General features: G+C 42.5%; 4 protein-coding genes across 7 annotated transcripts; 2 read left to right on the plus strand and 2 right to left on the minus strand.

Moving 5' to 3' along the window:
• The first annotated feature begins 2,527 nt into the window (after nucleotides 1–2,527).
• LOC122000847 (protein EXORDIUM-like 2) lies at nucleotides 2,528–3,810 on the plus strand. Its single transcript, XM_042555319.1, has one exon. The coding sequence runs from the start codon at nucleotides 2,647–2,649 to the stop codon at nucleotides 3,598–3,600; it is 954 nt and encodes a 317-aa protein (XP_042411253.1). The 5' UTR covers nucleotides 2,528–2,646; the 3' UTR covers nucleotides 3,601–3,810.
• A 7,973-nt stretch (nucleotides 3,811–11,783) lies between these two features.
• On the plus strand, nucleotides 11,784–22,492 carry LOC122000846 (serine/threonine-protein phosphatase 2A activator-like). 4 transcript variants are annotated; one of them, XR_006117230.1, is made up of 4 exons: nucleotides 11,784–13,011; nucleotides 21,681–21,738; nucleotides 22,059–22,260; nucleotides 22,345–22,492. XR_006117230.1 is itself a non-coding variant. In XM_042555318.1 (2 exons), coding segments are annotated over exons 1-2 (1,173 nt in total). In that variant the 5' UTR covers nucleotides 11,784–11,839; the 3' UTR covers nucleotides 22,060–22,492. The 4 variants fall into 4 exon arrangements, 2 of the variants coding, with proteins under 2 accessions (XP_042411252.1, XP_042411251.1); XR_006117229.1 differs by having other exon boundaries at nucleotides 22,059–22,492; XM_042555318.1 differs by lacking the exon at nucleotides 21,681–21,738 and having other exon boundaries at nucleotides 22,059–22,492.
• Nucleotides 22,493–27,742: 5,250 nt separating this feature from the next.
• Nucleotides 27,743–30,471, minus strand: LOC122000848 (putative WEB family protein At1g65010, chloroplastic). Its single transcript, XM_042555320.1, has 3 exons — nucleotides 30,218–30,471; nucleotides 29,477–29,578; nucleotides 27,743–29,371 (listed from the first exon to the last, which is right to left on the minus strand). Exons 2-3 carry the CDS (start codon nucleotides 29,567–29,569, stop codon nucleotides 27,992–27,994), a joined length of 1,473 nt encoding a protein of 490 aa, XP_042411254.1. The 5' UTR covers nucleotides 29,570–29,578; nucleotides 30,218–30,471; the 3' UTR covers nucleotides 27,743–27,991.
• Nucleotides 30,472–43,171: 12,700 nt separating this feature from the next.
• On the minus strand, nucleotides 43,172–45,633 carry LOC122000849 (phospho-2-dehydro-3-deoxyheptonate aldolase 2, chloroplastic-like). The gene is made up of 5 exons (XM_042555321.1): nucleotides 45,036–45,633; nucleotides 44,671–44,948; nucleotides 44,290–44,566; nucleotides 43,746–43,991; nucleotides 43,172–43,603 (listed from the first exon to the last, which is right to left on the minus strand). Exons 1-5 carry the CDS (start codon nucleotides 45,561–45,563, stop codon nucleotides 43,319–43,321), a joined length of 1,614 nt encoding a protein of 537 aa, XP_042411255.1. The 5' UTR covers nucleotides 45,564–45,633; the 3' UTR covers nucleotides 43,172–43,318.
• Nucleotides 45,634–71,744: the final 26,111 nt, after the last annotated feature.

Here is a 71,744-nt window from a genome sequence, read left to right on the forward strand (position 1 = left end):
AACCACTGCATTACTAGACTGAGATAGTCCATTTGGCAACTATTGTGGTTTATTACCAAATTTCCATGAAGAATTTTGATGTAGTAATGGTGGTTGTTGAGGTCGTTGCTGCTAATATTGTTATTGTGGTGGTAGTTTTTGCTACTGTGGTAGTTTACCTTTGTTCAACAATAATGGACATTGAGACTTCCAATGTCATTTTTCTTTGCAATAAGCACATTTATTACTAGAAACCTTCGAAGTCGACCTACTTTGATTATGCGACATAGACCGTTGTGGTGCTGCAAAAACAAATGGCGTAGATGGTGCAACAATCCTCTTATCAACCTGAGACTTAAGACGAATCTCCTCAGCTAACAATTCATGTACTACTGAATCAACGGAAGGGAGAGGACTACGATGCAAAATTGTTCCAAGCAATCCTTCAAAGTCATCACGAAGAGCCATCAAGAATTAGACCAGACGTTGCTCTTCTCTACGAGTAATATAAGCTGGGAATGCTCGCAATTCTGAGGATTTTGTGAGTGCTAATTGGTCTCATAATTCCAACATGGCAGAATAAAAATCTTGAATCCTCATATCTTACTGCCGAAGTGCACATATATCTGCTTCTAATTTATATTGTTTGGCAAAGTTAGATTGCGTGTATAATTTTACCAGATGATCCCAAACCTCTTTGGTTGTCTCATACTTGGCCAACTGAGCACCGATGGAGTGTGAAACAGAATTATTGATCCATGTAATAATCTTCGCATTATTGGTCTCCCAAACATCCAACGACTTTACATAATCATCAGCATTAATGCCCGTAGGTTGAACTCGCACACCTGAAACATATCCCCACATAGATTTTCCTTGCAAAAAATTTTTCATAACATATCCCCAATATGAATAATTTTTTCCATCCAATCGGACACTGATCGATTAAAGCGAATCTTCTGTGCGATCACTCATGATGATAGAACAAATTGTGTTCATGAATACCGAACACCAAATAAAATCAAGTATTACGAAAACAAAAGAAAATCAAAACTGCACGGTTGCGAAAATAAAAGAAACTCCACAGTTCGATACGCGAAAATTGTGGATCAAATTAATAGTTTTTCAATCTAATTATCAAAAATATAGAGATGAAGACTCTGATACCATGTCGAAATTGATTAAAAAGAAAAATAATCATCTTTATTGATGAATTAAAAAAATGATTTAAGAAAATAAAAAGAGTACACATTCTTATATATATAATTAATTATCAGTAAATCTAAATCTTAAATTTAAAAAATAAAAGACTAAATTATTCTCAAAATATAAATAAATAATTCAAATTATATAATTTAACAAAATCATCCCGAGAAAACATAGGTATCCCGAGAAAACAAAGGTATTGTTTTAGGCTACCACACACCCTCGGTCCTTATCACACTCCATCTTTTCTTCCGTGCCTCTTAAGCAAAATCCTTTTCAAGTTTCTTACTGGAGCTCTGTCTGTCACCTTCCCTTTCCCCCATAATTAGCTCGAAGGACAGGCTAAATTCAAAAAGCAAAGTCAAAAAAGGGTGTTGGTAATTGAGAGGATCGCGTAACTGGCAACAGCTGGAGGCAAAAGTAGACTCTGCTTCAGTAAACATGCCAGAGAAGAAGAGCGGTTAAAATAGAGTACTGTGAAAAAGAAGGAACACAAACCAGAGTTCAATAAAAGAACTAAACAGAAAAAATAAGACCCGTTTTCTTAACACTTTGATACATTTATCTGATCAATCTCCTCTCTCTTCTTTTGGTTTTAGAAGTGACTTCGGTTTGAGTTTCTGGAGTTAACAATTTTATTCATCTCTGTCATAATGAGCATGAAGAAGTTAGCAAACTTGACATCTGTTGGGGAAATGTATAGCTTTTCCAAAAGTTGGTTTTGTCTTGCTGAAATGAGATATATCATTTTCAAGAACACAACAAAAGCAGAGATAGTTCAGGTCCCATGCACAAGTTTAATTCAATTCTATTTAAACTTCAAAAACGAGTTGCTAATTGGCATTAGCTTTCGAAAAGAGCAGTACCTGAACCCCATTTATTAGTTGTCATGTGTATACCAATTACTAACTTATATAAAAAAAAATCATATGAATTATTATTTGTCAAAACATGGCGACGTGGGTTCGGGCACTACCGCTACAGGTATGATAACAAAGCAATTTTAATTTGGGGACTCCTTTTACTACATAGCCAACTTAACTAGTAAAAGAGCAGACTAAATCAGAAAACCAAATCAGTAACTCCACAAGCAAATAACACAATGAGAACTCATTACGTATTTACACTTGCAATTTGAATCCTCACTGTTTTTTACTTGTGAACGGATCATTCTTTTTTCTTTCATTTTTTGATCGTAAAAGTATTGCAGGCAATGTTCCTCCCCAGGGTGAAGCCCTTCCCATACATTGCTTGCCCCCCTCTGTTTCATGTCCTTTCTCCCTTCCTTTTACTTTTGCTGCTATTGTATATCAAATTTAGCGTGGCACTCATGGACGTGCCCGTCACTGCTCTGTTCTGCGCGTAATCCCTAACTAGCAAGCTCCTGTATCCCCTATATTATATATAGTCTTGAAGTAGAACCTCTTACTAGTTGCTCTGCTTCCACTGCTCCTCACGATAATGAGCTACTCTGCAATGGCTTTCTCCCCTGCTCCTCGTCCTTCTTCTATGCTTCTCTTCCTCTCCCTCCTCCACCTCCTCGCTCTGCAGTCCTCCGCCATCGTCCCCCGCATGCTCTTCCTCGTCCCCCAGCAGCCCCTCGTTCTCAACTACCACAAAGGCGCCCTCCTCAAGGGCAACTACTCCCTCAACCTCCTCTTCTACGGCCGCTTCTCCCCCGCCCAACGCTCCATCGTCGCTGACTTCGTCCGATCCCTCTCTGCCACCTCCGTCCGACCCCCCTCTGTCGCCTCCTGGTGGTCCACCACCTTCCTCTACTCCCCCGTCGGCACCATCCGTCTCTCCCTCGGCCGGGTCTTTCTCGACGACGCCTACTCCCTCGGTAAGTCCCTCGCCCACTCCGACCTCGTGACCCTCGCCGCCCGCGCCGCCCCCCATCGCTCCTCCATCACCGCCGTCCTCACAGCACCGGAAGTCCTCGTCGACGGCTTCTGCGTCAGTCGCTGCGGCTTCCACGACTACGCCCGAGCCGGCCGGCGCGGCCGCTCCCGGTACGCGTACCTGTGGGTGGGCAACCCGGCGACGCAGTGCCCCGGCGAGTGCGCGTGGCCTTTCGCGAAGCCGATATACGGGCCGCAGACGCGGCCCCTGGTCCCGCCCAACGGCGACGTCGGCGTCGACGGGCTCATCATCAGCCTGGCCACGCTGCTGGCCGACACGGTGACCAATCCGTACGGAGACGGCTACTTCCAGGGCCCGCCGACGATGCCCAATGAGGCGGTCACGAGCTGCACCGGCATATTCGGCGCCGGCGCCTTCCCGGGCTATCCGGGGAACCTGCTCGTGGACCCCACGACCGGGGCCTACTACAACTCGCTCGGATTGGCGGGGAGGAAGTACCTGCTTCCTGCCATGTGGGACCCGAAGACGAAGCAGTGTAAGCCCCTCGTGTAGGCTGTCGAAGAAGCGATCATGGAACAATAAAATAGAGTCACGCCGCTGTTATTTCTTATGTACCATGATCGTATACATCTGCATTTATATATAGTTGGATTTTTGCTGTTTCTGAAGACGTCGGAGTCAGATATGTTCATCCTTGTTTATTCTTCTTCTTCTCTGTTCCTTGTACTGTTTAATTAATAGTAAATTGGCTTTCCTTGTGTTCCTTGTTGACTTAATCCACATCTATTATACTTCTGTGGGGGAAAAAAATCTACAAACCATTCAAGAACACGTAGATTATAGCTTGACTTGATGAAGTATGATAATACGAAACACTAGCATGGCAGGACATCACTGTGAATTCAATCATTATCATAGTAATTATGAAGTGGAAGACCTAGAATTCAATCCACTGCATGTTGGAATGATGAAAAGGCATTTTGCTGCAGTTTATAATCTTCTGGCGAATTCTGTGGGTTCCAACCTAACTGATAAATATAAAAATTCGATAAACAACCATTCCAAATACTATTTTCTTCTGATCAGCAATCCAGCAATCCTACTTTTCAGCCAAGAGATTATAGATAACCTGTGTTTCCTCATCGAATAGATCATCGTTCACTTCACTTTTACCATCAGCGTAATGTGACTATGTGAGTGAGTCGTTCTTATCACTTTCTAACAACGGGGAGAAGTTTATTGATGCCTTTTTCTTATTTTTGTCTTTATCTCAATTAATAGAGAGCTGTGATGGCCGAAAGCTAAAACTGTGGTGCTTGCATGATTATTGAAGCTGGTCCCATGCACTCAGTCTCAATATAATGCCGAAGGATTAAATTGAATCAGATTTGAACGTATCATTCAAATAGTCTTAAGTGGTTTCCAGTTGGAGCAGCATATATTGCACATATATATATTTTATTGATATAAAATATATAAGTTGTCATTCAGAATATTCATGCCAGCTGCTCCATTAAAGGAATTGCATAATGTCTGTTCTTTGTCTTGTGCACAAATCATAGCTATCTAGTTCTATCATTGAGCCAACAACAAGCTAAGTGGCTAAAGCAATCATATATCTGATTCTTGTAAATTGTTTTAGCTATCTTTTTCTTCTCTTCACTTTCTAAGTTCTTTGCGTTTTCTTTAATTTGCCTATTGATGATGCGCATGCATCATGCATGCAGTGAACTTGATGTCCAATATTTAAAATATAAGATGCATGAAATTTCTGATCCTACATTTGAGCTTCAGAGTTCAGAGAGAAGAGCATTTGACGTTTCAAATGGGCCATACCCTTATTTTAGAAGACAATCTTGTTAGAAACAAAGGGACCAATTGTAGTTGTTTGAGATGATTTTGTACATTCAATTATTATATGATTTTGTATGGACCATCGTTAGGTTAGGTTTCCCCTATGACGAGTTATAAAGAAATCAGCCAAGAACAATGGTTTCCTTGTCCACTTGTCTAACGAAGCTAATTCATTGTGAAAGATGATGCTACTTTAGTGGTTGCATGTCTTAATCTCACTTGATGCAACATTTTTTTCCGACACATTGTGAAATTAAATTCCATTTTTTTCAGCATTTTATCAACATAAACTAAGTATACATATTTTTATATGCATGTCTTAATAATGTGTACTTCAATTAATTTAATTTAATTATTATTTTTGTTATAAATGATATGCAATTATTGTGGATATCATCATGACCATTAGCTCTTGGATTACCACATTCAAGAGTGACCATTGACTTTTGGATTACCATATTAAATAGGGGTGTATTTTCATTACTTCTAAACATCTTTGTAATCTCATGGCATACAATCAAAGAGAGAAATACAATTCTTCTTCTCTTCTTCTCTTTAAATTCTTTCTATTGTCTAGATATTTTATAATAGATTATGAGTTTTGCTCGAATTTTATACAAGCTTAGCATCAAGATCATCTTAGACAATCACAACTTGTAAGTATCATTGTCTTGCCTATTGATGCTTTGCTTTTATATAAACAAGTTAATCCTCCTCCTATATATATACTAATTAAGAATTTATTCCCTAATTTATCTCACTAATGACATTCTTGAAATTTACATGATATAGTAGAAATGTGCTAATCATATTGTGTTGTTGCTCCTTGTGATTCTTTTTGAACATCTCTTGTGTCAATTTTTTTTAACTTCAATACTTATTGTTTAAAAAATTTTCTTAACATATTGTCACTAATAATATATTTTAGTAACATTTGTATATATTATTTTCTAGTTTATTTTTGTGCTTATGTGATAGTAATTTATGTCAAATCTTACCAAACTTGAGTTTGTGGTTCTCAACATTTCGGGGAAAAAATTACTTGTCATGAATACTTGATGTTGGAATTCATTTGGATGCAAATGAACTCAGAGAAGCAATTAAATAAAATAATAAAGAGACTTTACAAAATTGAGCCAAGGTAATGATTTTTTTCCGTAACCACCTCCACGAAAATTTAAAAATCGAGTATTTGATAGTGAAAAATCCACTTGAATTACGGAAAAGTTTGAAGGAAAGATTTAACCACTAAAAATGGTAATACTCCCTAAAGCTTGTTATGATGAGATTCATTTGAGATTCCAAGATTTAAATTAGTTAGTCAGTACAATTCAGTCATTTTTAAAATTAGTTCTTAATTAAAATTATGTGGAGAGAATGTTACTTATTGCAATATGTTAGAGAAAATGCTCTTCACTTTTCATGTCTCGAATATACTCCTACAACAACAATATCAAGAAAAAGAGTTTTAAAAGTACTCAAAATTGATTTCTTGTTTACTTGTGGCTGAACAAAATAACGAGCTATTAATAAAAATCCTTGAATTTTGGTCAAGGATGTGGCCGTCATCATAGTTGAAATGTTTACCATAATGATCGTGGTGGACATCTAAACCACTAGAAGTGAAAAAATAATGAGACGAAACAAGGAAAAGGTGGATCTAATCAGAATGCTGAGAATAATGTCAAAGCATCTTATCGAGCTTTATGAAATGTTTAGTGTCCTATGCCAAAGCATCTTATCGAGCTTTATGAAACTTTATTGAAGGAAAAGAAGAATAATGTGGAGGGAAATGCTCAATCTCAAAATGATGACCCTTTTAATGTTTTTGAGGATTTTGAAAATTTGCCCCAATTACAAGTTGTGATTTTCCTGATAGCGCTGAATTTGGTGATTTTAATTAATATAATTGTTTTCATTCATTAAATAAATTCAAGTTCATTATTTATTTATTTGAAGACCTATGGATATTATTGCATCTAAACTTGGATCAAAGCTTGAAGATGAGGTTTTTTGTCTCCTAGACAGTGCGACTATACATACAATTCTCTAAAACAAAAGATATTTCTCTCATCTTATTATGAAAAAGCAAAATGTGACTATTATACCTGGTAGTATAACCCTAATCGAAGGCTTCGGTAAAACAAACATTTTACTACCAGAAGGGACTAATTTCTTGATCAGTAATGCATTATTTTCACCCAAATCCCATTGAAATCTATTAAGTTTCGAAGATAGTCTTCTTAATTACTATCATATTAAAACAACCAATATGGGAAATAATGAATATTTATGCATTACTAATGTTAAAATAGAACATAAATAAGTTTTAGAAAGACTGTCTATATTCTCTTTTGGTCTTTATTATACATATATTAAACCAATTGAAATAAATATCATAGTAAACCAAAAGTTTACTAGCCAAAATAAATACCTTTTATGGTATGATAGGCTAGATCATCCTGGATAGGTAATGATGCGAAGAATCATTGAATACTCTTCTGGACATCTATTGAAGAACATGAAGATTCTTTAATATAATGAATTCGCATGTATGGTATGTTATTAAGGCAAATTGATAATAAAACCGTTACCAAGTAAAATTGGAATTTAATCACTTGAATTTTTAAATCGGATACATGGCGATATATGTGGGTCAATTCACCGACCATGTGAACCATTCATATATTTCATAGTTTTAATAAATGCATCTACAACATGGTCATGTGTGTGCTTATTATCAACTAGAAATCTTACGTTTTTGATATTATTTGCTCAAATAATTTGATTACAAGCACAATTTCCTAAGTATCCCTTCAAAACAATCCTCCTTGATAACCCTGGAGAATTTACTTCTTGAGCATTTAATAACTGTTGCATGTCTATTGGTATAAAGGTTGAACATCCTGTAAGCTTATTATGTTCATACTCAAAATGACCTTGCAGAGTCATTTATTAAAAGCTTTTAATTGATAGTGAAAACCAACCTTCCCATTCATGCTTGGGGACATGCATTCTTACATGTACCAGCATTATCTCTCATTCGACCCACTAGTTCTCAAGCTTTTTTCCCCTTTACAATTGGTCTCTGGACGAGAATCTAATATCTCTCATTTACACACTTTTGGATGTGTAATTTATGTCCCCGTTACTCCCCCTCATAAAACAAAACTGGGGCCTCAAAGGAAATTAGACATTTATGTTGGTTTTGATTCTCCTTTAATTATCAAATTTCTTGAGCTGTGATGGGAGATGTTTTTACTACTAGATTTCTTGATTGTCGATTTGTTGAGATTTTTTTTCCCAACTTTAGGTGTAGATAATACTAGGAAAGAAAAGTTAGAAAAAGAGATTACCTGGAATAATCAATCCTTATGTCATCTCGATCCTTGCACAAAATAGTGTGAACTAGAAGTTCAACGGATCATTCATTTGCAACAGATTGCAAATCAATTACCAGATAATTTCTTTAATCCAAATGAGTAACAAAATCATATATTCTTGTAGAAAATGTTCCTATCAGACTTGATGTCTCTGAATAACTGCTCCTAACAAATGAATCTAAACCATACTTGAAGCGTGGAAGACCAATGATGTCTAAGGATAAAAACCCTCAAAAGAAAGAGGAACAAATGAAAAGATTGATCCTATAGAAAAAGGAAATAATTTGATTCAAGAAGAAAAACTTCTAGAAGAAGGTGAACGAGATAATCAAGAAATATCGATCAATTACATTTCTACAATGAGAACATGGGATCGAGCAAATACAAATATTGATGAAATATTGCATACAATATGACAATTGATATTCTGAATGAAGACTTTAACCCTATGACTTTAAAGGAACGTCAATTAAGAAGGGATTGGCCAAAATGGAAGGATGCAATAATTTAGATAGAACTAACATCTCTCTCAAAACGTGAGGTTTGGGGCCTATTATAAAAACACCTAAAGGTGTTAAACTAATAGGATATAAATGGGTATTCATAGAGAAAAGAAATGAGAAAAATGAGATTGAATGATACAAATCTCAACTAGTTGCACAAGGTTTTTCATAAAGACTTGGGATTAATTATGAAAAGACATATTTTCCTATAATGGACGATATTATTTTTCATTATCTTATTGGTTTAGTAGCACAGAGAAGACTTCATATATGCAAATGATGGATGTTGTTACGATATATTTATATTGTGCACTAAATAATAACATATACATGAAAATCCCAGAATGATTAAGGATGCAAGAAGCACGCAATTCTCGAGAATTATTTTCTATTAGATTATACATATTTTTATAATCTTTAAAATAATCTGAGCATATGTGGTACAATCGTCTTAGTGAATATTTATTAAAAAAAGGATTATATATATAGTTTTTTTGATAATCAATGTATATGTTGCATATGTTGATAACTTAAATATTATTGGCACTTATGAAGAGATCTCAAATGTAATAAATTATTTAAAGACATAATTCGAAATGAAAGATATTGATAAGACTAAATTTTGTCTCGGCCTACAATTCGAGTCCGTCCTCGAGATGATAATGAGAAAATTATTGGTTCTAAAGTGTCATACTTAAGTGCAATTGGTGTTTTAATGTATCTAGCTAATAATACTCAACATGATATTACCTTTGTTGTAAATTCATTAGCAAAATATAGTTTTATTCCAACCAAAAAGACATTGAAACGAAATTAAACATATTTTCGATATCTCCAAGGAACAATTAATATGGATCTATTTTATCCTCATGAGTCAAATGCAAAATGAATTGGGTATGTAGATGCAAGATACTTATCTGATCCACACAATGTCAGGTCTTAATTAGGTTATATATTCACATATGGTGGAACAGTGATATCTTAGAGATCTATGAAACAAACTATAACTGCTACTTCATCACATCATGTTGAAATAATTGCACTCCATGAGGCAAGTCGTGAATGCGTGTGGTTAAGGCCAATGACTTATCACATTCAAGAATCATGCGGTTTATTAATGGACAAGAAAACTCCATCGATACTTTATGAAGATAATGCAGCTTGCATTTCTCAATTAAAAGGCATATACATTAACGACGATAGAATGAAACATATTTCCTCAAAATTATTGTTCACATATGATCTACTATAAAGTGGAGATATTGACATACATAAAATTCAATCAAGTGAGAATCTTATAGATTTATTCACAAAAGCATTACCAACTACATTATTTGAGAAATTGATTTATAAGATTGGAATCTGATATCCAAAAGATATTAAATGAAGGTGGCAAAAGGCGAATACACTCGCCCCCAGCGCCCCCGCCAATCCGTCCCAGGGCCAACATGGAGGAGGTAAATCACGGGCGACTACTAGCCTTTGGAATAATGACTAGCACATAAGGGAAGTATTTACCTTGACTTTGGCGAGATTCGAACCCCAGATCTCATGGTGGCAACACCTCATGCGCTCACCATTAGACCCATCCGAGGGGACACCATTAGATATTAAATGATGACTTATATAGGAGGAGTGTAATATCAAAATATATGTATAAGGAAGGATGTACTCTTTTTCCTTCACTAGAGTTTTTTATCCCACTGGATTTTTTCCTAGTAAGGTTTTAACGAGACATATTCTTTATACAATAGACATCCAAGGGAGAGTGTCATAAATGATATGCATTTATTGAGGATGCCACTTTTTAATGAATGATTGCATTCATGAATGACTATTAGGATATCTATGATACAAGGTTTTTGAAGAAGTTTGTGAAATGAAAAAGCTGAATAAAAATATTCTAACCATTGTGGGTGTAATGTTTGAATTTTATAGTTCAAGAGCCGTAATAAAATTTCAAAACTATTTTTTTTGTCTTAATATTGATGCAATATGCATGTAGTCATGCAATTATATGTTATGAATTCAACCACATAAAAGTCATTTAAAGCTTTAACTTTTGAAGATGTTTAAATAGATATTTAAAATGTTGATATGACATAATGTGATATATTGGGATCATAAAAAAAAAGCTTTTAGATTACCATATTCAAGAGTGATCATTGGCTTTTGGGTTACCATATTAATAATATAGGGATGCCTTTTATTACTTCTCACAAAGTCTATAAATAGACATCTTTATAATCTCATGGGATACCATCCAAGAGAAATAAAATTCTTCTTCTCTTCTCTTTAAATTCTTTCCATTTTCTAGATATTTTATAATAGTTTTATCATATTGGGAAAATTAAACATTTAATAACAAAATCTATCATTGACGTGTATTACTTCATTCATTGTTTTAATGTAAATTTAAACAGTAATAATAAATATTTTAAAACAATTATATGAAAATATTACAAATATAATTTTGGATTAGTAAATTAATATTCTTTATTATTTTGTAAAAGTGTTACCTTTTATGGCATATTAATTCTATATAAGGATCGGAAAAAACAACTGAGATATATGTATATTCTCTGTTTTCAATTTCAATTAATAATATATTTTACTATTATATTTATTAGATCACCAAGGTCTGTTAAGGTAAAACAACCTTTCTAAAATAGATTTTTAGCAAACATTTTATAAGTTAAAAAAAAAGATATTCACAATGTAATTTTAAGATTATATAAGTTGCTAAGAATTAAATTATAATATTGATACAATATACTTTAGCATATAAGTGCAAAAGTGTTTTTTGGAAAGATAGGGAAAGAAACACTAGCAGCACCAAGCGGTCTGGACCTTCCCGGTCCGACGCAGCACTGCGCTGAGCTGACATCACGGCCTGGGCTGTGGACATCAGGGCCTGGCCTGGGCTTCACAGCTTTTCGCCAAGCCTCACGGACATAATAAACTGGCCCACGGGCTTAATTTGGACAATACATCTGCGACTCGACAACCGCTCGTCTCTCCACCCCTCTTCTGCTTTTTTTCCTTTCCAGAATGACCGATTCCGATCACTCCGACGCCGCACCTCCTCCCTCCTCTTCCTCCCCCACCGCTACCCATTCTTTTCCGGTGATATGTTCATCATGCGCCGCTTGCGACGGCGCCACGGCCTCCTGGTCATCCCCTCCTCCGTGGTCCGAGTCCTCCCCTCCCCCGGCCTACCGCCCCATCCGCGCCCCCGCCATCAACGCCCCCATGGCTACGGCTTCCATCGTCCTCGCCCCCGTCCCCCTTCCTCTTCCTGTCCCCCCTGCCGATCCCCCCTATCATTTTGAGGTCCCGTGCAAACGCATCTCCTCTCCTGACGACATCCGCCGCTTCCACTCATCCACCTCTGGCCGTCACTTCCTTGGCTTCATTGCTTCTCTCTCCCACTCCGTCCGCGGCCGCAAAATCTCCGATCCTGTCCCTTCCCCGCTCTCCGCCACCCTCTCTGGCATCCTCTCCCTTCTTCAAACCCTCGCCCGATGGATCGACGAGATCCCCCCTCTCCCCCACTCCTCCCGCTACGGAAATCCAGCCTACCGGACTTGGCACGCCCGCCTCACTGACGAGGGCCACGGTCTCGTTCTCGCCCTCCTTCCCGAGTCCGACGAGTTCCGTCCCGCCGCGGACGAGCTCCTTCCGTACTTTCTTGATTCCTTCGGCAACGCCTACCGAATCGACTACGGCACTGGCCATGAGACCAACTTCGCCGCCTTCCTCTACTGCCTCGCCCGTCTCGAGCTCATCAAAGAGGAGGAGTATCCGGCTCTAGTCCTCCTTGTCTTCTCCACCTACCTTGATCTTATGCGGAGACTCCAGATCACCTACAGCCTCGAACCAGCTGGATCGCATGGCGTGTGGGGGCTCGATGACTACCACTTCCTCCCTTTTATATTTGGATCCGCCCAGCTGATCGATCACAAGTACATGAAGCCGAAATCAATTCATAACCAGGACATTCTTGACAATTTCTCAAATGATTACATGTACTTGGCGTGTGTGGCGTTTGTGAAAAAGGTGAAGAAGGGGGTATTTGCAGAGCATTCGCCCATGCTCGATGATATCAGTGGTGTTCCTACATGGAGCAAGGTGAACAGTGGGATGTTGAAGATGTACAAGGCCGAGGTACTCGAAAAAGTCCCCATCATGCAGCATTTTCTCTTTGGATCTCTCATCAAATGGTACCTTCGTTTCCCTCCCATTCATTCATTACTTGTTTTTCATAAATTGTTTAGTTTGAGCTCCTATTTATGTTGTTCCAATTGAGTTTCCTAATGTTATAGTTAAGTCGCTCTATTTAAGACCTGGAGGAAGATTGAATACTTGAAGTTCTGCTAATCTGGAAATGTGTCATTACCATAGGTGAATATCTATTTAAATCTCACTAAAGCCATCATTTGGTGCAATCAGAAAGACAGTTTTGGAATTAAGAAAATTCATGGCAATCTACTTGGAGGATAGCCCATTTTATGTTGTCCAAACATCTCTTTGATATGTTTGGAGGCCATATGGTAATTAAGTAGGACCAAAAATTAGATAGTGATGCAGGAGAGAATTTAAAATTGGGTTTTTTTAAAGTAGTTATCCGTTAATTAAGTTTAGTTAATTTTTTATATTTAATTTTGTCCTAAATCTTTGGAACCGAGTCTTGATAGTTAATTTATTTTAAATCTTAGAGAATAAGTCTAGTTGGTTATTTTTCTATTTAGATTTTGATATGGTCCCGAGTGTAGGATTGAGTCACAGGTCGAGATCCGGACCCATACTTAGTCATGCAACACGTAAGGAGGAAAGGGAGGAGGAAAGACTCGTCCTAGACAGAGTCCCAATTACTTAATTTTCTTTCCCTCTTCATTGATAATAACACTCCTTTTATAAGGAGTTAATTACATGAACTATTCAAGGAGAAAAAGGAAAAGACAATCCCTAAAGGAAACAAGGAATCAAATAAATAAATGCCCTTTATTTATTTCTACTTATAATAGTAGCAAATTTGGGCAATAGCAGAATTTGGATAGTAACCAAATAGGCAGTAGCAAATTTATTCAGTAGCTAATTAGGCAGATTTATTCCAAGCTAGTAATTTGCTTCCGATTATAGTGGCGTTCAACAAAGGCGTCCACATCATCACTCCCCTCGATGTTGAACTTGTCCTCAAGCTCGAAGGTTGGGTAGACGGAGAGGAACTTCCCGGTCGGTTCCCAAGTAGCATCTTCAATGGAGGAACCTGCCCAATGCACTAAGTACTCCCGTGTCCCTCTGTTAAGACGGCTGCGCAGAATTGTCTGGAACAGGTAAAGCTTGGCCTTCACACATCTGAGGTAAGGTTCCCGCATTATCTGGTGGAAAGCCCTTTTATGGCTTTAGCAATGAGACGTGAAAAACATCATGGATGTGGCTATCAGGCGGTAAATCAAGTCTGTAAGCAATAGACCCAATGCGTGCTGCCACCTGAAATGGACTGAAATATTTGGGAAGCAACTTGTGATGACGTTGGCGAGCCACCGATAGTTGACGATACGATTGTAGGTGTAGCCAGACTTAGTCACCCACTGCAAAGCTCAATTCACGGTGAGAGGAGTCAAAAGCCAATTTGGTCCGCTGTTGGGATTGCAGTAAATGTGTCCTCGCCACCTGAAGCACCTCATCCCTCTCCATCAAGGCGCAATCTACTAGCAATACAAGTAGAGCCTCCAGAATAAGATAGGAGACGAGGGGGCTCTCGTTCGTACACTAGCTGAAATGGTGTAGCCCCCAAAGCAGTATGTGTTGGGTTTTTCGGGCCGCAAAAATCGCTTTTTGTGTTGTGGAAACCCCGAAATTCCCATGCCACATATCCGTGCGAAGAAATAAAATTTCGTAAAACTTTCACGTACGAGTTTTCTAAGCCTAGATCTACTTTAGATCTACAAGATAAGAATTTACCCTTGATGCGAAGCCCTTCGCTTAATCCCGCTCGTCCACGGTTCACCGGATCTCGAGAGTATCAAAGTAGATACTCCTCTATGTGTATCTACACAAGCAAGAGATGGAGAAACCTAACACAGGTGTGCTAGCACCTTTGTAAGGTTCGGCCAAAGAGGAGGAAAGGGGGAGAAGAAACCTAGAGAGGAAGAAGAAGAAATGAATGAGAATGAATTCTCACCTTGTGTAACTCCCAAGTGGCCGACCACTTTAGGCTTATAAATTCCCATGGAATATCAAGAGTCAAGTCTCTTGATCTCCTCCATGAGGTGACATTTGGTCAAGTCAAACTTGACCAAATAAAGAAGCCTTGATGATGTGGCATTGGTCAAGTCAAAACTTGACTCTTCATCTTCCTACTTAAGTCAAGTCAAACTTGACCACTTCTCTCCCTTGGTTGATCTAATCTAACCATTGGTTCAAGTCAATTTTAATTTAATGAATCTCTATTCATTGAATTAAATTGGTTCAATGAGTCTAAGTCCAAATTAGACTCATTTAACACATGAACCAAATTGAGTCCAACTCAATTAGTTTACTTTGGATTACTCTTAATCCAATTTGATTCATCACATGAACCTAATTCTTTAGGTTCATCAAATGAACCTAATCTCCATTTAATTGCCCTTTGTGTGTAACCCTATAGGTTCTTATAACATTGGCAATGCTCCTAAATCCATTTAGAAGCATAAGTAATGAGCGGTATCTAGCAACACATCATTACTATCCAAGTTATAAGAATGTTGAGATCCAACATCACCTTGTGACTACTAATTGTGACTCTTCACAATATATGACAAGTGTCCTTCTATCCTTGACATCTAGATTGATCAATGTGAGGCATAGACCGTGTCATTCTCTAATCAATCTAAATCTTGAATCCCAAGTAGACTCACTTAATCAAATGAGCTCAATATCTCATATTGACTCATTTGGGCATGACCATGCACTTAGTGGTCTCACTCTATCAAGAATATCGATGTCACTTCCGTCATATAGGAGGGATAGATCCCATCTACATCACTCACATCCTTCCGCATAATTTGTTACATACCCAGTAATCGCCTTTATAGTCCACCCAGTTACGGGTGACGTTTGACGAAGCCAAAATATGCAACTCCTTATGTAGGGAACCATGGTGACTTCAGGTCCAAGGACTAATAGTCATACTAATAGCCACATGAGAAAGTATATGACATTCATATAACGATCCATGATACTTTCTCATGGCGGGTCATTCAGTATACATTCTCTAATGCATACCCATGTGTCAACTTGATATCTCCATATCCATGACTTGTGAGATCAAGTCATCGAGTTGACCTACATGCTAGTCTCGTCGCATTAACATTGTCCTTGAATGCTAATACTTGACTAGGAATGATTAAGAGTAGTGTTCCCTATATCATCTCACTATCGATTCAACCAATCGATTGATATAGGTAAGAACCTTCTACTCAAGGACGCTATTATACTTAGTTATTTGGCACCAATACAAGTAAGTATAATAACCAAAAACAAATGTCTTTATTTATATACAAGAATATGATACAACGAGTCCATACAACAATCATCAAATGATTGGCTCTAGGGCTCTAACTAACAATATGGAAAGATGTGTTGTAGCAATACTCAGCCCATGGAAGTCATTCAAGCCATTTCTGCGGTTGATCCCCAACAAGACAGAGCAGATACATTTCAATGGTACGATTAACTACCTCCGTTTGTCCATCAGTCTGTGGGTGGTAGGCTGAAGAAAAAGATAGCTTGGTTCCACAAAGTCGGAACAATTCTCGCCAAAAGAAGCTAAGGAAAACCTTGTCACAATCAGAAACAATAGATTCAGGCATTCCGTGGAGGTGGAATATATCAGTAAAGAAGATCGTAGCCACTGAGATTGCTGTATACGGATGGTCTAGGGGAATGAAATGAGCATACTTGGATAAACGGTCCACAATTACAAACAAGACTGATTTACCCTTTACTTTCAGAAGACCCTCAATAAAGTCCATGAAGATGTCTGCCCATACTTGTTCAGGGATGGAAAGAGGTTGAAGTAGACCTGCTGGTTGCAAGTTCTGCCATTTGTTGCGCTGACAGGTAACACATTGTCGCACAAAGGTCAAGATATCCCACTTCATACCTGGCCAATAGAAGTCGGTGTAATGTCTTCTGTATCCCCGCATGTCCCGCCTCATGAAAAACTACGATCACTGTGGAAAGCAGCAGAGATTTGCCGAGAAGGAAAACCCGACCCTTTAGAAGATTAAGCCATCCCGAGTTTCCCACTCGGGCCCCTCCTCTCCACTTTGAACCCGGCGTAGTAACCCGAACAACTCAGAATTAGAGTTCACTTCGCTTCGTATCTTATCAAAGATCTCTCCACAGGGAATAGAAAGAGCCATTATAATAGGTTCCTCCTCGTGACATCAGGAGAGGTGTCTGTGGCACGATTCAAATGGCCCGCTTTAAATTCCACCTTGAAGTCGAAGCCCATTAGCTTGCTAATCCAATGTTGTTGGGGTGATGTGGTGATGCGCTGCTCTAACAAGTACTTCAAACTATAATGGTCTGTTCGTATCAGAAAGTGGCGACCCCACAGGTACGACCTCCAATGGATAACGGCTTTGGCCAAACCAATGAGTTCTCGTTCATATGCTGCTAATTTGAGATGATGCTTTGCTATTTTTCGATTGAAGAAAGCAATGGGGTGCCCTAGTTGTTGAAGAATTGCTCCAAATCCACTCCCTGAAGCGTCACTCTACTACAAATTATTCGGAAAAATTAGGCAAACTAAGCACTGGTGCTTCTGATAGGGACTTCTTTAATTGCCCAAATGCCTCTTCAGCCACTTGGGACCATTGGAATGCATTCTTCCTAAGAAAACTCGTGAGAGGGGTTGTGATTTGCCTATAAGCTTGGATGAATTTGCGGTAGTAGCCTGTTAGTCCGAGAAATCCCTTGAGAGCTTTGCAAGTTTGAGGTCTGGGCCACTCCTCAATCGCTTGGATTTTGTTGCGATCCACCTCGACCCCTCGGGAATGGATAACATGACCCAAGTAGGATACTTGGGACTGACCAAAGGAACACTTGGATTTTTTAGAAATAAAAGGTTAGCCTTTAAAAATTCAAAGACAAGCCGACAATGTCCCAAGTGAGTATCCCTCGTGGGATTGTAGATCAAGATGTCATCGAAGAAAACCAAAACGAACTTACGGAGATATGGCTGGAAGACTTCATTCATTAGTGCTTGAAAGGTTGACGGGGCGTTGGTGAGGCCGAACGACATGACCAGGAACTCAAAGTGTCCATGGTGGGTACGGAAGGCTGTCTTCTCGATATCCCTCGGGTCGATCCGAATCTAGTAGTATCCGGAGCGCAAGTCTAGTTTGGTGAAGTATTGCACCCCATGGAGCTCGTCAAGTAATTCCTCCACTATTGGAATGGGAAACTTGTCCTTAACTGTACAGTTGTTGAGCTCACGATAATCGATACAGAAACGCCACGAGCCATCCTGTTTTTTTTATCAGAAGAACTGATGACGAAAAATGCGACTTACTAGGGCAGATGATACCCTGGATGAGCATCTGAGTGCATTGTCGCTCGATCTCATCCTTCTGCAGCTGCGGGTAGCGATAAGGGTGGACCACCACGGGGGCGGATCCTGGCAAGAGCGTGATACGGTGATCACAGTTTCGAGGTGGAGGGAGGCCCGCAGTTCTTGAAATAAGTCATCGTAATCCTCAAGCAATGACTCTAGTTTGTTTCCCATGAATTCCTCGCTGCGTATCATGGTTGTACCTGGCTTCGATTTCAATGGGTGATCACGCTAGAGGACCTCCTTGCCCGTTAGGACAAACTTTGTCAGGGAACGGAAGTCCCATATAATGGGGCCTAGGGTGTGCAACCATTTAACTCCCAAAACCATGCCAAACCTCTCCAACAGAAGCATATAGAGATCAACAGAGAAAGTATCTTTGCCCACCTGTAAAGGTACCGACTTGCAGAGACCTAAGCTTGGCACACGCTCTCCGTTGGCAACACATACCTTCAGACCCGGTCGCTTTTGAATCTCCACCTTCAGGTCCGGCACTAGCCCTTCACGCACGAAGTTGTGTGTGCTTCCTAAATCCATCAATACCGAGACAGGTATCCCATGTGATGCGGCCAACAGCTGCATTGTTTGTGAGTTTCTAACCCCACTGATAGCATGGAGGGCAATTTCTGGGTGCGTCTCCCCCTCTTCCTCACCTTCACTATCATCATCCGGTACTTCAACCCACAATAGGCGCTTACACTTGTGACCTGTGGAGTAAGACTCGTCGCAATTAAAACAGAGACCTTTAGCTCTTCGTTCTACCATCTCCGCGCAGGATAGATGCTTGAAGAATGAGGTAGGTGGAGTCCCTTTGCTGTTGTCCCCTATGGCCTTGGTCTTTGCTACAGGAGGGCCTCCATTGCTAGGTTTAAACTTGGATGTGCTTCCGCCTCATTTGTACGCAGTGGGCGCCCGCCTCGATGGAAGCATTGCTTTCGTTTGAATGCCTTGGCCATATTCATTGCAATGCCCAGATTTCCAGGCTTCTATAGCTCAATGTCGATATGAAGATCTTCAACTAGCCCTGGACAAGTCAACCTGTTGTTGGGGTCGGAGGTCCGAGGTTCGGGCAAGGAGAGATTGAAATTGGCGCTGGTAGTCTTCTACAGAGCCTGTCTACTTTATATTTGCTAGCTCTCCTAAAGGGTTGTTGCTTAGAGGCGAGCCCAAGAGGATATGACAGTGGTTTCTGAACTGCTTCCAAGTCATCTCTGACTCTTTTTGCTCTAACTGATCAAACCAAAGTTGGGCTTCCTCTACCAAGTGGAAGGCAACAAGGCCAACCTTGTCAGCCTCTGTGGTCCTTTGGTTGGTGAAGAATTTTTTGCACCTTTTAACCCAGCTCAGTGGATCCCCTTCTCCAGAATAGGTGGGGAACTCCATCTTTGAGTATCGCAGAGTCATGGTGCCGCTAGTTGGCAGTTTAGGTCTGACCCTCGAGCCTCTAAAAGGGCCCTATTCTGCGCTGGTAGGGCTGTCTGCAGTGGGCAAAGGTCATCGTCTAGCATCTTGAACAGTACGGGAAATCTCGGCAATCTGCTACTCTAGTCCTTGCTGGCAGGAGGTGATTTACTCCATAAAAACTTGCTGATGTGAGGCCAATTTCTCCATGAAGTCATCGAGTTTGGATCTGATCGGATCCGTGCCACCCATGATCGGCTTTGATACCAAGTTGATATGGTCCCGAGTATAGGATCGAGTCACAAGTCGAGATCCGAACCCGTACTTGGTCATGCAACACGTAAGGGGGAAAGGGAGGAGGAAAGACTCGTCCTAGACAGAGTCCCAATTACTCAATTTTTTTTCCGCCTTCATTAATAATAACACTCCTTTTATAAGGAGTTAATTGCATGTATTATTCAAGGAGAAAAAGGAAAAGACAATCCCTAAAGGAAACAAGGAATCAAATAAATAAATGCCCTTTATTTATTTCTACCTATAACAGTAGCAAATTTGGGTAGTAGCAAAATTTGGACAGTAACCAAATAGACAGTAACAGATTTATTTAGTAGCTAATTAGGTAGTAGCAGATTTATTCCAAACTAGTAATTTGCTTCCGATTATAGTGGCATCCAACAAAAGCGTCCACATCAGGTTTTTTTGAGGGATTTGAGAGCTATATAAACATATGTTTAGATGATGTTTGAGGACAAGTTATTTTGATATTGAATCAATTGGTTTCGCTTAAACCATGTTACGGTTATATCTCTTTTGTTCTTTATTTCCCGCTCTTATTTTCTCAAAAAGGTTTTTTAAAACCTATCTTGAGCTATTTCTTATTTCATTATTTCTCTTTTGTTTCTTCTTAATCCCTTTGTAACTTCACGTCCCAGAATAATCTATATTCTGCTCGGCGTCAGATAGTTTCTTAAGATTATATTTCTACATGCATGGTATAATAGAAATGGTATAGTGAAATACCATTCTCCAAAATTGTGCTCATGGCTAATGATGGTTTTGCAAAATAAACATAGCCTCCTTAATCAATCACTAGTTGTTAAATTCATTAATTTATTTCTAAAAATAGTAGTCACCGTGGAGGTTTTGACCAATAAAATGATTACAGTTGATCAATATGTGAAGTTGGACGGCAAAATTATGTGGTTATTAAGACAGTGTGATAGAGATTTAGGATCTACTCATCCTTCATTGTACGTGCCTGTAGTGGAGAGCTATTCATGAAATATTTGTTTGTGTAATGCGATGCCATTAAAAGACAAATATAGTCAGTTGATGGGTTCTCAACAAGCTCGAGTTGCTGTCTTCCCTGTGTCATCATCTTGAATTACTCTAGCAGGAGCCTACAGCATCTATTTTCGCTTGATTCTCTCCAGCTCAGTTCATCTTTACTGGAAACATATTCCATTTTTCAGAACAATGTTGATGCACTTCTAGATGCTCATTGATATTCTATTGTTCCATTAGAAGCTTCCTCAGATGCTATTATATTTAGCTACAGAAAATTATGATTTTTACAATATAATTTTGCAAAGTACCTCAGGAATATCTGTCCTACGATCATGCGTTCAATTGGACACTACTGACTGGATTTCTGATAAAATGTGTGAAAGATTGGGAAGTTCAATTCTTAGCCTTGAAGTCTACAAATGCTTTTTAAGTTTAATTATTAACCTTAACAGCCCACTAATGACTGCGTAATCTTGAATACTAAAACCCTACTATTTCTGTGTGGTAGAGAAGATTTTTTGTAATACTAGTGGGCATCTGAAACTTTAACTGCATCTGATGCTATGACGTAATAGTTTTTTCATCTGCCAAATATTGCAGGGAGTGAAGTTCTCTTCATCGAGCTGTCCTGTTGACTTACCTTCAAAATGCTATCGAGGTTCTCTTATCTTAGCATTTAATGGACTCAATTCGTGTACTTGCATTATGGTCGTACACATCTGGTTGTTTCTCAAATCCTCTTATCTTAGCATTTAATGGACACACCTCCCTTTCCTCAAAGCAGATGACAAGTAGTCTTGTCATATTGTTTTTTCACTCGATATAATATTTTGCATCTGAACGTGCTTATGTTGAGTGGTCATATCTGCATGTAAAATCTGTCTGAACTCTATTTTGTTTAACATCTTGAATGTCGTACGATCACATGGCCAGTAAAATATCCATCTGTGACTCTCATCTGTCTTTTTATCCTTTCAGATTCAGCGTTATTGAATCAACACTACTCTGCAAAGTCATTATGGTTTGTAAAAAAAATATCAGTCCCTAGATTTGCTGCAAAACTATTCCATAGCACGCTCTGTTTATCTTGCTCTAAATTTGTTGTTGCTGCCGGGCAAATTTCTCAGCCAAGAACCATTAAATTCTTCTAGCCATTTCAAAGAACAATTTGTAGAATGCTGTGAGTATGCTATTGCTTGAGAGGTGGTATTTTTGCTGGTGTTGCTGCTGTCCTTATTTGAATTCTGTCTGCACCCTTGTTCAGTCTCTAATGTTGGGGTTTATGGAGAACGGATGAAAGTAGCATTCATTTTGTCATCAAGCAATTGGCTGTTAGAGCTAGAAACAAACAGAACAAGTGGGGATGCGATTGAAAACTTTACAAATCGATATAGAGCACTTATTTCGTTCGATTGTTGCAGTTGTTACAAACAAGGTTTTTTGGGTAATTGAGGTTTCTGATTTTTACCGATTTATTTTGAAAGCCGGAAGTATTAGGATAAATCTAAAAGTGCAAGTGGTAAAATGGTTGCATCTATTATAGTTGAGAATTAAACCCCAAATGTTTGGGAGATTGTATGGACATCCTACTGCATCATCGTGTGTGTAGGTACCAATTATGGGGACAACAAAACAAACAATTTTTTTACGAACTTTGAAATGTTCATATATAAAGCCTCAATGTGTTTTAGATCAATGGCCCATAGAGTTGGACCAATAGTTATTGAAAGCTTCACTTATAGAGATTGCGTGAAACAGCCGCTTTTCAACTAACTCAAACCTTCTAGGTAATTTGTTTTTTTATAATACTATATAAATAAACGGACAATAATAAATGGTCAAAATTTTGATTAGTCAGAATATATTTTATAAGTCATTATTAAAGATATTTTAATAATATTATTTTTATATATTAATTTTATAAATCATTATTAAAGATATTTTAATAATATTATTTTTATATATTAATTATATGTATGTATTATTATTCAATTCTGCTAGCCTGATTTTTATAGATATACTGTAAACAAATGAAAGGTCAGGTGAACTGGATCAAATTGATTTTTGTTTTTTTATCAATGAGATTCTAATCACACAATTTTCTTGGGAAGATTCGAACTTCTTTTTGTACTTTTTCAAAAGACTAATTATTTTCATAGAATAGGTTTTTGGCGAAATCTGTTTCGGTTTGACTTTTTCAACTCACTTTAAAAAAACTTGGATTCAAGTTGAATGAACCAAAAAATAATCCAACTCCAATTTACATTATGTATGGAGCTTTTATTCAATCATCATTGTTAAATTATATTTATTTTATTTGGTTAAAAAGATGATTAGCTCATTTTTAGTGCCTCGTTAATCTATCCCTATATCAATATGGTGAAGATAAATTACGGATGACTACTAACTATTAATATATTAGTCAAAACATAAGAAAGACATATTTAGATACTTCAAATTTTAACTCTATAATCTAATATAATAACACTTCATGTTTTAATCATTACACCTTCCCGAGAGATTAAATTGTATTTATTTTAGTTCTGTAAACTAGTAGCAAGAATTTTATTCTTTCATTAATGTTTAAATTATTTTATTATGTTAAATAATATTTTATATGATCCATCTTTATTATATATATATATATATATATATATATATATATTATAGTCCAACCCTCAAACCCTAAAGAAAATACCTTATTAGTATAATTGGGAGCTTAAAAACATAAACAAAAAAAAATGATCGAAGCTCCTTGATCATCCAAGGCACCTTGAACATGTGAGAGCGCCTAGGCGTGACACTCACGAGACGTCAAAATCTATTTTTTTTAATCCTTCTCTCATCTACATGTATAATTATCTTCTTTCTCATTTGATTACATGCTACAAATTAATACCACCTTGGTACTTGCACCACAAAACCAAAATCATCCACCTTAGTGTTGGATTAATATTATTTACCTTGGTGCTGGTTTGTAGAAACTAGCACCACTTAGTGCTGGTTCATGAACCAAGTACTGATTTCTACAAACTAGCACCACTTGGTGTTGGTGCTGGTTTGTAGAAACAGTGTCCCCTCAGGATGATGTGGTGATTAAGACATGAGGTGTTGCCATATAAGGTCTTAGGGTCGAAATTCGGCACGTCCGAGTATGACTTCCCCTATGTCTTGGCTACCTGCACTAATGGCTAGTAGCCATCCGTGATTTACCTCCTCTGTGTTGCCTTAGAGATGGATTGGCGAGGGCGCTGGGGGCGAGCGAATCACCTTTGCCACATGGTTTGTAGAAACTAGAACTAAGGTGGATGGTGCTGGTTTGGTGGTGCTAACACCACTAGCACCATCACCACCACCTTGGTGCTGATTTTTATAAACTAGTACTATCTTGGTGTTGATTTATAGAAACTAACACCACCTTACATGCACTCAAAGGAGAGAGAAGAGAGTTGTTGTGAATTTTAAAAAAATTAGATTTTTGCTACGTCAAATTGCACATGTCGAACGTCACCCACAGGAGCTCACATCTAATCCCTAAGCTCTAAAAAAATTTAAAAATTACACTAGGTACTCACAAATATGCAGCTAGCCCAAAAAAAAAAAAAATCTAAACCCGACCCCCCAAACCTAAAATCTTAAATCCACTCCTGTGTGCAACATAAAATTGATTTTTTATATACATAATCTTTTTAGCCCCTATTTATATATATACACAATCATTTTAGCCTAGGCGACAGGCGTGGGCGGCTAGCACAATCAGCAAAAATTAATTTGTTTCATTTTCTTTTTGTTTATTTTTTTCAAACTCCTAGTTATGCTAATAAGCTTTTGTCAGGGGTTAGAGGAATGAATCATGTGTATTTTTAAAAAATTTCTTTTCGATTTTAAAAAATGAGTGCTCAGCGGAAAGAGGATACGAACAAGGAAAATAGAATACAAGAAATTTTACTTGGTTCGGAGTCTTCGACGACTCCTACTTCAAAACCCCACCCTTTAGACCTTTCCGACAAATAATTCACTAGTATTTGCAAAATTAGTTACAATATAAGGAGAGTGTAACAACCCTACACTTCCTAAAGCAATAACTATAATAACAAAAATTTGTTACCCAACACGTGAAGATAAAGATCTGGATTGAACTTGGGTGTTAGAATTGATCTGGCTGGCTACAGTAATCAAGCATAGTAGCATTGTAGCATAGTTATAGCACGAAGATGGTGCAACATGCAGGATGATTATGGAAGCTTGTAGAGAAGTACTATTGAAGCTGTTAGTTGAATTCTTCTTATAAACAATGTTGGAGGTACCTGCAACAACCCATGGAGCCTCCAACGGTGATTATCCGATCCGAAGAACCTGTGCGAGGGTGTCTTTCATAAGATCTAAGGCACCTCCAATGCACTCTGAGGTGCTTCCAATACGCTTCGAGGTGTCTCCCCGCAACGAAACTCTATCTTCAAAATTTATCTGTGCGAGGGCACCTCCAACCTATCCAGGGTGCCTTCGTTTGGCTTCAAGGTGTCTCCCTGCAGTTCTAGAGCACCTCGAGCACTGTTCAGCCAAGGTTAATCTTTTATGCTTTGTTCCTACAAGCCATGTTAGTCCAAGTAATAAATGATAACCTACAAAATAAAGTTAGCATAATAAAAATTAGATTATTAATTAGATATTGTTTTCCCAATACCAAGATCTAGTGTTGGTTTCAACTTAGACTTTCAAAATGAATCTAAGTTGGACCAGTGCCTACAATCCTACTGGAGCTCGTCTTCACTAAATCTCTCTCCTCTAGTGCTTATCTTACTTACCATTGCAAACTTACTCAACTCTTGACCCACTAGGTCTTCATATCAAATGCCCTATCTAGACTTTAGCCAGTTGTCAGGTATCGCAAACCCAACTGAACTTCCTGCCAAATATCAACCTATCTGTTTTTCCTTTGTCAGTTATCAGGTTCTCTAGACCTAACAGGACTTCAGCTTGGTGTCAGGTCTCGTCAAATCTTTCAGTTCATCACACTTGGTAAATAGGTTAGAAAACCACAAGTCTAATTTTAACATTTGTCGTACATCAAAATCTGAGTTTAATTATTAGTTATATATATATAAAACATCCCGTTGTAAAAAAAAAATCCTGCAAATGTGTCGTAACTGGGGATCAAATCATAAATACTTGGGTGACAACTTGATGTGCTTCCGCTGCACCATAGTCGCGGGGCAATATCAAGACTTTTATATATAGAGAGAGGATTATTATCTTACACATCTAATGGTGGAAACCATGTGAGTACTATGTGTATTTTTTTTTTAATTTCTATAGTTTTAATATTATAACACAATTCTTAAATCCTAAAAATTAAACCATAAATTCTAAACCCTAAATGGTGAAGATAATAAAAACAAAATAAATATATTTGGTGTTTATAAGATGCGCACCATTGGAGGTGTAGGTTAATATTATTGTACATATATAAATATTTAACTTCTTTTCTCTCGCCAATTAGATTTTTTTAGCTTTTCTCAATAATTCTGCATCTCTGGTACATTGTATTTGTTACATGAAATTTCATAACTCTATATCGGGCCGGTCCTAGATTTTGAAGACTCCAGTGCAATAATAATAATAATAATAACAATAATAGATCCTTTGTATTTATATAAATAATAATAATAAAATCGATACTATAAAAATAATTTTATTAATAGAATAAGGATTTTACCATAATAAAAAAAGATTTAATCTAAAATTATTTTTCATTTAATCATGCACCAAGCTAAATCAACATGAATCAAATAAGAAAATTCTACCTAAATTGAATCCTCAAAGGGTCTAAGCGCGTGTAGTGGCAGTGGGAATCGATGGTGACGCAACGATGCAACGACGACGATACTGAAAATCATAATATGGGAACTAGGAAGGTGGCTGTCGGTGATTGTCAAAGTGGACGAAAGCAAAGAGTTTGAGTGTAAGACAGGGAGCAAAAATGAATTTAGGGTTTAAAAAGAAGTATAAAAGAAACCAGAGAAAGAAAAGATATGATCGAGCTCCCTCCCATGGGTATTTCTCTCTTTTATTATTAATACTTTTACAAAAAAAAAAAACTGCAATCATTTAGATTTTATAATTAAATCTTTTAAAATTAATATTTTATTGAATAAATACTAATATTTTTTTTACTAAAAGAAATGGTTCCTACCCAAGATGGGCCCTGTGCGCCAGCCCCACCTTGACCACCATACACCGGTCCTGATTATATAATCACAAACAATAAATCATATATTTTATAAAATTTTCTTATAACTTAAAGAATGAAGGTTATATCCGACTTTATCAGCTCTTTATTTAAATAATAAACTTTATCTTACAAATTATATTTCCATTAATACTGGTTGTTTAATAATAAAATTAAGATATTTAAAACTTTAAATTCCCTCAATTCATTTATTTATTATTACTTATTCAAGTTCTCTTCTATTTATTTTAAAACATAGAGAAACAAATTGAGGGGTCAGGATAAGTCAATGTTGTAAACTCGAATTAGATCCATTAATTCAACGTATTAAATAGAAAACAGGAGGCTAAACTCATCGGTTTAGATCATTGGAGTAATCCCTAAATCAAAATTCAGACCAATTCAAGCGAATGAACTTTAAACCAACAACACTATAATTACTCGACGTCCAATCTCAGGTTAAAAAAACAGTGGATCAAATTGAATCTCGAGTTTTAAAACTAAAAGATCTTCAATGTTTCATTTGATCCCTATTTTTCTTAAACTTGATCAATTTCGAACTTACATTATACAAAGTGATGCTTCAACCGTGTTGCATGGTTAGAAGTTTGCAGATTGACACGAAGAGGAAGAGGATCTCAGAATTTAGTCACCAAAGAACTACCCGTGACGAATTCTACATTTAACTTCTTTTTCTTCTAAAACTCTCTCCGAATCTCCGAAGAAATGTCTTCTTTTTCTGATTTACAGCAGGTTGCTCAGTATCATCCAAATGACTTGCATCTATACGATCAAAAACATCATGGTTTACTGACTGCTCGTAGTCAGAAACAATTGAGGAAGCAACCTTAATTTCATATGTCCTGAGCTTCCCAGGTTCACCTATTGAGTGCCTAGGACCATGTTGCAATTGTTTACTATGTCCAGGCCATCTTTCCGATGAAAACTTCGCTAAAAGTTTACCGGCATCGCCATCACTTATCGCAAAGGGTTCACTCTCGTTGGATGGGGCTCCCATGCTCGAGACCATTGTGGATGTTGCAGCAAGCAAGCTCTTCAGCTCCTTGACACTATCTGTTGCTGCAGCTTCACTGACCTTTAAGCATTCATATTCTTGTTTTAGTCCCTGCAATTCTTTTTCCTTCTGAGATAAAAGATCTTTTAGCTCAGTGTTGTCTTTCCTAACAATCTCCAGGGATTCTTTGACGATGCTGGCTTCATTTACAGCCTGCTTTAGAATATCCCTCAGATTGAAATTCTCTTCCCTGGCCGATCTTTGTGATCGGAACAACTTATTGTTGTCTGCTTTTAACTCAGTGATCTCCTCTTCGGACATTTTGATACAGTTTATGAAGCAATTCTCTTTCTCACCCCAAGCAGTGGAAGATTCCTCCAATTCATACTTGAGCCTTTCAGATTCTTCGGATGCTGCTTCAAATTTTTCTTCCATGCTCCTTAATTGCGCCTTTAAGTCTTCTGCTTCACCTCTTGCTTTCTCCAGCTCAGATTCGGTTGATTTGAGTTTTCCCTTCACCTGATTGGATTCTGTTGTTACTTCTTTCAGGACGGATGCTAAACCATCCATCGCTGTCTTGCTTTTCTCTTCTGCTTCTGTGCTTAACCTAAGCTCGTTCCTTAGTGTTCTAATGTCTTCTTCCGCAGAGCCAATGCGCACAAGATCATTCCCAAACAAATGCTTCTCAATGTTTCTAAGGCTTCGGCTGCCAAACCGTCTAGAACTCTCCAAGCTCTTGCTGTTCTCTCGCAGAAACTTGTTCTCGAGTTTGGCCTCTTCCAGAGAGATATTTATCTGCTCAAGGAGCTTTGTCTGGGACGCGAGCGATCCATGCAATTTTCTTTCTGATTCCTTCGCTTTCTGAACTTCTTTCTCTAGAGACTCCACTATTGACTTACTTTCATCTGTGAATCCTTCAGACGCAGGGTTCTTTTTCAGAGAGGTAAGTTGTTGCATTACTCGGGATTTCTCCTCTTTCTCCTTCCTCAGTTCTTCCTGAAGCTTTTTTAATTGTTGTTGCAGATCAGAAGATCTCGGACGTTGTTTCTGAAAGTAAATAAGTAGCACACAGAAAATTTTTTTGCGATCAATAACAACCGATGCAAGTTGGAAAAAAATTGGAACAATATCATACTTAAAACGAGAACTTACAGATAATGAATGAGCTGTCTTGTTAAATGATCCTGGGTCTGATGAATCCAATGAGGAAGAAGGTCCCTCGGTTGTTTTGGATTGAGATTCCATTTGGAAGAGCTAGGCGTTAACACATGTGATGCAACGAATTAGTACACGTTCAAAATAGGAATGAAAAACAAACCAAGAGACTAGAACAGCAGTTTCTCGCAATGATCAAGGAGACTCAAGAACCACAACAACTTTCCTTCTTGTCTTTCTCTCTAAAGTCTGAAAAAGTCGGTTTGCAAACATGATTTGATCTCCAAAATCGGGGGAAAAAAGGATCGTTTAATTAGTTGTAAAGATGGAATCAACGAAACGATGCCCAATTAGAAACGGAAAGCGCTAGTTCTGCAAACCACTAGAAAGCACCGTCAAAACAGAGAAAAAGATGTGAACTTTAGGGTACCTGAGGCTGAACTAGTAAGGCAGCATCATGAACTAAACTAATGGCTATGCCTAGTAAATCGCTCCAGCTCGAAGACGCAAAAAACAATTCTAGAAAATGATGGAATCGAGCAAAAGTGCGAGCGAGCGAGCAAGCAAGATGGTGAACTCGTCATCGATTAGACCGAAGCGCGACCATGATGCTGATCTCTTAATCGATTTGATCAAAGCGGGAAAAGCCGGCACCTTGACGGCGAAAAAAAAAATTACCATATCGAAACGGAAAAGAATCGCGGGAAAGAAACAGAAATCGAAGGCAGGAGTGCTCACCACTTGGCAGTTGGTCGCAAAACGAGCGTGTGTTCCTCGGAGCTCCTAAAGCAGAAAGCTTTTCAAGAGAAGCGAGCCCTCCAGTCGCTTCACGACGCCGTTGGCTGAAGGAGAAGCCGAAGAAGAAGTTCAAAAAGAAAACAAGCGAGGAACGAGTAAATGGCGTGGGGTTGGAGGCGCCGAGGCAGAAAGGGAGGTTGAAGCGGTCGAGTCCACCATCCGCGCGTTGGATTCTTCTTCGACTCCCGCGAGGTTGCCCCTTGCCGGGTCACGGTCAGACTTAACGGCCGATGATGTCATTGCGATTGAATACTTAACCAATGTTAATGTTCCATCTATGGCTATTGTTTACGTCATCGTGCATTTTCTGTTTTTTTTTAAAAAAAAACAGAGTTGCCTTCCTGAATCCGATTAAATAGCAATCAATTAATATTAACAAGAATAAAATAACCTTTTCCTGATACAAATGTTTCCATATCGATCGAGTAATATGGCGAATTGATATGGACAATCCTTCATTCATAGCCTATTAAAGTTATTCCTCGCGTGTGGTAATTCAATAGAAAGACAATAATGATCACCTTAACTAGACTTTTCATGGTTGCCATGGATTGAGGTTTAAGTTATGTTTACCTCTCAAAAGATGGAAAGGGAAAGGAAATGAATTAATGGAAATTCGTAGGGATGGGTAAGAGAAAGTAAAGAGAAAAGAAAAGAATTAAAGGGAGAGGGGAAAGAATAGGAACTTTTCGGGGAAAAAATAAAAGAAGAAAAAATTAAAAAAAATCATACGGTCAAAAGCGCCGCTTTTTATAAAAATCTTTGCATGTCTTCTATTTAATTTGTCGGATGATATTTCTACAGTTCATTGGCGGTGCGATTGTTAAGATGAGCTAATGATTTCGGCGTCGACGATCACAAATGCTGGGACTCAGGATTGGAGATCTAGTTGTAGGTTCTGAAATGTGGCGGTCCGCTACAATCATGCAAAGGCGGAAAAGATGTACCCAATGAGATGGGCTAAGGAAGAGGAGCGGGAAGCGTCGATAGGGCGTCGGGTCTCCAGAAATCCAACAACTACACCAACTTTCTTCTTCTCCCATTCACTGCTAGCAAGCATCAAGTGTAGTAAGTTTGTTTTTCCTCTCCTCACAACAACAATAACAACGATTTCCAGCCGTTGCTTGTCGTCTCTCTTTCCTTCTCCTTCTCTTCTCAAGAGCAACGACTCGTTGTTTTTGTTGTCTTTTCCCACCATGCATAGCAATCGTCGGAGCTAGCCAGGGTCGTCATTGGATCCCGTCGAAGCTCGTCGAGGCCATCAGCGAAAAGGAGAAAGGTTCTCCTTCCTCTTCTTTCAATGTTTCGCAGCTTCATCATTGGTTTATCTTATTCTCTCAGCCAATAGCAGAAAACCATCACTCCTTTCATCTCCTCTAAGATGTCCAATAGCAACAACATATCTCCCTAATTTTTTTTCTAGCTGTCAACCATAAAAGTGAGAGCTACCCGCTCTCTTGTTGCCCAAATCATAAGACATTTAGGGTGTTTTTGGTTTGCCCCATTTTCATTTTCATTTTCTGAAAAACGTGCGTTTTTCGTTTTTTAGAAAATGACTTTTCCGCGTTTTCGTTTTCTTAGAAAACACTCTCTCATTTTCTTAAAAGTGAACGTGGAAAACGCAAACCAAACGCGTTTTTTATTTTCTCAGAAAATGAAAACAGAAAATAACATGGAAAACACAAACCAAACGCCCCCTTAGGTTTTCCATCTTTGGAATGTGTGCTGGATTAAGTAGAAGAAGAGAAAAAAGGCACTCGGACCTACCTCCCACACCGGCGCAAGTGAGATAGCCAATTCCCCATCGGCTTCGATGGCCAAGCAAGAGAGGCGCTAAGCCCAAAGAATTTGAAAATGAGACAGAGACTACAGTAGGAGAGGATGCTGAAGTTGCTGCTCCTACTGCACAACAAACAGAGAGGCATGACAAGCAAAGAGATGGGAGGGAGGAGGAGAAGAAGGCAAATGGTTGAACATGGCGAATAAACTCTCACAAGGCCATCGGTGGGAAGAGGATGTCGCGCTGGGCAACTGATCATGTAATAGTTGTGCATATTAAGGGAGAGAATTGCTTTCCATTCGATTTGGGCGGAAGTAAAAATGATCAAAAAGATTTTCCACTGATAAATTTATAAATTTGTCTGTTCAAAAAGGAGGAAAATAATTCTTTCTATTTTTTCGAAGTAAATAAGAGAAAGGAATATAATTCATCCTTTTAATGAAATAAATAGAGGAAAATTTCATGCTATGGAAATTTTTCCATGATTTTTGTTTCCTTCGTCCCAAGTAAACAAAGCAATTACATGTCTAAAATAAATACATTTTAATCAATTTCGTTAAATTGTAGAAGATGTGATTATGCTCATTCCAAGTGTCACTCATAATCCATCCTCAAATTATGTGAAAGGAGATAAATCACGAAGTCAGCTTATAGTTGATCACCAAGTGACTAGGAGGTGGAAAAAAATTTTCTCTGAGGACATGCACTCGTTAGAATTTAGCCAACCAATTTCGTTAAAGAAGCATGGTTAAATACCTAAAATGATTAACTTATGATGTGACCCATAGTCAATGCTTTAGAAATCCTTATAAATTTGTCAGTGTGAATCTATGCCAGACCGCAAGTAGTGACATGAAGATACAATATTCACTTGGACTCAAACTAAGTGCTCATGGACTCTAAAGTGACATCCATCATTCTTTATCTAAAGGTTGATTGATACCTGTCCATAGCATGTTGATCCCCAAATGTCAGACCATGCCTCTGATATGGACTGACGGACAACAGCATGCCTTGGCACGAACTAACAAACAACAGCATGCCTCTACAGTGACTGACAGACTGGAGAATGCCTTTGACATGAACTAACAATTGCCTTATGCATAAAATAATATCACGTCCGTATTGCAAAGAGGTGAGTTGATATGGGTGGATGCACACACACAAAACCAAGTTCAACCAAGTTCCATTTCTGTAAAAGACAGATGAAATTCATTGGAGAGGTTCTCTCCTCTATTCTCCTCCCTTAGCCACTTTGCCAAACAACTCACCATGAGAAGAGACAATAGTTTGATCAGGTCAACACTATTTTTCTTCTACTACTGCTCTGCCAAAGCCCCTCTTTCAGCAAAGGCACTCTATTATGCAAACTATAAAAGCCTTTCCTCTAGCAGAGGTACTTGTAGGTCCAGGTAGACCGGTTAGAGAGGGTGAATAGCAATGAAAAGAAAGTTAGAAAAATCTCTTGCATTAAACTTGGTAATGACACAATATTAATTAAGCACAATTAATTAACATTAAAAATAATAACATAAAATAAGTAAAAGGATAAAAAGATCTACTTAGTTACAATCGAGATGATTGTTAATCCAAGACAATGAAAAAACTCCACTAGAAAAGGCTCCTTTGTTGAAGACAGAGTAGCTTCTTTCAGACTTTGAAAGCACATAATTAGCTAGGAAAAGTAATATAGTAATTGTTGTTTAATTCTTAGCTCCAGGAGCATTGGTAAGTCCAAGTGACGTTATCAAAAACTCATAATGTCCGTATATAAGGCATACTCAACCATAAGATTACTAGCAATGAATCTATAATCCGATCACCAACTACATATCACAAAATTCATAAATATCACACATCACACTCACTATGTCACCATCAACAACAAACCCAAATAATAGATCATCAAAACAAATATCCACTAATAGATCATCAAAATAACTATCCACTAATAGATAATCAAACAACCACATAACTCAATATTTAATCCAATAAATCATTATAAATCGACATATCACAATATTTGATCTCACAATACTCTCAACCTCAAACCATCCTCAATAATAATCAACCATGATAACTCCTCAGTGATCAATTTTAATTATATCGGGTACCCTAATATCCAAAAGATATGAGTATACAAACTCTACAAATCCTATCCGTGTTCGATCGAGTAATTCGCTAGGAGGGAGAGGGGGGGGGGGTGGTGAATAGTGATTAAAAAAATTATCATAGAAAATTGAGTACGCAACGGAAAGATAAAAGGAAAGAACAGAACAATGCTAACAAAACCAATTTTACTTGGTTTAGAGCCTTCGTTGACTCCTACTCCAAGGCCCACACTCATTGAGTGCTTTTGTTGGGCAATCCACTAGCAGTTCAAAAATGTGATTACAAAGTTAAGATACAAGAACTTTGGAAAAGAAATACCGACAATAGTAAAGGAAATAAAAGGTAGCACATTGTCGGAGTAGCTTCGTAGCGTCGCAGGAGTACAACACAACGGAGTAAGCATTGAAAGATCTTGTTGTGAGTTGTTATTTGCTCCTGGGCTCACCCTCCTTATATAGGAGGCTCTGGGCGCCCTGATCCCTTCCGGACGCCTGGAGTGTGACGTAGCCCAACCAACCATGAAGCTGTTGGAACCCCGAGGTGTTTTGATGTGATCAAACAAGTTAAGCTAGGTCCTGCGTAGTTTAACCCTTGTGTCTAAGTGAGCAGGAACTTAGGAACACAGGAAGTCGAGCGGAAGACGCGGCTAGCGAGAAGGACGGCACGGGAGAGAGCCGACGGGCTCGGTGCGTCCGAGGGACGAGGTGTCCGCGGAAGAGTACACCGGTGGACGAGAAGAACGTGCGCGGCGTTCGAGGGACGAGAAACCGGGAAGGAAGGCTGCTCGAAGAGAAGGCCGGAACTTGGGTTCGGGTGAGCCCTATTCCGGATGGCCGAGATCACCCAAGCTAGCGAGACTGGAGCGAACAAGACCTGGACCGAGGAGAACTGAACCGGAGCAAAGAGCCCGGGCCAAAAGTCAACTGTGTTGACTTTGGGCTCCGGGGCGCCCGGAGCAGCCCGGGGCGCCCGGAACCCTTCCGGGCGCCCGGAAGTTGATTTTCGAGCAGATTGAGCTTTGACTCGATCTGAACGTTGGGGGATAAAATTTATCCCCCCCAGGGCGCCCGGAACCCTTCCAGGCGCCCCGACCAAGGCTATAAATATAGCCTTGGTCTAGAAGCAAAATAATCAATCAAGAACAACTACTTGTAATCCAGTGCTTTCATTTGTTATTTCTTTCTGTGCTTTCAACGCTGTAAGAGGCTACTCCGCCCAGAGGAGAATCAATTAGTGCGCCTTCTTTGCCTTGGATTAGCAATCCTCTGATTGCAAACCAAGTAATTCCTCTGTGTCTATTTTCTGTTTTAATTAGTCTCTGCCCTTTTAATTACAAGTTCTTTTAAGTTAGTTGAATATCCGAGAAGGGTTCCTTGTTTTATCTTGTAGGGCAATTCACCCCTCCCCTCTTGCCGGCCTCCAAAGGGACCAACAAGTGGTATAAGAGCGAGGACGCTTCAGGAGGACTAACCGCCGATCGAAGCAACAAGATGGCCGAACCAAGCATCGTCCCACCAAAATTCGAGGGGAACTTCGCAGACTGGAAGCGTCGTATGGAGGTATTCCTAAAACCAGATTTTGAAATTCGGTTTATTATGAAATATAGTTTTATAGCTCCAGTAGATAAAGATGGAAAAGAAAAAGAAGAGAGCGATTGGACAAAGAAGGAGCAGAATGAGTCGGTAGCAAACAGCCGTGCAGAACATCACCTGCTGAGTGTGTTACCGCCTCAAGAGGTCAATCGCATCGGAAACTATGTGTCTGCTAAAGAACTTTGGGAGAAGTTCTTGGAACTCCACGAAGGCACTTCCGAAGCAAAGCTCGCTAGAAGGGACATCCTCCGTAACAAACTGATGAACATCCGTCTGGAAAAAGGTGAGAAAGTAGCCAGTCTACACGCGAAGGTAAAAGAACTAATTACTAGTCTCGAGAACCTCGGAGAAAAGGTATCAAATCGGGATACAATACGCTACGCGCTCAACGCATTTCCTCGAACTCCGGAGTGGACTTCAATCATCGACGCCTACTACATCTCAAAAGATTTGGAGGTAAGTACATTAGAGGAATGTTTTTCTACCCTTGAATTACACGAAACTAGATGTGCAGAGACATCAAAGGACACAACCCAGACTATGGCGCTAAACGCAACCAACAAGGATGAACCCGAGTCAGACTCCGAAGACGACAAAGAAGCATACATGGTAAGAAACTTTAAAAAGTTTTTTAGATCTAATAAATTTAAAATGCAGAATCAAAAGAATCAAAAAGGTAGAAGAAAGGTGCGGTGCTACCAGTGTCAGAAGGAGGGACACCTAAGGGAAGACTGCCCAGAACTCAAGAAGGTCAAAATGAAGACACCCAAGAAACACAACCTAAAAGCAACTTGGGACGACACTTCTTCATCCGAATCAGAAGCTCAAGAATATGCTGGGATAGCGCTGATGGCAAGTTACGAAGGGCAAAGCTCGTCAGAACCTAGCATCGATGAAGGGGGAGCGACCTCAGATGAGAGCAGCGAAGCAGGGGGAGATTCAGACTTTAAGTCTGATATGGTAAGTGAGGTATGCCTCTTACCCCCTGATCAACTTTACTCTGGTATTAAGGCAATGACTAAATCCATGTATAGATTAGAAAATGAAAATACCAAATTAAAAAATGAAATTCTGGAAACAAAAAGAATTTTAGCAAAATCATGTCTAATAGAGGATTTTGATAAATTGAAAATTCACAATGAAAAACTAAAAGAAGAAATAGAAAGATTGAAAAAATATAAAAGTTCAAATATTTCTACTTTTAGAAATTATAGAGGTTTAAATTGGTATTATAGATTTCATCAAAGTCAAATTAGAAATATATCAAAAATCTATGTACCTAGGAAATACTTGGTTAACCCTGTAGGTAGGAACCTCTACTGGGTTCCAAAAACCTGTTTAATTTAACTTAGCATTTTCAGCAAGGAAATTAAACGACTAATTTCATTATGAGGCTTTGTCTAAGGAAGTGGTTGTTGCTCCAATAACCAAGAAGGCCTAGTGCCTCGCCACGACCTGGAAGCCAAGTATCGAAATGAAAAGTTTAATTGACTAACTGAAAAAGCATTAATTTAATTTACCTAATGCTTTAAAAGAGTTATTCAATTTATATATTTAAAATTAATTTATAATAATTTTTTTTGAAATTAAATTTTTTTTAATTGACTTAGAAAATTTCTGAAAATTATTGACTTAGAAATTTTCTGAAAATTGACTTAGAAATTTTTTTTGGAAATTGACTTAAATCTTTTTAAATTAACTTAGATATTTTTTTTACTTAGGAATTTTTCTATGAATATTGTCTTAGACATTTTCCTTTGAAAATTGCCTTAGAAATCTTTTACAAAAATTCACGTTAAAATTTTCTGAATATTGACTTAGAATTTTTTTTTACTAGATATTCTCTTTTGAAATTTCCTTAGAAATTTCTCTTTTAAGTTAATTGCCTTAGAAATTTTTTTACTTAAATTTCTTTGCCTTCTGAATATTCACTTAAATTTTTTTTACCTTAGACTTGTTTAGAGAACCCCTATTTTTTATGTGATCAAAGGGGGAGAAGTATGTAAGTCTAGGGGGAAGTATACACTTATTAAATTGAAATATCTTTGGACTTAAGTGCAAAGATATTGTTTTTACTGCATCTGTATTACCCTAGCTTAACTTGGGTTGCTCACATCAAAAAGGGGGAGATTGTTGGAACCCCGAGGTGTTTTGATGTGATTAAACAAGTTAAGCTAGGTCCTGCGTAGTTTAACCCTTGTGTCTAAGTGAGCAGGAACTTAGGAACACAGGAAGTCGAGCGGAAGACGCGGCTAGCGAGAAGGACGGCACGGGAGAGAGCCGACGGGCTCGGTGCGTCCGAGGGACGAGGTGTCCGCGGAAGAGTACACCGGTGGACGAGAAGAACGTGCGCGGCGTTCGAGGGACGAGAAACCGGGAAGGAAGGCTGCTCGAAGAGAAGGCCGGAACTTGGGTTCGGGTGAGCCCTATTCCGGATGGCCGAGATCACCCAAGCTAGCGAGACTGGAGCGAACAAGACCTGGACCGAGGAGAACTGAACCGGAGCAAAGAGCCCGGGCCAAAAGTCAACTGTGTTGACTTTGGGCTCCGGGGCGCCCGGAACCCTTCCGGGCGCCCGGCAGATTGAGCTTTGACTCGATCTGAACGTTGGGGGATAAAATTTATCCCCCCCAGGGCGCCCAGAACCCTTCCAGGCGCCCCGACCAAGGCTATAAATATAGCCTTGGTCTAGAAGCAAAATAATCAATCAAGAACAACTACTTGTAATCCAGTGCTTTCATTTGTTATTTCTTTCTGTGCTTTCAACGCTGTAAGAGGCTACTCCGCCCAGAGGAGAATCAATTAGTGCGCCTTCTTTGCCTTGGATTAGCAATCCTATGATTGCAAACCAAGTAATTCCTCTGTGTCTATTTTCTGTTTTAATTAGTCTCTGCCCTTTTAATTACAAGTTCTTTTAAGTTAGTTGAATATCCGAGAAGGGTTCCTTGTTTTATCTTGTAGGGCAATTCACCCCTCCCCTCTTGCCGGCCTCCAAAGGGACCAACAGAAGCTCTGGTGAAGCGTCGATGAGGATAGAACTTGCATTTCGGGCGCCCAGACCTCTGTTTTCTAGCGACTTGCAGAAAAACGTTAGTTCGAGGCAAAATGCAAAACTATCCTATAAAACAAAGTGTTAACATAGTACAGTTATAATAATAAAAGCAGTAATTAGATTCCACCTTGCCTAGATCGGAATCTAGTCAGGATCTCAACTTAGAGTTCTGAAATGATTCTAAGTTGGATCGACACCTAAGTTCCCTTTTTGGGAACGCGCCCTCACAGTTACTCCCCTCCAGTGACTTACCTTAACTTACCTGCCAGACATTCGGTTAATTCGTCGACCCGTTTAGACTTCGTGCCAGCTATCTGGTCAGCCCGTCAACCTAGTGGGACTTCGTGCCAGCTATCTGATTGACCCGTCGACCTAGCTGGGCTTCGTGCTAGACATCCGGTCAGCCCGTCTACCCGTCTGGGCCTCTTGCCAGCTATCCGGTTGACCCGTCAACCTAGCTGGATTTCTCTTGCACACTTGGTCAAAGTGTTAGATCACAATGAAACTAACTTAACCTACTTTGTCATTCATCAAAACTTGAGTTAGACCGTTAGTGCTAACCGCACCAACAATCTCCCCCTTTTTGATGCAATGATAACCTGGGTTAAGTTAGTGAAAAAGATATGTAAGTAAAACAGACATTTTATAAGACTTTTAAGTTAGTCTTGTTTTATATTTGGTATTTTGTTGTTTAAACTAACTTAAACCTGTTGGAATCCCAGGGTAGTTTTGATGTGATCAATAAGTTAAGTTATGTCCTGTCGTGTTTTAACCTTGTGTGTAAGTGTGCAGGAGATTAGCAGCACAGGGAGTCGAGCAAAAGGATACAGCTAGTGAGAAAGACGACACGGAAGAGAGCCGATGGGTTCCGTGTGTTTGAGGTACAAGACACTGTGGAAGAGTACGTGGGTGGACGAGAAGGAGGCGCGCGACGTTTCAGAGGGACGAGAAATCGGAGCGAAAGGTTGCTCGAGGAGGTCGAAATTGGGTTCGGGTGAGCCTTATTTCGGTTGGCTGAAATCACCCAAGCAAGCGAAGCCTGAAAGAAAGACCAGGATTGAGGTGAGCAGCACCGGAGCAGAGGGTCCGAACCAAAAGTCAACTTGGTTGACTTTAGTGGTCCAGGCGCTCGGATCCATTCCGGGCGCTCGGATTGTTCGGGCGCCCAGAACCATTATGGGCGCTCAGGATTGACTTTTGACTAGGATCACGCCAAACGCAATCCATTGCGAAGGGGATAAAAGTTTATCCCCTCCCCTTTCTAGGCGCCCCGACCAAGACTATAAATATAACCTTGATTCAGAAGCTTCAAATGAACTCAAGAATTATGTATTCCAACACTTGTGTGCTTCCGTATTAGTTTAGCTTCTGTTTTTTTGCGCTTTCACTGCTGTAAGAAGCTTCTCCGTCTGAAGGAGATACTAGTGTCTGGACCCAATCCAAGTGCACACGTGGCTAGGTTTAGGCCAATCCAAGTGTCTGGACCCACTTGGGGTGCCTGTACCTCTGAGCTCTTGGATCCTTCCAGGGCCCCCGGACCTCTTGTTTCTAGCCAACTTTTAAAATTGACTTCTTGCACCATTGAGTAAGCAAAACAGACAATAAGATATAAAATAAGTATTTTGACATTCTCTGGCCTGCCCGGTCCTGACTTTAGGTTTCGTTGAAATCTTAGGTCGGACCGATGCCTATTCCCTCAACCGAGAACACGTCCTCACTAAAAAAAAAATGTAGAACCGCCACATCAGCGGCCCCCCTAGAGCCGGTCCCACGGATATGGAGAGAGGTAAATGCAGGTACACAGTTGAAAGCGCATAGCCGGGATGCTAACCCCAGGCAATGACACCCCGAGGATCGAACCCTAGACCTTTCGGCCACGAAACCATGCGCCCCTAGCTGTGTTACGCCCTGGGAACGAGAACACGTCCTCACTAGATCTCCCCTCTAGTTGCTTACTACACTTACCATTTCAGACTTACTTGACTCTTGACTCACCAGGTCTTCTTGTCAAATGCCCTATTTGGAATTTATCCAGTTGTTAGGTCCTATATATCCAATTGGATTTCCTGCCAATTGTCTAATCCCCTCTGACTCAGCTGGACTTCCTGTCAATCGTCTGATCCACTCTGACCCAGCTGGACTTTAACCTAATGTCTAGTCCCTATCAAGTCTTTTAATCTTGCACATTTGGTAAATAAATTATAAAACGTAATATCTAATTTAAAACTATTTGTCATTCATTAAAACCTAAGTTTGACCATTGATGTTAACTACACCAATACTTGTCAGTTTAAGATTATCAGCTTAAATCAACTGAACATATAAATCTGATTTAATCGGTAATTTCAATTGGGACTATTTATCCTCTCTCTTCAATAAGATTGTCCAACAGAAACCCCTAGCCCTGCCACATCGCCGAAGAAAAGAAAACCCTGCCACATCACCGAAGAAAAGAAAACTCTGTCATGTCATCAAAGAAGAAGAAACCCCTAGCGTTATTGTGTCCTCAAAAAAGAAAAAGAAAAAAGTTGTGAAGTGCGTTGGAAGTAAAGGGGGTTTTAACGAAAGTTTTTTCCAGCTTTTTTTATATTTCTCTTTCCTACATGTCATAACAATTAAGGGGGTGTTTGGTTCTTTTCTAGGAATAGGAATCGGAATGAGAATCATTGTAGTGTGGAATGAGAATGGGTATGAGCATTAATATCACTCTTAAAAGAAATGTTTGATTAGTTGCACATTTTCTATCAGAATAAATCAAAATTTACTTTTTTACCCTTAAAGGAAAATAAGAGAAATAATTAGATGTGAGAGAAAGCTAAATATGAGAGAAAAATATGATGAAAGATAATGATGAGAGAGAAAGTATGATGAGAGAGAAAATGTGATGAGAAAGAATGAAGAGAGAGAAAGTATGATGAGAGAAAATGAGAAAAGAGAATATGATAGGAGAGAGCATGATGAGAGAAGATGAGAGAGAAAATATGATGTGAGAGAAAGTATGATGAAAGAGGATGAAGAGAGAGAAAATATAATGAGAAAAAAATGAGGAGAAAAATTGTGATGAAAGAGATTGAGGAGAGAGAAAGTATAGTGAGAGAGAATGTGTGATGAGAAAAAATAGAACAGTGAGTGTGATAGGAGAGATTGAGGAGAGAGAAAGTATGATGAGAGAGAAAGTATGATGAGAGAGAACGTGTGTTGAGGAAAAAGGGAGAAAGTGTTGCAAGAGAGATTGAGGAGAGAGAAAGTGTGATGAGAAAAAAAGAGAAAAGAGAGTGTGATGAGAGAGATTGTGGAGAGAGAGAAAGTATGATGAGAAAAAAAGAAGGAAGAGAGTGCGATGGAAGAGATTGAGGAGAGAGAAAGTATGATGAGAGAGAAAGTGTAATGAGAAAAAAGGAAAGAGAGTGTGATATGAGAGATTAAGGAGAGAGAAAATGTGTGATAAAATGATGAGAGAGAACAAGGAGAGAGAAGTGATATGAAAGAAAAAATAAATAAATATATTTTGATATTTGATATTAAGGGAGAAAATTTTAGTTTTAGGTCAAGGGTATTTTTGGAATAAAGGAATATTTTGATTGATGAAAATAGGGTAATGGCTCATTGAATGAGAGGTACATGGGAATGAGTTATTATCCAATTTCAAGGATTCATTCCCCTATTTGTATTTCTATTCCTATAATCCAAACATTAACATTGACAATCAATGATTCTCATTCTCATTCCCTACTCCTATTCCCTTAAACCAAACACCTCCTAAAAATCTAGCTTCCAATTTTTAAACCCAACTTCTTACTCTCTTTCTTCATTTTTGATAGGGCCCAAAAAAAAAAGAAAAAAACCAAATACCCTCCCCATGTTGGAGATGCCCTTAGTAAGGTGGAGATTGATGGGAAAATATTAACGGATTCAACTTATGTTTTAATAAGTTCAAACTTCACTTAAAATTATAAATTTTATTTTGAGATTTATTATTTTATCGAATAAATATTATGAAATAAATTATCACTTAAAATTAGAAATGACGTCCATTTTTTTAATCTATAAAATCTAAAATGATTTTTAATGCGTCAGTTTTATAACTAAAATTACTTATCACATATTAGGTGCCTTAACTTACTTGCCATCACATTGATTTCTAAAGCCTCAATACTTGCTAATTTGAAGTAGAAGCTGTATTAGGTGCCTTTCGTCCGAACAATTATACATTGGTGCGAAACAAGTGTTAGGCCAAGCCATGTACTAGCTAGGTCCGGCTGCGCCAGCATGGTGCGTCAATTATCTCGATATTTATTTTCGTTCAAAGGGCAAAGCATTTTTTATTAGGCACTCAACATGAAAAATATAATAAATCGTGGCCTAAAACACGAAGATTTTGAATTTCCATCAGGCACTCAACATGCAACTTTACCCGCTTATTCGTATGACGATGAGGAACAATTACTTCAGCATCCCAAGTAGAGCATACCGTGCAGCATTGAAGGACAAACTGTCCCTCACAATCACAGATTAGGCCGGGAGTCCAACTGCTTGAATGGATTGTGGGACTTAGATGCAATCCTCCTCTCCCTCAATCGCTCAGCGATAATGAATGCCAGCTCGAGAGATTGGGAAGCATTGAGCCGGGGGTCACAATGGGTGTGGTAGCGCAAAGACAGGTCGTCGAAAGTGACAGTCCGCGATCCACCAATGCACTCTGTCACGTTTTGCCCAGTCATCTCCAGGTGCACCCCTCCAGGGTGGCTTCCTTCTTGCTCATGGACATCAAAAAATGCTTTGACTTCAGCCTACCAAGTTGGTAAGAACTCTTTTGTTAGCATTTGATGGAAGTATCTAAACTTTGACGAAGAAAATAACGGAAGGCAGCTAAAAGAAACTTCAGACTAGCTAGCCGTTGAAAATGATCTTCTTTCCTATATGTGAATATACCAGAATTGAGTCAAAAGGTCGAGTCTTGAGACCACAAGGGGCCTTGATGGTGTTCCCGTGCATGGGATCACTGACCCAGGTTACAATCTGTCCAGCTCTCCGAACGGCCTTAATTAGATGAGGGAGCTTTACTCTCAAGTTGTCTGCCCCCATCCTTGTTATAATGGTTATCCTCCCAGGCTTGTTCTGGGGATTGAGAATCTCAATCAGCTTCACGAGTTCGTTAGGATCCATCTTATCACTTACCTGCAACAATTGAGTGATTCAGTTTTCGAGTCAAATCAGGAAATTCTGTTATTGTAAGATGAAATTTTAAAAGAATTGGCAGTGAACCAGAGCCTTTTGGTTTTAGCTTTGAAAATGCATGCTCCTAAAAATTATCAGTTTCAAAACATCTAAGAAACTGGTTTATGATCCCATCAGCTGTCAGGAATCCAATCTTTCAAATGAAAAAAAAGAGTTAAATTATTCAAGGTTTCATCCAACTCATTGGTATAGAAAAAAAAAAACCATTCCATCATATACTAGATAAGACTATTCTCACCTTGATACCGAGAGGATTGGCGACGCCGCGGAGAAATTCAACATGGGCACCATCAAGTTGACGGGTTCTCTCTCCCACCCAGAGGAAGTGGGCGGAGCAATCATAGAAGAGACCGGTGGTGGAATCCTTGCGAGTGAGGGCATGCTCGTAGGGAAGGAGAAGGCACTCGTGGGAGGTCCAAAACTCAGTTGTCGTCATGGACGGATGCTCGACGGTGAGTCCTGCTGCAGCCATGAACCCCAAAGCCTCGTCCACGCGGTGGGCCAATTCTTGATACCTGGAAAAAGAACAAACACCATGACTGCTTAATTATGTTCCCCGTGGACTTTGCAACCCAAAATAAGGCGCATCCATGCGGCAAGATATTTGATGATCTCCTACTTGTCTCCTAGCTCACTGTGCTCAATGAAGTCGAGGTTCCACCGGGTAACGCGTTGCATTGCAGCATAGCCACCGGCGGCAAACCCCCGGAGAAGGTTGAGCGTCGCCGCAGACTGGCTGTAGGCCCGGATCATCCTCTGAGGGTCAGGAAATCTCGACTTCTCGTTGAACGAATCACCGTTGATGTTGTCCCCTCTGTAGCTTGGAAGCTTGACGCCGTTCCTCTCTTCGAAAGGATCCGACCTAGGCTTCGCGAACTGCCCAGCCATCCTTCCGACCTACAAAACCAAAGCAAACAATCCTAAGCTCGGAACGGCCATACAGACTCCAGATCGGAAGAAATCTGAATGCTCGATTTTCATTACCTTGACGACAGGCATCTGACCTCCGAACATGAGAACGACGCCCATCTGAAGGAGAATCCGGAAGGTGTCCCTGATGTTAATGCCGTTGAACTCTTTGAAACTCTCAGCGCAATCGCCCCCTACTAAGAGGAACGCCTTGCCGAAAGCAGCATCCGTGAGCCGCTCTTCCAGGTGGCGGGCCTCTCCAGCAAACACGATCGGCGGGAACTCCTCGATCGTCTTGAGCACCGCCTCCAGCTCCATTTTGTCCGGGTACTCCGGCAGTTGGAGAGCATTCTTAGCCTTCCAGCTATCCACCGACCATTTTCCCTTCTTCGCGTCCGCTACTGCCGTCGGCTCCTTGCCTTTGACTGGATTCTTGGCCGTTGTTCCCGCGGCGTAGACGGCGGAGACCGGGCGAATCAAGGCTTTCTTCCGAGCGGCACGGAGGAACGGCGAGATGAAAGCAAGGGAGTAGGAGACGTCCGCAGAGCAAGGGAGGGGTTGGTGGTAGCGGGGGAGGAGGGCGGTGCCATTGGCGAGCGCCATTACTCGAAAAGTTGGCCCACCCTTTTCGATAAGAGAAGCGTTAGCCTTACAGAAACCCTCGATGCGGAGGGATGAGGCAAAGCCTTTAATTTACAGGGAGGCAAAGAGAAAGTAGTACATCATTTCCATAATAATAATAATAATAATAATACCATTTTTACTAATTTAAAGTAACGCATTCAGCAGCTAAAAAGACAGTTTAATAATATCCCTATTGAGATACATTAAGCCTCTTTAATTAATAAATATATTTTACTACATCGAATGGAATTTTTTTTAATGCTATCTTGCCTATCCAAATCTATTTTTATTTATACATACCTTTTTAAATTAGTTAACTAATGTAAGAAATATGATTTCTTCAATGTACATATACATATTGAGTTTTTTTATAGAGTTTAATATTGACAAGTATTGGTTCGTTGCCTTCCGCCGTCCTGAAATACTGGATGGGTAGTTGAGGCACGCGCGGATCACATGATCATCTACCAGCGTTAGTGTAGTGAGTTGTTATTTTTAGAGTGGCGTTTGGTTAGGATTACTTTTGATAATTTTAATTATCCATTTAAAGTTATCAATAAAAATTATATTTAATTTAGGTAATCGATGATTTTTGAGTAATGTTTTATGTCCAATACGTCAACAAAAGGACATGCAACCAGGAATCAGAAAACTAAGTTTTTTCTTGATTCCGGGGTTATCGAATTTTTTTATCCAAAATATGCTCAGATAAGAGAAAAATATAGTAAAAAAAGTAAAATGTAAAGAAAAAAAAATGAAAAATATAAAAAATAAAATAAACTAAAACGTAATTTTTTTTAAAAAAAATAAAAAATCATTAAAAAATAATTAAAAATAAAAAATGATTAAAAAACTTTAAAAAATAGAAAAACTTTTAAAAATACAAAAAACATAAAAAAAAAATAAAAATTTGAAAAAACGTAAAAAAATGTTAAAAAAATAATAATAATAAAAATGTTAAAAAAACATTAAAAAATTTTAAAAATAGAAAAATGTAAAAAATCCTAAAAAATTAAAAACCCCTAAAAACTAAAAAACTTTTGAAAAAATTAAAAATTAAAAATTAAAAATTAAAAAACAATAAAAAAACAAAATAAAAAATAAAAAAATATATATAAATAAAAAAGTGAAAATATAGTAAAATATAATAAGGTTTAAATAATAATAATAATAATAATAATAATAATAATAATAATAATAATATTATTATTATTATTATTATTATTATTATTATGTATAGTTGATTTTGTAACTAAGGACAATCTAGTAAAATATTAAATTAAGTTATTCATTGTAACCTTCAAACAAATATATTTTTATTATATTATCTATATTGAACCAAACAACATTTGATTATATTTTATTCTTCATAATTTTAATTAAATAATCATATAATTAAAATTATATATGATAATTTAAATCAAAACTATCTTTAGTCTTTACTCCCCGTTTAATAACTTTGCTTTCCGTCACTCGTGGCATATGGCCCACGATTGTGACGGATGCCGATCCAACATTGTAGCCCGAGTCTAATTACTTCTGCTCGGCCAAATCTGTGCAGCTGTCTCGGCCCAGTAGATTTTTTTTTCTAATTTATTTTCTGAATAAATTTAAAATACAATATATATACATATTTAGAAATCAATTTTTAAAATATTCGTCCTTAAAGTTGAGTCTAGTCTTTTTGGCATTCAACGTATAAGATAACAAAAACGACTTTTTATTCAGACAAGAAAAGGTGGAATTTTTTTAAACATGTAAATTTCCTGTGGCATCGCAGAAAGATGGATATTATACGGCAATTGGCAAGGAACCGTCCACAATACATGAGTATTCAATACGAAGTAACTTTTATGTAAAATCCTTAAATTTTCGAATTTTCTACTATACCTTACCTTTTGGGAGCGTGTAAAATAAGAGGTCATGGTTTGTACTTTTACGAATAAGAAAATGGTCCCTTTATGTATATTGGTAGGGATTAATATACTTCACTTATTTTATAAGTGGGATCTATCAATTCCCACTAATATCTTAAAAAAAAAAATCATCCTCAAATCTTAAAATAAGTGGGGAGATCGTCTAGGCCGCATTTATGAATCAAAGGAAGGTTACTTTACATATATTAGTAGGGATTTGTTAGTATAATTTTGTATTAACAGTGTAATTCAGGTTTTGATAAATAACAAGTAAAATAAGTTAGATTTATTATGATCTAACCGTTTAATTAAGTGTGCAGGAAATCTAATTAGGTCAACGGATCGACCGGATAGCTAGTATGAAATCCAACTAAATCAACGAGCCGACCGGATAGCTAGTACGAAATCTAGCTAGGTCGACGGGTCGACCAAATAGATGATACAAAGTCCAGATAGGTCTATGGGCTAATCGTGTAAAATACTGAAAAAGGACGAATAACCATAAGAAAATTTTTCGGAGCTCGTATGACTTTAGTTACAGGGATAAATATTGGGGCCTAGAAAAGTTTGTTTAGGCTATCCCGTTTTAACGAGGAAATGTTTATTTTTTTTAATTCCTTTTCTTTCTTTTTCTTTTTCTTTATTTCCTTTTCTCCCCCGCGTGCCCGAGCAGTCCCCGACGACGTTCCCCCGCGCTATCTCACGCCCGATCTGCCCTAACCGCTCCTCGTCGGTTTCCTTTCTCCCTCGCGTACAAAGTCCCTTGGCCAAGGAAGCCCCGAGCCTTCTCTTCCTCCTCTCATCTGCGTCGGCTCATCCCCTTCCTCCTCTCTAAACAACGCCGATCTCTCTCGCGTCGCCCTCGGTCACCACAGCCGACGCCGCTAAGATCTCTGACGCCACTGACCGCCGGGTGTCACTCCGATTAGTGCTACCATCTTCACCAGTCAATTGGTGATGCCGACACCACAGCACACCTATGTTGCCACCGTACCCTAGATCGGCTTCTGCGCATCACTGCCGACCACCGCGGACCCACGACGGGTCGTTGGAGCCTGAGGCTGTGCCCTATCATCGATCTCTTCTTGCGATCGGTCCAGCCCCAATCTTACGCACAGCTCGATCTGGTCAGCATCGCCGGTTCCTCTTCGCGTGTCTAGGTTCACCGAGATTGGAGGAGTGTCAAAGCATACTGACCGAGTTCTTCCCTTCGGGCACTCATCTACTTCCAGGACCAATGCTAGGCCTCACATCCAAAAATTTACGAGAAGATTTCAGTCTGAGCCTCCCGGACAATTTGGTGTCGTCTCGCTGTCAAGGATCGATAAAGGTAGGTTGATTTAGTATTTGATGGTGGAGATCTTGATTCAACGTCAGATTAGGATGGTATGTGCTAACTGTTTCAGATTCCAGCAGCGTCTCCTTTTCGGCTAGCAACTTAGGGTTATCTGGTTTTCTGAACAGTAGCCTTACTCAGCTGCGACCACCGTCTTATGGCTGTGGACTTCTCCGATCGAGAGCCCTATTAGCTACCACAGATTTGGTGAGTATGTAGGATGAATAGGTTAAACAATTATGGTTTCCTAACCCTAATTGAGATTTCGTTTAGTTATGTAAATTGTAGTAGGTTGATAAATAGGGGGTTAATCAATAGTCGTATTCGATTATGATTATCCTAAATAGGTTTGAGGATTTGATTTAGCTAATTAATTTATATGTAATTAGCTAAATCTGTATATCATGTATTACATGACTTTGATTCGAGACGGTGTCTCGACGAGAGATCTATTTCGGATACGATCCTCTATTTGGAGGCGGGTACTTTGACTTATCTTTTTAGATATATCATTTTGATATGCATAGTAGTTTTTAACAAATAGTAATAATTATGTTTCTTATCTGCATCGGTTTGTCACTACCGAATACCTATTACATGCTTACTTTTACTTACTTGTTATGTACTCCATGTTAGTACCCACCTGGTTTTATATGCTTATAGAGGTAGTGACATATCCATGTTTTATTATGTTCAGAACCTAAGTTTTTATATCTTATCTGACCTGTGTACCTAGACCATTGATTTGGTCCATTTGCCCTATGGTACACATTATGTAGAGATGGATAAGTTCCGGATATTTCCATGTTTAGTGACATGCACCATCTCGCATGATTGCATGTTGTGCGATAGTCGGCTCCATTATTGTTGAGCACATCGCAAGTTACATGGATCTGCACACACAACCACTCATGGGTTAATGGTTCATATCAGGCAGGGTGTGTTGCAGTAGGTTGCTTTGTCAAGGGCTCCGTTGGTCCACTCATGGGTAGTGTGACGTAGAGTTATAGCAGGATAGGGATCCCTCTCTGGACTTGCTCAGGGAGATGAGAGCATTGAGCTCCCCCACTTATGGTTTGAGGTAATGAGAATAGGTGTACTCCGACAGCATCCCGTCCACTCGGTCACTCATCAGGTGCAGTGATGACAGAGTGCACGGTTGTCACAGCCCTACCCACTCAGTCTCACCATCGTGTGTGAGACGGCTGACTGGCAGTAGGGGTGACCAGGACATGTCATTGGTATCATACGCATTGATGCATTTATTGCTTATGTTTGATGCACTTATATGTTGCATATTTGGTAGATGCATATGTTTAACATGCATACAAGATTTCTATATCTCTCGGTCTATTATCCATACACCAGGTCCTGGTTAGTACAGTTTTTCTCCTATATATTTCAGTTTGCATTTATCATTCCTATATCAAGAGACTGTACGCATAATTATTGCTATTGGTTATTTTCTTACTATACATGTCAGTAGCTACCCGCTGAGGAGTTGACTCACCCCGTTGTTATTACTATTTTCAGGTTGAGGTCATCCGGAGAGTTCGAATCGCTAGTCCCCCTGTAGATCGCAAGGATATTTATTTGGTCTTTTGGTTTTTCTTATTATACTATCTAAACTGTGTTTTAGACTTGTTCTGAATTTTGGCACTTGGATCTAGTATGATCCTTAATTACCATTGGGTTTTATTTGGATATGTTCTGCTACATGCCTGCCTAGACGGCAAAAGAGGTGAGTTGATTTTTTTTTCGTCGTTGTGATTTGTGTTTTATGGGTGTAGTTGAGTAGGAATATAATTTGAGTTTTATAGGTGTAGTTGAGTAGGAATATTGAGATGATTTTCGTATCGTTGTTTTAGTTTGGTTTGTTTACTATCATACTACGTGGTTGTTGCTTATTATTTATACATATGTTCCGGTCGTGTTGGCCGAGGTATCTAGATTGTTGTAGGAAGTTTCATATTGTCACATGTACAGGGGAGATGCTGCCGAAATTTCTTCTGGCAGGGACTACTTGGGGTGTGACAATATTTTTTTTATCAGAGCCAGGTTTCGGATGCTTGGTTTTCGGAATTTGGTTTTGCGTGTTAATATGATACCAATATTGATCCAGTCCGAACCAGAAGTCAACAGACGCTGGGCACGTGGCGCTCTCCGACTCGCTGATGTAGATCTCCGCTGATGTAGATCTCCAACTGGTGGCGCGATGCTCCGGCTAACCTGCACAGAAGTCGGGCCGGGAAGGGGGTTCCCGACGGCGACCCTCCGACGCTCAAGTCAGGTAAATTACGATGAACAAAGTGGCTCCCAAAGTCTCAGAATACCTTCCAAAGAATCCCCCTCCAGCGAAGTCTGAGGCTCTTTATATAGAGCTATGAAGGGTTTGGGCACGTGTACCGAGGTGCATACGTGTCCTCTGTCCTTTCCTAGGTATGCGGCTGTCAGAAAGCTTACCTGACCCATATCGCTACAGTCAAAGCATGCCCTTGATGGGACAGCAGAATCCCCTGTCACAAGATTTGGAGCATGGCACACACGTGAAACCTACCGGTTGTCAGAGAAAGGAGTCCCCTGTCCTTTTCCCTTGCTCCAAACTTGTCGTCCGGGCGGACAGCTCCCTCAACATCCGGCCGGACATCCGCAGTGGTTTACTTGTGCTTTGTGGAGACTAATAAACAGGGGTGCTTTATGACTTTGGTCGGTCAAAAGGTCAGCTCGGCCCATGACCTTTTGAATTGAGCGTCGGAACCCCGATTTGACAGGGTGCCTTCAAACCATAAGTGCGAGCCGGCCGGTAGTCCGGTCGGACCGGCCGGCTACGGTCGTCCGTCCGGTCAGACCATACTCTCCCCCGGATGGGCGGCTGCTCCGGTGACTTCCCCTTGGCGTTGACTTTGCAGGGGGGCCCGCTCTTACTACCGGATCACTTGCCTCCCCTTCAAGTCTAGTCGAAGGAGGCGAATAGTCCGACTGACTGGACTGTGAGTCTAGCCGAACGGCTCCTCCATGCTAATACTCTCCGCCCGGTCAGCCGCAGAGATATCCTTGAATGAATCAATGATGGCCTTCAGCGGATCACTTCGCGTTCTGCGCCAATCTTCGACAACAAGGTTGATCATACCTTCATTAAATGCTCCGAATGATTGACTGCCACGTGGAGCAATGCCATCAGAGTACGGAGGTGGTGGCATGATATTTTGATGTGATCGAAGCAATTCGAAATAAACGGCTAGATGCATGCTTTGATTCCAGTGACCTGGATCCGACGGTGGAGGCCGCCCGGCCCTCACCCTATAAATTCTTCGTTTCCTTCTCATCTTCACTCGCCTCCGTTACCTCTACTGTTGCCCTCTGCGCTTTGGAGCTCCGGCGATCTTGTTTCTGCCCTCTGACGCTCTTCGGCGCCTTTCCTCGATCCCTCTCCCCTCAGTAAGGTTTTAGATCTTTCCTTCTTCCTTTCCGGTATCTAATTCGCATTTCTTCCCGTAGCTCCAGTCTTTGAAACTCCTGTTCTTCGTCTTTGAAACTTCTTTTTTGATTTCTTCTATCTGGATCATGGCCAGTTCTTCTCATCCCGAAGAACAATCCCTAGGCCCATGGTATACTACCATGCGGTCCCGTTTCGAACAACGGGATTTTGATATTTTGGCTGACAATTTCAAAATCCCCGAGGATTTCGAAGTTCGCCTAGCTGGTCCTGCCGCTCGGCCACACAGACCGCCGCGCGGCGGTTTCTGTGTCTTTCGCGACCAATTTACCGCCGGTCTGCGGTTCCCCGTGCATCCTTTTATAGTAGACGTTTGTAATTATTTTGGCGTGCCGCTCGGAAGTTTAGTACCAAATACCTTCCGTCTCCTCTGCGGTGTTGTCGTTTTGTTTAAGATTCACAACATTCCCCTCTGACCGGAGGTTTTCTTTTATTTCTATTACCCTAAGCAAGCCGAACCGGGCACCTTTATGTTCCAAGCTCGGCCCGGTCTGGTCTTCTTCAATAAACTACCCACTTCCAATAAACATTGGAAGGACTATTATTTCTACCTCCGCATGCCCAGTCAGCCAAACTTTCCGACCCAGTGGCAGGTCAGTCTACCTCCTACTCCCGAGTTGAAGAAATTCAAGACCCGGCCGGATTATCTTCACGCCGCAAATGTACTAGCCGGTCTGCGGCTTGACATCAACAAACTTCCTGAGTCCTATACGGACCCCACTTCCGACCGGCTTCGGTAAGAATTTTGCTTGGGCATTTGCTTTAATTGCTAACTGATTTCTTCTTCTTTTCATGCAGCTGACATCGTCATGGACTCGGTGATGGCCGGCGTTCTGAAGAGAAAGGCAGCGGCGCTGGAGGCCACGGCGGCCAAGGAAATGGAGGCGCGGGGTATTCAGCCGGTCGGTTCTCAAGAAGGAGAGAGCGGCACCCAGGCTGAATCGGCCGCTCAGGCCTCTCAACAGCAGGTGGCCAGCGGAGCTACCCCCTCCAGGGAACCAACGGCCCCCGAGGAAGGGTCCGTTCGGGAGGAGGAACAGCCACTGCAAAAGAGGCGCCGGGTGGAGACTCCGCTGCGCTCGGCTACCTCCGCGGTCCAACCCTCCGACCGGGCCGCCGTGACTGCTAAAGGCAAGGCGCCTGTGCCCGAGACCATTTCGTCCGACCGGACGCCTTCTGACTGGGACGAGCTGACTGCTCCGGTTGAGGCCACTCCGGTCGACACTCTCCCCCCTGCTCGCCGTTCAGTCCATCCGGTCGGGCGATCCCCGGTCACGGCCGCACAATACGGGTTACTCTTCATCTTCCAACTGAAGAGTTGCTGCTAGAAGCCGACCGGCCAACCGTGCCCGAGCACACCATTACTTTGAAAGGGCCCCTCGCCGAGATGTGGGCCGACGCTCGGGCGCGCGTAGCAATGATCCCCCTCCGGAACCACATGCAAGCGGCTACGGGGGTAAGTTTGTTGTTGTTGTTATTTTTTTTTATTTTTTTTTTTTGAAGTTTTGCCTGAATATTTCCGCTCGGCTTTTAACAACTGCGCCTTCTTGATTCCAGAGATGGGTGGAAGAGATAGCAGTTTCCAGCCGCCTGGCTATGGCGGACGAGGAGATAAGGCAACTGCAGGCGGCAGGCGGTCCGAGCGGCTCACAAGGCCCTTCCTACTCCGAGCTGCAAAAAGATCTGAAGAAAGCTCAAACTCTGCTGGCTGCTGAGTAGAAGAAAACAGCTGACCAAGCCCACGCCCTAGCCGAGTCCGAGCGACAAGTCAAGTCGCTTGACACAAAGATAACTCTGGCCACCACTCGGAAGAACACAGCCATCTCCGATCTGGAGAAGAAAAACGTGGAGGCTCAGGGCCTGGAGTTGAAGATAAAGGAGCTGACGGAGCAGCTCGACCGGGAGAAGGCAGGCCGCTCGGCCGATGCGGAGAAGATTGAACATCTGAATGAGGCCCTCACAAGCTCCCAGGCGACCTTCAAAGAATACCAGGATGCCGAGCCGAGCCGAGTTGCCGCTCTCCGACAAAGCCATATCCGATCGCCCGAGTTCTCGGAGAAAATTTGCGAGCGGATGTACTCAGCTTTCGACTTGGCCATTACGGCCACTATGACCTATCTGAAGTCGAAGGGCCTTCTTCCGGAGTCCACCAATATTCCATCCGGCGATCAGGTGGAGCTCCTGAGCAACATTCCGAGGGACCTCTACGACTACATCGAGTAATTCTTGTAATTTCGCCGCTCGGCTGAACATGCATCTTTTTGTACTTAGGCCACTCGGCCTAAGGTTTTAATTTCAATGAAATGCTTTTCTTTCGTGTACTCTATCTTTTTGCACTGTCCCCTTGCTAATACTTGTGCTGCCCGCTCGTCTACTATCACACCTTTGGCATTCGAGGTGCATTCTTGCAAGTGTTTTCCCCAGCCCTTCCGTTCGGCCGAATATCATTCTGTGTTGCTAGCAAGAATCGCTCGTTATAAGCCGATCAGAACCTTTATACCTCGAGTCTGAGCGGAACTTAGCGTCGGTCTAACAATATCAGCGGAGAATATGGATAATTGCAGTGTCGACGATATTCCGCTCGGATTATTTATAGACGCCGACGCGTCTCTCGATGTATAACGTCGGAGCTCGACGGCACGGATATTTATAGCCGGACGGCGAGTCTCTCGATCTTTAACGACGGAGCTCGTCGGCGCGGATATTTATAGCCGGACGGCGCGGCTCTACGGTTTAACGTCTGGGCTAGACGGTCTTCCTCTCGAAGGGTTTATAGACGCCGGCTCGTCTCTCGATATTTAACGTCGGAGCTCAACGGCGCGAATATTTATAGCCGGACGGCGCGGCTCTCGATCTTTAACGACGTAGCTCGTCGGCGCGGATATTTATAGCCGGACGGCGCGGCTCTCGATCTTTAACGACGGAGCTCGTCATTTATCGTCGGATGCTTCCCGCACCAACAGACGGTCTTCCGCTCGGAGGGTTTATAGACGCCGGCTCGTCTCTCGATATTTAACGTCGGAGCTTGACGACGCGAATATTTATAGCCGGACGGCACGGCTCTCGATCTTTAACGACGGAGCTCGTCGGCGCGGATATTTATAGCCGGACGGCGCGGCTCTCGATCTTTAACGACGGAGCTCGTCGGCGCGGATATTTATAGCCGGGCGGCGAGGCTCTACGGTTTAACGTCTGGGCTAGACGGTCTTCCGCTCGGAGGGTTTTTAGACGCCGGCTCGTCTCTCGATATTTAACGTCGGAGCTCGACGACGCGAATATTTATAGTCGGACGGCGCGGCTCTCGATCTTTAACGACGGAGCTCGTCGGCGCGGATATTTATAGCCGGACGGCGCGGCTCTCGATCTTTAACGACGGAGCTCGTCGGTCTTCCGCTCGGAGGGTTTATAGACGCCGGCTCGTCTCTCGATATTTAACGTCGGAGCTCGACGGCGCGAATATTTATAGCCGGACGGCGCGGCTCTCGATCTTTAACGACGGAGCTCGTCGGCGCGGATATTTATAGCCGGACGGCGCGGCTCTCGATCTTTAACGACGGAGCTCGTCGGTCTTCCGCTCGGAGGGTTTATAGACGCCGGCTCGTCTCTCGATATTTAACGTCGGAGTTCGACGGCGCGAATATTTATAGCCGGACAGTGCGGCTCTCGATCTTTAACGACGGAACTCATCGGCGCGGATATTTATAGCCGGATGGCGCGGCTCTCGATCTTTAACGACGGAGCTCGTCGGCGCGGATATTTATAGCCGGGCGGCGAGGCTCTACGGTTTAACATCTGGGCTAGACGGTCTTCCGCTCGGAGGGTTTATAGACGCCGGCTCGTCTCTCGATATTTAACGTCGGAGCTCGACGGCGCGGATATTTATAGCCGGTCGGCGCGGCTCTACGGTTTAACGTCTGGGCTAGACGGTCTTCCGCTCGGAGGGTTTATAGACGCCGGCCTTCATAACTTATCTCGCGCTTGAACAGTTTTTATGCCCGGCCGAACAGCACGGGTCATTTACTTGCGAATCTAATCGGCTAGGAGGCCTTCGCTATTCGGGCGCTTGGCTCGGATAATCCATATGCCCCTTTCACCCAGCTTGGAGAACGTACTCCTGGCCGAACGGCTCAGGGTCTGCTTCGTCGAGCATTTTGGCTCGGATAATTTACCTCCGTTCGGACGGTACTGAGCCTTCGCTCCTCGAGCGCTTGGCTCGACCCATTTACCTCCGGCCGAACGGCGCGAGGCCTTCGTTACTCGAGCGCTTGGCTCGACCCATTTACCTCCGGCCGGATGGTACTGAGCCTTCGCTCCTCGATCGCTTGGCTCGACCCATTTACCTCCGGCCGAACGGCGCGGGGCCTTCGTTACTCGAGCGCTTGGCTCGACCCATTTACCTCCGGCCGAACGACGCGGGGCCTTCGTTCCTCGTTGACGATGCCGTATATTTGTTCTCTTGATTTTTCATTTCTGCATTTCAAGTATTCAGTCGAAAAAAGTACACAGGATGATTTACATTGGCACACCTTTCACCCCGCCCGGTAAGGCTGGAGGTGGTTCGCGCTCCACGGCCTATCTAGCTGTCGGCCGTCCTCATCCTCCAAACAATACGCGCCCGAGCGGAGCTTTTCGATGATTTTGAAGGGGCCTGCCCACGGAGCTTCAAGCTTGCCGACGTCGCCGACCGGCTTGACTTTCTTCCAGACAAGATCGCCTACCTGGAATGATCTGGGAATGACGCGCCGGTTGTAGTTTTGCTTCATCCGTTGACGGTACGCCATCAGCCGAACGGATGCCTTGGCCCGCTCCTCATCAACCAAATCCAGCTCCATGTTCCTCCGCTCGGCGTTGCTTCCATCGTAACATTGGACCCGGACGGACTCGACGCCGACTTCAACCGGAATGACTGCTTCGCCGCCGTACACCAGATGAAAAGGTGTGACGCCCGTTGCTTCCTTAGGAGTCGTCCGGATGGCCCATAAAACGCCCGACACTTCATCTGGCCAACTTCCTCCCAAGTGGTCGAGCCGAGCGCGCAGAATGCGGAGAATTTCCCGATTGGCTACTTCGGCTTGACCGTTGCTTTGGGGGTAAGCCACGAATGTGAAGTGTTGCTCGATGCCGTAGCTTTTGCACCAATCTTCTAGCACCTTCCCTGCGAATTGCCGCCCATTGTCGGAAACCAATCGGCGAGGGATACCGAACCTACAGATGATGTGTTGCCAGATGAATTTTTTGACCATATGTTCGGTGATCCTAGCTAGTGGCTCGGCCTCCACCCACTTGGAAAAATAATCGACCGCCACTAGCAAAAAATTCCTCTGCCCGGTCGCCATCGGAAATGGACCCACAATATCCATTCCCCATTGATCGAACGGACATGAAACGGCTGATGTCTTCATCTCCTCTGCCAGTCGGTGCGAGAAGTTGTGATACTTCTGGCATGAAAGGCACGTAGATACTATCCGAGCGGCGTCCATTTGTAAGGTCGGCCAAAAGTATCCAGCTAGCAAAATCTTCTTGGCTAGTGATCGTCCGCCCGGATGTCCTCCGCACGATCCTTGATGTACCTCTTGGAGGATGTAAGCCGAGTCTTCCGAGCTCACACACTTCAACAGCGGGCGAGAGAAAGCCTTCTTGTAGAGCTGATCGCCGATGAGTGTGAACCGACCGGCCCTCCTCCTGAGCAGCTGGGCTTCATCCCGATCGGCAGGAGTGGTGCCCGAGCGCAAAAACTCCATGATGGGTGTCCTCCAGTCGTCCGGAAACATGAGGCCTTCCATCCGGTCAACATGTGCCACCAAAGATACTTGTTCAATTGGCTTCGGGATAATGACCGGCGTTATAGAACTTGCTAGTTTGGCCAACTCATCGGCTGCCTGGTTCTCCATTCGGGGAATCTTCTGAATAAGAACCTCGCGGAAATTAGCTTTGAGTTTTTCAAAGGCCTCAGCGTAGAGTTTAAGCCGAGCGCTGTTGATTTCAAAGGTGCCAGATAGTTGCTGAGCGGCCAACTGTGAATCTGAATAAAGTGTCACCTGAACGGCTCCCACATGCAGTGCTGCCTGTAATCCGGCTATGAGGGTCTCATACTCTGCTTCATTGTTGGTAGCTTTGTAATCCAGCCAGACGGATAAGTGCATCTTTTCTTCTTTAGGCGAGAGCAGCAATATTCCAATCCCACTTCCGAGCCGAGTGGAAGACTCGTCCACATATATTCTCCACAGAGCTTCCGGCTCTGGCTTTTGCACTTCGGTCACAAAATCAGCCAAGGATTGCGCTTTGATCGCCGAGCGGGGCTGGTATTGGATGTCAAATTCACTTAGTTCTGTCGTCCATTTGATGAGCCGTCCGGACGCTTCTGGATTCAACAGCACTCTTCCTAGTGGGCCGTTCGTCCGGACAATGATGGTGTGAGCCAAGAAATATGGTCGAAGGCGCCGAGCGGCTAGAACCAAAGCAAAGGCCAACTTCTCGAGCCCGGTGTAACGAGATTCAGCATCTTTTAAAATGTGGCTCAGAAAATACACCGGCTGCTCTTCGCCGCTCGCCCTCACAAGTGCTGAGCCTACAGCATGCTCAGTTGACGACAGATAAATATAAAGTGACTCACCCCCGATCGGCTTGGCAAGTACAGGCAGAGAATTGAGATATGTTTTCAATTCTCCGAACGCTCGGTCACATTCTTCATCCCACTGGAACTTAGTAGCCTTGCGCAGGATCTTGAAGAATGGTAGGCTCCGGTCGGCGGTTTTGGAGATGAATCTGGACAAAGCAGTTATCCGACCGGTCAACCGCTGCACTTCCCTTGTATTTCTGGGAGGCGGCATGTCTTGTAGAGCTTTCACTTTGCTGGAATTTGCTTCAATTCCCCGCTCGGTCACTATGTACCCCAAGAAACGCCCTCCTTTTGCTTCGAACAGGCACTTCTGGGGATTTAGCTTGACTCCATATTTGCGTAGCGTTCGGAAGGTTTCTTCCATGTCCTTGAAGAGATCGGCCGCTCGGACTGATTTGATAAGAATGTCGTCCACATAGACTTCCAGATTCCGCCCGATCTGCTCCCTGAACACTTTGTTCATCAAGCGTTGATAGGTGGCCCCGACATTCTTCAATCCGAACGGCATCACATTGTAGCAATATGTGCCGTCGGCAATCACGAAGCTAACTTTTTCTTGGGCGAGCGGCACTGATGATAGCCTTGGTAGGCGTCGAGCATACATATTAACTCACAGCCGGCCGTAGAGTCCACCTGCTGATCTCAGGGGATAAAAATCTTTGGGGCATGCTTTGTTTAAGTCCCGAAAGTCAATTGCAGACTCTCCACTTGCCGCCCGACTTGGAGACTAATACTCGTTAGCCCCGGCTCGTGAACGCACCTCAGATATGGCCGGCCTCGGAAGTTTCTCTACTCCGCCGGATGATGGCATTACGCTCGACCGAATCCCTTTTCTCCGCTTCGCCGAAGGCGTCCGGTCGGACATGCAACTCATGCCGCGCTATGCTGGCGAAATTTGAGCAACTCATGTGTCGACCGACGAAGACATCATGATTTCGTTGGAGGCATTGGATCAGCTCCTCCTTCGCTCCTCCTCCGGATCGAGGCGATAAAAGTCGTGGCTTCCAATCGGTCGGATGGATCTGAACCTCCTCCTTTTCATCATAAATTAAAGCGGAGGTTTTTCGGTTATGGCGTGTACCTCGATCCGGGCGCCTTCCGAGCGGAACAGCTTCGCTCGGATCATCTATATAGCACCGCCGAGCCGCTAGCTGATCTCCACGTACTTCTCCTACTTTGTCCTCCACGGGAACTTGATCTTTGATGGAAGGTTGAGATGGCCGCTGAGAGCCGGTCGTCCCAAAATGACGTTGTAGGGACGAAGGAGAGTCGACCACCACGAAGTTTATTGTCTGGTCCTCCCGACGGCTCTTCTCGGTGAGGTAGCCAAGGTCTCCGGCCCGCCGTTACCCGTGAACACGTGGGCGGCGTTGTCATGGCAGCTCGGCTCGATCAATTTGCAGCTGATCGAACGCCTTCTTGAATATAATGTTGACCGAGCTCCCTGTGTCAACAAATATGCGATGAATAGTGTAATTTGCTATTACCGCTTTAATGAGCAGAGCGTCGTCGTGGGGCACTTCTACTCCTTCTAAGTCTCCGGGCCCGAAAGTGATTTCCGGTCCACTTGCCCGCTCTTGGCTACAACCGACTGCGTGGATCTGTAGCTGCCGGACGCCCGCCTTTCTGGCTCGGTTGGAGTCTCCTCCGGTCGGCCCACCAGCAATAACGTTGATCTCGCCTCGGGAAGTATTGCTTCTATTTTCCTCTTCCCGAGCGGACGGCCGGGATCGTTCTCTTGACGTTCGGCGATTCTCCTGCCTTGGAGATCGATGCCGATCGGGCTTCTGTTGATGTCGCCTCTCGGTGCGGGTCCGGTCGGCTTCATGGGTCCTTTGCCTCCTGTCGATGGAAGGAGACCGTCTTTCGGCCTTCCTGGGAACGGGATTAGTCACGAAGGGAAGACTTTGACAATCCCTTGTGTTGTGCGTATCCGTCCGGTGGAAGGAGAAGAACATAGGGGGTCCATTTCTTCTTTGGCTTGCTTCGAGCGGCAGCTACTTCTTGTACTTGGGACCTTACACGAGGAGAGCGGATTGCTTCGGCCCTTGGTCCCCTCGGCGGTTGATGAGCGGAGAAGGGTTTCCGCTCGGCGGGAGGTGCCCGTTCGGTTGATGTTTCTTTTTTCCTGGCCGCTTGCGCTTCTTCCACGTTGATGTATTCATTGGCTCGGTGTAGCATGTGATCATAATCTCGGGGCGGTTTCCGAATGAGTGATCGGAAAAAATCGCCATCCACAAGGCCTTGCGTGAAGGCATTCATCATCGTCTCCGAGGTAGCCGTTGGAATATCCATTGCCACCTTGTTGAACCGCTGGATGTAAGCTCGGAGTGATTCTCTCGGCTCTTGCTTGATGGCGAACAAGCTGACGCTTGTCTTTTGATAACACCGACTGCTGGCGAAGTGGTGGAGGAAGGCCGTTCGGAAGTCCTTGAAGCTTGTGATGGATCCGTCCGGCAGCCTCCGAAACCACCGTTGGGCCGATCCCGAGAGAGTGGTAAGAAAGACTCGGCACTTTACTCCATCGGTGTATTGATGGAGCGTGGCTGTGTTATCAAACTTACCCAGATGATCATCCGGGTCCGTTGTTCCATTGTACTCGCGGATCGTCGGAGGCACGTAGTGCTTGGGCAGAGGGTCTCGTAGAATAGCCTCCGAAAATTGGCGATTGATCCGCTCGGGAGATGAGTCCGCTCGGGGAGCTTTCCCCTTTCTGTCATCTCGTCTGGGCATTTCGTCTGAAGAAGATCCTCTATCTCTTCGAGCTGGTACGGCTTCAGGGGTGCGAAATAAGGCCCGATGAAATGCGACGGTGGCTTGAGGTGCTTCCGCTCGGCCACCCGACGTAGATGTTGCTTGTTGCTCCGGCCGCTCGGCTGCTGCTTTCTGTTTTTGCTCCACAAGTTTGGCGGCCCTCATCTCGACCAGAGCGTCGAGTTCTTCCGTCGAAAGCGTCACCGTGTGTTGTCGTCCAGCCTCGTCCATTGTTCCCGTTCGGATGCAGGTGCGTTCCCACAGACGGCGCCAAATTGATCCTGTCCGAACCAGAAGTCAACAGACGCTGGGCACGTGGCGCTCTCCGACTCGCTGATGTAGATCTCCGCTGATGTAGATCTCCAACTGGTGGCGCGATGCTCCGGCTAACCTGCACAGAAGTCGGGCCGGGAAGGGGGTTCCCGGCGGCGACCCTCCGACGCTCAAGTCAGGTAAATTACGATAAACAAAGTGGCTCCCAAAGTCTCAGAATACCTTCCAAAGAATCCCCCTCCAGCGAAGTCTGAGGCTCTTTATATAGAGCTATGAAGGGTTTGGGCACGTGTACCGAGGTGCATACGTGTCCTCTGTCCTTTCCTAGGTATGCGGCTGTCAGAAAGCTTACCTGACCCATATCGCTACAGTCAAAGCATGCCCTTGATGGGACAGCAGAATCCCCTGTCACAAGATTTGGAGCATGGCACACACGTGAAACCTACCGGTTGTCAGAGAAAGGAGTCCCCTGTCCTTTTCCCTTGCTCCAAACTTGTCGTCCGGGCGGACAGCTCCCTCAACATCCGGCCGGACATCCGCAATGGTTTACTTGTGCTTTGTGGAGACTAATAAACAGGGGTGCTTTAAGACTTTGGTCGGTCAAAAGGTCAGCTCGGTCCATGACCTTTTGAACTGAGCGTCGGAACCCCGATTTGACAGGGTGCCTTCCAACCATAAGTGCGAGCCGGCCGGTAGTCCGGTCGGACCGGCCGGCTACGGCCGTCCGTCCGGTCGGACCACACTCTCCCCCGGATGGGCGGCTGCTCCGGTGACTTCCCCTTGGCGTTGACTTTGCAGGGGGGCCCGCTCTTACTACCGGATCAAATATATTTGGTATTAAAGCCCGGTTTGTGAGTCAAACTGGATAATTTCGGATTTGTACGGATTTCCGTTATGTTCATGTTTCGGAATTCCGTTTTGGATTTGTACGGATTTTCGTCGATTTTCTCGTATGGGATTCCGAGGTTATAAAGGGGCACTGGACAGCGACGGAACATCTCCAGACGACAAATAGATATAAAGGTAATTTTATAATTTTTATTACTTGTAGTAATATCTGAATTATAACTTAACAGATATGAGGAGATCTACACGATTAGCTGCGAGACGTGGTGTAGGACGACCACGTAAGAGGACTTTGGAATCTCTGGCAACGGACTCGCCAGAGATCCCTACTGGGTTTGAGCCTGTCGGTCAGGGGCAGTCTCAAGATATTGCGGGTGTGTCGGGCTCTCAGACTTCGATGGCTTCGTTGGAGGTACCCACCCATACCGTACACACTGTACCACCCATGGCAAACCTGATACCTCCACAAGCAGAGCCTGCAGCGTACTCGACACCATCACCACCTGGACCTATCGTGTACCCGGCACCAGCGGCACCCGTGCCCCTAGTGCCTATAGTGTACCCAGCACCCGCACCAGTAGTACCGGTTGCTCCATTTCTGGTACCACCACCTACCATACCTCCAGCCGCGTCCACTCATATCAACCTTGCAGTACCACCAGTGGTATATGCCCCAGCTTATACAACAGCACCGGGAGTACCTCCCCCGGTCTATCCAGCGGTACTCCCTGTAGCACCAGCTCCAGGGATTCCGCCAGTTCCCGCGATGATCCCTACCCATCTCACAGATATTGTCGCGACACGAGCCCGGATCCCACCATTGGCAAAGTCGATGAAGAGTCGATTCACACTCTTCCGAGGAGAGATTGATCTGAGTGTGGCCTAGTCCTGGATAGAGTCCATGGAGCGGACCTTCTTCTACATGGCTTGCTCCAAGTGGGAGAAAGTAGAGCTGACTGCTTTCCATTTACGGGATGAGGCCGACACCTGGTGGGTTACGCAGCGTTCCATCATAGGCAAGCAGAACATCACCTAAGCCAGATTCAAAGAGGCTTTTGAGAGCCCCTACTTCCCACGGGCATATCAGATGACTTATCGGCAGGATTTTCTGAGTTTGCGACAGAACAATCGCTCGGTGACATAGAACAATGCCGAGTTTAATCGGTTGGCAAGATTTTGTCCAGAACTAGTTGTTGAGGACAGTTCCCGTATGCAGCAGTTTATTCAGGGACTGGATGGACATCTGCAAGTAAAGCTTGACAGTTTTGAGAGTTCATCCTATTTAGAGACACTAGACAGAGCCCTGATGATAGAGCCAGGTCACCAGAGAGCATATTCGGATAAGAAAAGGAAGCAGACGGGTCAGGCATCATGGCAGATCCAGCAGGCACAAGCGACCGGACAACAGCAGAGTGGTCGCAGTCGACCAGGTCAGTGTACTTCTGGGGCTTCTGATCAGCCTCAAAAGTCGAGGTGGTCTTCATCAAGGCGTTTCTGGCCTCCTCAGCAGACCCGGAAATAAACCGCTAGTGACATCCACTGCGCCCGGTGTGGGTTCGGAGAGCACACCACATCAGCCTGCACCATGGGACAGTCGGTTTGCTATTATTGCAAACTGCTTGGGCACATGAGCTGAGATTGTTCGCTGAAGGCTCAGCATATTGCTTCTGGAGTTTCTGGTCACGGAGTTCAACTCAGTCAGACAGGGACTCAGCGAGGAGGGCACAGAGCCCAATCTTCACATCATCAGCAAAGGACAGCTCCCCTTGCAGCTGCTGCTTATGGCATGTATGGACAAGAGCACCCCAGTGCCCTCATAGTACCACAGAGTTCTGTCGTGGGACCCTAGTATCAGCTGCAGCCTCAGCCCCGAGTCTAGTATCTGCAGCCCCATCCACTGGTTTAGTACCAAACGCAGTCCCAGCTACCAGTACAGTATTAGTCGCAGCACTTACATCCACCTCTGGCACAGTCTCCAGCATCGCCTCAATGGCAGGCTCCTACCCAGATGCAGCAGCCGCTGGCAGCGTTACCACCTCCACCTCCGCTAGAGACTGGACGTATTCATGCGGTCACTAGAGAGGATGCGCAGCAGGCAGACGGATCCGTTTTCCGCGGCATGATTTCCATTTATGCCTTATCTGCTGATATGCTGATAAATATTGGTAGCTCACATTCTTTTATATCCCGTACCTTTGTGAGGGAGATTAGTAGATTACCCACTATTAGACCGCAACGACTGATCGTCTCTCTACCATCCGATGATGCTTTGGGCGTCACCCAGGAGATAGAGGTTGCCCGTTAGACTTTGGCAATATGATACTTACGGTACATCTTTTAGTACTGGAAATGGTCGATTTTGATATTATTCTTGGCATGGATTGTTTGTCAGCATATCATTCTACTGTTGATTGCCAGACGAGAGCGGTCACATTCTGACCTCCGAACCAACCCTCGTGGGATTTCACTGCATCAGAGACGACGGTATATCGACTATTTCGACGATTCAGGCTCAGAAGCTACTGTCACATGGTTGTCAGGGTTTTCTGTTATCTTTGATTCATACTGAAGATGATAATAGTTCTCAACTCTCCGACGTTTCAGTAGTCCGAGAGTATCCGGATGTATTTCCAGAGGAGCTACCAGGTTTGCCTCCCAGAAGGCAAGTGGAGTTTGCTATTGAGTTGATTCCGAGAACCGCGCCGACATCGAAAGCTCCTTATCGTATGACACCAAAAGAGTTGAACGAACTGAAGGTTCAACTCCAGGAGCTTTTAGACAGGGGATTTATACGCCCTAGTGCTTCTCCGTGGGGTTCTCCGGTATTATTTCTCAAGAAGAAGAATGGTACTCTGAGGTTGTGCATCGATTACAAACAGCTGAATGTAGTGACCGTAAAAAATAAGTACCCCTTACCATGGATCGAGGATTTGTTTGATCAGCTTAGAGGTGTCTCAGTGTATTCTAAGATTGATTTACGATCCGGATATCATCAGCTGAGAGTCAAAGAATCTGATATTCAGAAGACAGCATTCCATACCAGGTACGACCATTACGAGTTTTTAGTAATGCCATTTGGGCTTACCAATGCTCCAGCGGTATTTATGAATTTGATGAACCGCGTCTTCTTAGAGTATCTTGATCAATTTGTTATCATTTTCATCGATGACATATTGGTCTACTCGCATTCCGAGGAGGAACATGCACAGCATCTTCACACAGTCTTAGAGACTCTTCGACGACATCAGCTATATACGAAGTTCAGCAAGTGTGCCTTCTAGCTATCTTCAGTCGATTTTCTGGGTCACGTGGTTTCTAGCCGAGGTATTTCAGTAGAACCTCAGAAGATTGAGGTTGTCACCAGTTGGGAGTAGCCGAAATCAGTATAGGAGATCCGCAGTTTTCTGGGACTAGCTGGATATTACAGACAGTTCGTCGAGGGTTTCTCCTGATTGCTATGCCGCTGACACATCTAACTAGAAAAGGCGTGAAGTTCACTTGGATAGAAGATTGTGAGACCAGCTTCCAAGAGCTGAAGCGGAGATTAGTGTCGGCTCCGGTTTTGGTTTTACCCTCCGGAGAGGATGGATTCATGCTCTACATCGGCGCATCTCTTCAGGGTTTGGGCCCTGTCCTGATGCAACACGGCAGGGTAATCTCCTATGCTTCTCGTCAGTTGAAGGAGCATGAGAAGAACTACCTATTGTCTGACTCTACGACGAGGGGACGAGCGGAGAATCATGGAACGCAATTTAGTGGATGAAGTCTAGGATAAAGCTATTGTCCAACTCATGGTGTACAGGCATCGAATGAAGTAAAACTACAATCAGAGAGTGATCTCGAGGTTCTTCCAAGTCGGTGATCTAGTGTGGAAAAGAAAAAAATCGGTCGACAATGTCACCAAGCTCGAAGTCCCGTGGGTGGGACCTTACAAGGTCATACAAAAGCTCATCTCGGGAGCCTACTGTTAGGATGTATACTAAAAGCCTATCTTTTGGTATAAACATTTATCTAGAAATAAGAATCACATTGGTCAAATGTCTACATTTATGATAAATGTAGTTGTTCAATTAATTTATATTGTAGATAACATGGTGTGTGGTATACTAAAAGCCTAGCTTTTGGTATAAATATTTATCTAGAAATAAGAATCACATTGGTCAAATGTCTACCTTCTTACCCATCCTATAGGGGCCGGCCAAGCTAGCTTGGAGACCAAGCTAGGGCCGGCCATGAGTATGTTCATGGGTGAATTCATGTGGCCGGCCCTATTAAATAAAAAGGAATTTTAAATTTTAAAATTTTTCTTATGTGGATAATATAATTTAAAAGAGAGTTTAAAAATTTAAATCCTTCCTTTTATAAGATTCTACAAAAGATTAAGAGAAGAGTTAAAATCTCTTTCCTTATTTGTAGATTAAAAGGTTGATTTTAATTTTGGTAAAAACTTTCCTTTTAATTATATTCATGATTTAAAAGAAAGTTTAAAAATTAAAAATTCTCTTTTATTAGTTTCTACAAAAGATTAAGAAAAGATTTGATATCTTTCCTTATTTGTAGATTGAAAGGAGATTTTAATTTTTAGAGATAACTTTTCTTTTTGGAAATTATCCACATGTTTAAAAGAAAGATTTTAATTTATAAAATTTCTTTTTATTAACCAATCATGAAGGGATTAAAATTATTGGAGAAATTTTTATAAATTTCTAGAAATAAATTAGGAAGTTTTAAATTTTGTTTTAATTAAAACTCTCCTTGTTTTGGGGAGAAGAGTGGCCGACCATTATAATTTGAAAAGAGAAAATTATTTTAATTATATAAATTTTCCTTTTCAATGGCAAAAGAATTAAGGAAGTTTTTATTAAATTTTCCTTATTTGCCAAGACCAAGGATTATAAAAGAGGGGGTAGAGGAGGCTTCAAGGTGAACGACTCTATTCTATTTTTCCTCTCTTTTCTCCTTGGGTGTGGCCGGCTCTTTCTTTCCTCTCCTCTCCTTTGTGTGGCCGAAACCTTCTCATGGTGGAGATAGCTTTGGTGGCCGGATCTAAGAAGGAGAAAAAGGAGAGAAAAGAAGCCTCTTTTCTAGCATCCCTTGGAGCATGGTGGTGGTGGCCGAACCTCTTCATCCTAGGAGAAGTTTTGATGGCCGAAACTTGTAAGGAAGAAGAAGGTGCTAGGTGGTTCTCATCTCGGAAGATCGTTGCCCACACAACGTCCGAGGTTAGAAGAGGAATACGGTAGAAGATCAAGAGGTTTTTCTACAAGGTATAACTAGTAATTTTTCTTTCCGCATCATACTAGTTATTTATGGAAATAATACCAAATACAAGAGGCTTACGATTCTAGAATTTCGAATATGTTTTTCGATGTTGTATTCTTTTGTTTTTTCTTTTCCTTGTGATTTGATTGTTCTTTTCGGTTAACCTAAAGTTATTTTAGGAAATTAAATATTAGCTTTCTATAAAAGGTTTTGTCTAGTCGGTGGTGGTTGCTCCCATATCCAAGAAGGTCGTGTGCCTCGCCACGTCAGTACTGGGAACCAATTATGGAAATTAATATTTAATGGAATTAATAACTTAAGGTGATTTGGGTCGAACGTGTTAAGTTCCGCAGGAGATCCAAGTCAAAACCTAAAAGAACAAATAGATTAAGTTTTGGATCAAACGTGTTAAGTTCCGCAGGCGATCCAAAATTTAATTTAAAAGAACACATGGTAGCTAGGAAAAGGTTCAGACCTTTGTACAAAATTTTTGTACAGTGGAACCTCTAGGTTTTCCGAGTAGCAACCAACATCACGCACATAGATCGAGGCGAATACGTGTCCTCAGCCCATACCTCAACATGGGTTTGTCAGAAAAGCTTACCTGACCCCTTACTGCTACAGTCCGAGCACGTCTTTGATGGGAGAGCGGAACCCTGTCATGAGATCTTACGTATGGTTCGCTCGTGGGCCATATCCGCTGTCAGAAGATGTTTCCCAGTACTGTTCTCTTCTTACTCCATGCGAAGTGTCCGGCCGGACGGCAACCCTCTTACGTCCGGCCGGTCGGACATATGCGCTGGTCCACTTAGGGTATTCCCGGTAGTGTGCTTTATGGAAATTGATTGCAGTATTACTACCTCATGCCGTCGGCCGAGTGGGCCACCCGCTCGGCCGTACAATCCTGTTCAACGAGCGTCGGAACCCTAACTCCTCGCCGGGTGCCTTTGACTCCGATGGGACCTCACTCGGCCGATTGGTCTCCTCTTCTCCGGTCGGACGTTCGGCCCTTTGACTTCCACGTGACGTTGACTTCCCTCAACAGGGGTCCCTCTTCTTATCGCCGGATCACTTGTCTCCCTTTCAAGTCTAGTCGAAGGAGGCGATTAGTCCGACTGACTGGACCGTCAGTTGAGTCAAGCGGCGTGCTGCAACTACCATCCGCTCGGAAACCAAGGGCAGCCACAACGCCAGTCAACGCCACCGTTACTCAGCATCACTTCGAATTTTCCGTCAATCTCCATCATTAAGGTCTAGCACGCGCGCATTAAATGTGTTCCAGTGGTTGAATGCCATGTGGCGATGCTGCCGTCATCGTACGGCGGCGGCGTGGTGTTCTGATGGGATTGAGGCGGTTCGAAATGAACGGCGTGATGAGTGCTCCGATTCTCGCGACCTGGATCCAACGGTGGAGGCCGCTCGGGCTCCACCCTATAAAAAGCTCCGTTTTCTCTCTTCGCCGCACTATTGCTCTTGCGTGCCTTCCAACTTCTCGCGTTCCAGTTCTCCGGCGATCTCCTTCCTCTGGTTTCGGCGATCTCCGGTGCTCTTTTCTTCGATCTTCCTCTTCGTTGCAAGGTTCTCTTTCTTTCCCTCTTTGCTTCCGGTGTTTTCTTTACATTTCTTTCCCAAGTTTCCATCTTCGGGATACTGTTCCGTTGCCATCTTGCTTTTATCTTCTGCCCTCGTCTTTTTTGATTTCGTCCGCTCGGATAATGGCCCAATCTTCTCAACCCGAAGACCAAACCCTTGGCCCATGGTACACTACCATGGTGTCGCGCTTCGATCGGCGTGACGCCGACCTTCTAATTAATACTTTTGAGATCCCCTCCAATCTTGAAAGCATCTTACCCACAGATTCCGCTCGGCCAAACAAACCGCCGCGCGGAGCGTTTTGTGTTTTCCGCGACCAGTTCACGGTCGGTCTGCGCCTCCCCATTCATCCCTTCTTTGTAGAAGTTTGCAACTTTTTCGGCATTCCACTCGGAAGCCTAGTCCCCAATACTTTCCGCCACTTATACGGTGTAGTCGTCCTCTTCAAAATTCACAACATTCCCCTCCGACCGGAGGTCTTCTACTACTTCTATTACCCAAAACAGTCCGAGTCGGGCACTTACATGTTCCAGGCTCGGCCTGGCTTGGTTTTCTTCAATAAACTTCCTTCTTCCAATAAGCATTGGAAAGAATTTTACTTTTACATTCGCCTTCCCGAGCGGGCTTCCTTCCGAACCCAATGGCAGGTCGGGAATCCTCTTTCCCAGAGCTCAAAAAATTCAAGACCCGACCGGATTATCTTCACGCCGCCAACATGCTCGCCGGCCTGCGGTTCGACATCAACAAGTTCCTTCCAGAGGGGGTCATGTACATATTCGGCTTGAGTCCGATCAGAGCCCCCCTCCCAAACAGCTTCGGTAAGAATTTTACTTAGTCATTTACCTTGATTGCTAATTGATTTTCTTCTTTTTCCTTTGCAGCGGATATTGTCATGGAGTCGGTCATGGCTGGTATTTTGAAGAGGAAGGCGGCGGCACTCGAAGCCGTGGCAGCCAAAGAAATGGAGAAGCTCGGTATCCAACCGGTCGGCTCGCATGAAGGGGAGAGCGGGACTCATGAAGAGTCGGTCGCTCAGGCCTCTCAGCAGAACGTGGCAAGCGGAGCCACCCCCAGCGGAGGACCAACTGCCCAAGAAGAAGGTTCCGCTCGAGAAGAAGAACAACCTGCCCCAAAGAGGCGCCGAGTGGAGACTCCACTCCGATCGGCTACGTCTGCGGTCCAGCCATCCGAGCGGGTCACTGCAACCGCTCGCGGCAAAGCTCCGGAGGTCGAGGCTATTTCCTCTGACCGGACCCCTTCTCAGTTAGACGCGCCGGCAGCCCCTCTTGAGGCCATCCCTGTCAACGTTCTTCCGCCCGCTTCCCACCGAGTCCGGCGTTCAACAATTCTATCTCAGTTTTCGGCATCGGCCTCCGATCCTTCTCCGACATCTGCTCAGACAACTCCCGGTCGGCGCCGAACCATCCGGGTCTCCCTTCATCTCCCGACTGAGGAACTAATGCCTGAAGCCGATCGACCAACAACGCCCGAGCACCTAATTACCATGAAAGGGCCCTTAGCCGAAATGTGGGCCGACGCTCGGGCGCGCGTCGCCCTGATCCCCCTCAGTAATCTGGCCAACAGCCATATGCAACAGGCCACGGGGGTAAGTTTATTTCATATAGTCCGTTATGCATTATTTCTGATCGGCTTCTAAGACCTTGCTCATGACAGAGATGGGTGGAGGAGATCGCCGTTTGCAGTCGTCTAACGATGGTGGACGCAGAATTGAGACAACTGAAGGCTGCAAGCGGTCCGTCCGGATCTCAAGGCCCCTCGTATGCCGAGTTGCAGAAGGAGCTGAAGAAAGCTCAAGCTTTGCTGGCGGCCGAGCAGAAGAAGACGGCCGACCAGGCTCACAATCTGGTCGAGCTCGAGCGAGTGAAAAAATCTCTGGATCACAAGATAAGCTTGGCGACTGAGCGGAAGAACACGGCTATCTCCGATCTGGAGAAAAAGAATGTGGAGGCTCGGGGCTAGGGCAGAAAGTAAAGGAGCTCACGGACCAACTGGCCACAGAAAAGGTCGCCCGAACGAACGAGGTGGCGAAGCTCGAGGCGGCTTT

This window comes from Zingiber officinale, chromosome 7A, assembly GCF_018446385.1.
Source record: "Zingiber officinale cultivar Zhangliang chromosome 7A, Zo_v1.1, whole genome shotgun sequence".
Taxonomy (NCBI): Eukaryota; Viridiplantae; Streptophyta; class Magnoliopsida; order Zingiberales; family Zingiberaceae; genus Zingiber; species Zingiber officinale.

Coding starts and splice junctions, on each gene's coding strand:
- LOC122000849 (XM_042555321.1), bottom strand. CDS start 45,563: ATGGCGCTCGCCAATGGCACCGCCCTCCTCCCCCGCTACCACCAACCC. Junction 43,992..44,289: donor CCAATCCTCTCGGTATCAAG/GTGAGAATAGTC, acceptor CAATTGTTGCAG/GTAAGTGATAAGATGGATCC. Junction 43,604..43,745: donor GACCTTTTGACTCAATTCTG/GTATATTCACAT, acceptor CCAACTTGGTAG/GCTGAAGTCAAAGCATTTTT.
- LOC122000848 (XM_042555320.1), bottom strand. CDS start 29,569: ATGGAATCTCAATCCAAAACAACCGAGGGACCTTCTTCCTCATTGGAT. Junction 29,372..29,476: donor AGACAGCTCATTCATTATCT/GTAAGTTCTCGT, acceptor ATTTACTTTCAG/AAACAACGTCCGAGATCTTC.
- LOC122000847 (XM_042555319.1), top strand. CDS start 2,647: ATGAGCTACTCTGCAATGGCTTTCTCCCCTGCTCCTCGTCCTTCTTCT.
- LOC122000846 (XM_042555317.1), top strand. CDS start 11,840: ATGACCGATTCCGATCACTCCGACGCCGCACCTCCTCCCTCCTCTTCC.